Below are 72089 nucleotides of genomic sequence, written 5' to 3' on the forward strand. Positions count from 1 at the left end.
TCCCACCTGAAAAGATATTTGTCACACTTCATACACATGTTCTCGGAGGACTATAAAATAACAATTCTCACATTTTATTTTGTAGCACATAAACCATCCATTAAAGATGAAATTTTATTACAATAACGTTTATTTCAATATTTCCTATTTAGATTTAATTCTAACATAGAGCTTCTTTACCATTCTAATTCATAGTTAATAGATTTTTCTTTTTAAAAATGTTCTTGTTCTATTAACCATTTTTGCTAAGCATTTACACTACAAGGAAAGGTAATATTTACTACAGATATTTAGTGAAGTATAAAGGCCACCCCATTGAAGAATCTCAATGGCTCCTTGATCATGCTCTGAGTGCCTATCCATGCTTAATTGCATGTTCATACTAGCCCATGATGATTTTTTATTTTATGACAACTAAGGACAATTGCTTGTCACCCCTAGGGTATGTTATGAGGAGTGAATTCATGAAATTTTATATTCTCACATTTCCTATTATTTATGAATTTTCCTAGATGAGTTAAAATTGGGATGTCTTTCTAAATCCGTGTGATTCCATACATGCATGAGAGTATGGGTTGCATCGTCTTGATTATTTGTAATTTTAACCAATTAATTTATTGATTTATTGGCATCGTTGATGTAAGTGTAGATCCTTGGGTTGGATAACCAAGGTGAGGTGGTTGATCAAGAAGATTTTGAGACACTTGATTTGGGTGTCAGCGGAATACTATTTGATTTTGTGACAATGCCTGCCATTATTCTATTTTGGGCTTATTATTGATGGATATATTTATTGGGACATGTGAAAGCTCTCTTGTGCGTATTTGAATTTTCAAGAGATATACACATTTATAAGGTTCAAGGTTTAAATCTATTTTTTGGCTTGCACGTCCAATAAAGTAAACTATTTTTATAGAACTTGACATATTTGTAAAAGTGGACACCATTTTGACCCCACAAGTTATTTCAAGCAATACAATTAAAATACATCAAGAGAAAGTGTGGGCTCACTCTTTTGTGGGGATAAATTGGATCCAGTCTTACAATAGGAAATTTCAGAGGTCATTTGGAGGGCTTTTTAGAGGAGAGAGAAAATAGAGCGCAATCAATGAGGAAGAAGCAAACGTAACGTTGAAAAATAGCTTAATTCATTGAAAAATTTTGAAAATTACTCACGTTCACATTCAATGAGGGTATCTCTTTAAAAAACGATTGAGTACACATTCAATGCGGGTATCTTTTTCAAATGAGGTAGAGTTACTTTATTAAATATGGCTTACGTCATCATTGGATAAGAAAAAGCACTTTGAAGCTAAACTTTGTAGACACTTAAGTCTATACATTTCTTCTGATGGTATTTTGATGTTAAATTTGGTGCTTTTGATATCACCATTATATCCAGAGCGGCCAAAAACCCTCGAAACGACTTTTGAATCACTTAAATCGGACACCTGGAGAGGCAGAAACGACCAAAAGAAGGGGAGAAGAGGCTTGTGCAATTTTGCACGCATAGAGGCCTCCAAAAATTAAATCGGACACCTGGAGAGGCAGAAACGACCAAAAGAAGGGGAGAAGAGGCTTGTGCAATTTGGCGCGCATAGAGGCCTCCATTTTTGGAGGCCTCTATGTGCGCCAAATTGCACAAGCCTCTTCTCCCCTTCTTTTGGTCGTTTCTGCCTCTCCAGGTGTCCGATTTAAGTGATTCAAAAGTCGTTTTGGGGGGTTTTTGGCCAAATTTAAGTGATTCAAAAGTCGTTTTGGGGGGTGTTCGGCCACTCTGGATGCAATGGTGATGCCAAAAGCACCAAATTCTACACCAAACTGCCAGTAAGTGTAGACTGTTAGGAGAGTAGCTTCAAATTTTTGGAAAAGGTGCCATATGATGACTTAAGTGCCTTTTGCAAACCCAAAAAGTTGAGAGCGAATTGTAGCTACTTGCGACAGTTTCTTGTCAAGTACACATTTAATGAGGGTATCTTTTTTTAAAAAAATCTAGAGAGAGAAAATACGAGTTTGTGAATTTCTTACAAGGCCCTAGAAATGACCTCTAAAATTTCCTAATGGTGTTTTGTGTAATTTTTATTCTATGCATTATGATTATTATTTTGTAATTACTTTATTGGGTCATTTTCTTCGAATAGCTATACATAACTACAAGTACTCAAGAGCTACAAGGAAAGGTGGGAGAGGAAATGAAAATTTGAAGTATAGGTAGGGCAAGGGGAGTATGTCACAAGAATAGATGGTTATTATTGTGTTGTTACTAAGCGACACCCGTAGCCTTTTTTTAAAAGCTCTTTAAAAGATGAGTTTTTTAATTAGAAAGTATCGCATAGCCACACCCGTAACTATATTGTTATGATGGTGTCACTATGCCTCCCTAATGTTGTAGTATCTCTATAACACCATTATTCAAATTTATTTACAAGTGGAAATCAACAAATCATAACTCTAATTATACTACCTAAATATGCAATTTGAAGAAGAATGTTGTTCAAACAATGGCAGCATAAAACAGGAATTATGAAGAATGTTGGACAGTGGGAGCATAAATAGGAAATGTGAGGAATTTTGAAGATGGGAGCATAAAAAAGAAAATGGGTGAGGGTATAAAATTACAATCATGCACATGTGCTATCAAACTTTCAAACAAAAAGTTTCCTTGACCACACAAAATAATGCCACAAGAAAATTAGCTTTAGGATCGAAGCTTGCTATTGATACTAAAACTAAAAAATAGGTAATTTTGATTTACATTTCTCATTGAATTTGAAATACGTACATATATGGAGGTACTAACCAGTATGCCGGGAAGAAGACTTTGAGACCTTGTGTGAACTCCATGTTAACATTGGCAAATTTAGCTTTTGTGTGTAAAAAGGAATATGTACATTTGGCCAGTTTTACAGTGAAGCTTGGTTGGGGCTAGGGGGATTTAAAAATTGGATTAATTCCAATTTAGAGAGAGTACTAGATGTGGGAAGAGTAGTTCCTTGTGCCGTCCCCCCTTCCCAACCCATCCATTCCTTTCAATCCTCCCACATGTCATTATTCACCCCCATCCAGCATAAAGTGCCCTTTAGCCAATGCATCTGCATTCCCTTGCAAGCAATCCATGTTGGTCTGCAATTTGAGAGAAACAACCTTAGCATCCTGTATACAACCTAAGGTCAAAAGGAGAGAAAAGACATTAGTATTTCCAAGTAAAGTCTCCAATGAGTTTACCTCAAAGGCATCTTTGATTTGCATGAAGGTGGAGGTAAAGGAGTTGCCTTTGCAGACATCTGGATGAAACTCCAAGCTATAGTAACAATTTTCATGTGTAAAATCCATCAATTGTTCCAAAAACTTGAAAAACTCCGTGACATTTTTTCATACTAGGCTCATATTTTTTGTATAGCTCAATAAGAATATTGTAAACCTTTCATTTAGAAGTGCTTTTATTGTTGTGTTCCATGATAACCAAAAAGTAAACTTGCAATGCAAAATTTGCAAATCAAATTCCCTCTAAATCTTGTTTCTTACTCTAATAAATGATAATATTCTTAGTTTGAATCACTAAAGATTTATGATTCTAGAACAATAAGTTTATAATGATTTTTAACATTGTGATGTTTAATAAAATAACATGTAAATTATTAGTTTTGATAAAAGATACACTGTAAACACTCACTCACTCAATGTGTGTAGAATGCTAGTTCATTACGAGCAAGAGATCAAGGTACAATAAAGATTAAAATAAACAGCAACCCTAAACTGAGGAGGAGGTTGCTTATATACTATACCTATTCACAACTAGATGGACATGAGGGAAAAACCAATGGTTATATGGCATAAGTGCATGACCTCATAATGTAGTACCACCTAATATCTAGCAAACCTTCCCTGTAGTGCAAATGTGAGGTTTACAGAGATTGTAGATCAATCTTTGAAAGGGAACTAACCCAAAGCTTTGCGAAAAACCTCAAACTTCTCATGTGATAAGGCTTTAGTGAAAATATCTGCCACATTGTCATGTGTACTACAATAGATCAGATTGACCTTTCTAGCATGGAGTCTCTCTTTGATATAGTGATAATGCATTCTAATGTGTTTGGTCTTGGCATGAAAGATAAGATTCTTTGCAATTGTTACTATGCTCTGACTGTCAGTGAGAATAGGAGTAGGGGTATTTGAAGAGACATAAAGATCAAACACAATAATATCTACTGGTGATGAAAAAATGGTTTAATCACTGGGCCTAGTTCTACTTTACGAAGCAGTAGACAATTTGCTATCCTGCAAGATGCTTCTAACCTATCTAGGCATAACCCTAGATTCATTGATTTACTGATCTTTCAACATTTACTACATCTTCTAGCTAGTTTACAGTTGGTGCAACAATTTCTTGAGCATTCTCCCCTTGCAACAAACAAGAATCAGTAGGCAAAATATGATGAAAGTTAACAAAATACTAGCACAGGTAATAACCCATCAAACAAGTCTAGAAAATGGCATAGGATGCTTATTGAAATCCACCATTAAATAGATAAAATTATCTACAAAATTGACATCCCTACTATTGACAATAATCTTTATAGTTAGAGGATTGTAGAGACGATAAACTTTGCTTTTAGTACTATAACTAGTAAATATGCATTTCACTACCTTGTCATCAAGCTTAGTTTTGCTTTGTGGTGGTACATGTGCATATGCCAAACAACCAAAAAGACACGTGTTCCAACCTTAGGTTTTTTTATTGAAACAAGCCTCATAGGAGTGGTAGTGTTCAAAGCTTTAGTGAGACACTTGTGTAGCACATATAATTGCTTCCATACAAAACTTGTGTAAAAGTTGTTGACCTTTAAACCATGCATCTAACCATCTCCATGAGAGTCCTGTTTTGTCTCTTAGCAACACCATTTTGTTGTTGTATATAAAGAGTTATGCACTAGTTCTTAATTTCTTTTTGTGCCAAAAATTCTTTGAATGTAGTAGACATATACCCCCCCTCCCTTGTCTGAATGGAGAGTTTGAATTTTTAAGCCAGCTTTATTTTCAACCATAGCAAGAAAGTGCTGAAAATAAGAAAATGTCTCTAATTTTTCCTTCATACGGTAAGACTAGCCGTACTTACTGTAGTCATCAATGAATGTAACAAAGTATAAGTTTCCTACCAAAGAATTAGTCTACACACATCACCGTGTATGAGTTGCAATTTATGATCAGCTCTATCTGCTACATTCTTTGGGAAAGGTTGCTGAGAAATTTTGCCAAGGATGCATCCTTCACAAACATACCTTGGTGGAAGATCAAGTTGAGGAAGATCCTCAAACATCTCTTGCTACTACTGCGAAAGCATCAAACCACTAATAGAAGTGTGGCCAAACTTAGCATGCCACAACTGGGCATCTTTCATTGCATTAGAAGTGTCTACCTACCAGACAAGAAACAACACACTTGCCATACATGTCCAATTTGTATAAGCCACTAGTGATTAAAGATCCAGTAAGCATAATATGTTTATCATATTCCCTATTACGGACAATGCATTTATCATATCTACAAATTCAACATTAAGACCTCCCGTTACTAGAGTGGGCACATAGAAACTAGATTCTTTTGAATACCTGGAACAAAAAGTATATTTTGAAGAAAAATATCCTTACAACTTATAGTAGTGAGAACCACCTTACCAATACCTTTGAAGGGGTAACATGCATTATTGGCACACATAACGATGTGACCATCTTGTGTAGGGTCCATATGTTTGATCAAACTTCGTTCAGAAGTTATGTGGTTAGTAGCACCACTGTTAAGAAACTAATTGTTAGAAAGAGTTGCACTTAGACATGCATCCTAATCAAGATTATAGCTACAAATAGCCATTAGTCCACAAGTCTTGATGGATAAGGAAATTAGCAGAGTCCTCTTTCTTGGAACACGGATTGTTAGAAGTAGAACTATTGGAGCCTTTATTGGATTCATTTTTCTTATTTTCCTTATTTTAAAGTTTAAAGTAATTTTTAACTTTGGGGCTAGGCTTCTTGAAATACCAGTAGGTCACCTTTTATGGCTATTTGAAATCATTCTTAGCTGAATTTGTTTGGAATTAGTATTCTGTTGAAATTTCTTGCCCTCTTGGCTACTAGAGCCTAATCACTACTAGAACTCTCAGAGATATTCTTTCTAGACTATTCCTCATGCAATAGTAATCTAACAAGTTTCTAATAGGTAAGAGAGGTTGCATTACCTCTCAATCAAAGGCAGATAAGCTTCAGACAAAGAGTTAAGGGTGATGTTAACAATGTTCTTTTTAGGAATGACTTCATAAATATTGAGAAGTTTCTCTCTCAATTTGTGTAATTTGGATAAATGTTCATTCATGGACCCCTTTTCTTGCATATTTTCATTATCAAGTTGCCTTCTGAGAAAGGAAATCATTGCATCATTTTTAGCCTAATACATAATTTCTAAAGTATTCCAAGCAAGCATGGATGTTTTACAAGAGCGAATGTGTGGAAAAGTGGATCTTTATCCTGACAAGGCAATCCGTGCCAAAGGCAATAGATATTTTAGCTGACAAGGTAATCAGTGCCAAAGCTTGAGCATCGTGTGAATCCCATTATCTTTGATCAACAACTTGTGCATGTATCTGGGTCTTTGGCCCTGACCCCTTTGAGGAGTAGCAAGAGTAATTGTGCCAAGCGAAGCTCGTTATAGCACCACTGATATGACCCCATAAGCCCTTTATAACAAAGATATTTTTGACCATAAAACTCCATAGGTAGTAATTTAACCCCTCTAATTTATCCGCTTGAAAAAGAATACCAAAAAATTTATTTAATGCAAGTTATTGGCCATACCTGACTGCTTGAGAATTTAAGAAGGAAAGATACTAAAAGAAAGCTTAAACTAATGTCAGCAAGTGAACTCTGACAAACTGCTAAAAATTATCAATCGGATCAGTGATTTGAGTCTCTTATTGGATGATTAGAGGCTTCGATGAGTTGTTTGGAGAAGAAGAATCGACATTTGGATTACTATGGAAGAAATCATCGTCACTGAGATCACTAATTGGAGAAGATGATTACAGAAATGGACGATCGGGGAGAAGTACAATCGGTTGATTGGAAAACAATAATCACCACGATTGGATACGATCGATCGGACAATTATAGGTCACTGATTGAACGATCAAAAAACAGAAGCCACGCGATTGGAAAGTGAAATCGGGCATTGATCTTGACGATCAAAAAAGTACAATCATCGATTGGAAAAGTTGAATTGGATGATTGGAAAAGCACAATCGTCGATTGGAAAAGTTGAATTAGATGATTAGAAAAGTATAAAATTTATCGATTGGAAAAGTAAAATCAGGCAATTGGATTGGACATTTAAAGACGCCACAGCTAGAAAATTAGAGCGATTAGAGAAGTTGGCAATTGGAGAAGTTGGAGATTGGTGAACCAGTGCAATCGGTGATTAAAAAACCTATAGACGATTGGAAAATTTGTTGAGCATTTGACAAACCTATAGAATGATTAGAGAACCAATATAATCGTCAATTGTAGATAAGTGATTTCTCTTCACAACGATTGCACCAACTAGTGATTGAGATCCAGACGATTGTATCGTTAGGCGATTGGAGAACTAGCTAATTGCTCAGACTAGTGATTGGAGAATTAGCCGATTAAAAAACTAGATGATTGCTCATACTAACGATTACATAATTTTGTTTGCCACGTGGTGCTTATCTCTACCACATGGCACTTGTCAACCAAGGAAAAAAATAGGGGCTAATCTTCACCAATTGGCTATTTTTTGGGGGTTTTTCGCAACAAAACCGTTTGGTATCTTAAAACATTTGCCCAAATTTTGGCCGTTTTGAAGGTTTTTTTTAAATATTAGCCCAATTTTTCATATTTTAGGGCATTTTTTGAAAACATTGGTCCCTTCGCAACTGTTGTGAAAGCTTGAAGCAAACAAGCTATGGAATGCTTAAAAAGTTGTGAAGCTTGAATCAATGTGAAGTGATTAGGAAACAAAAACAAAGCTATGGAAAACTTTTCTCTAATACCAATGTTACCTTTGATGAAATACACTCACTGATATTCACAGATCAAAGAGAATATAGGAGAGATAGAGAGAGTAGAAGGCTAGTTCACTAAGAGCAAGAGCTCAAGGTACAATGAAGTACAAAATGAACATCAACCCTAAACTGAGGATGAGGTTGTTTATATACTAGCAAACCCAAGGTGCCTATTCACACCTGGATGTCCATGGGAAAAAACCCAATGGGACAAAAGTGCCATGACATAAGTGAATGAGCTCACAGTGTAAATATCTAGAGAGGGTTTGAACCTCTCCCTCCCTCCCTCCCTCCCTCCCTCCCTCTCTCTCTCTCTCTCTCTCTCTCTCTCTCTCTCTCTCTCTAAAGAGTTTTTATTTTCCTTTTAGGTATGGAGAAAGGAAGAAAACAATGGGGGGGAGACTAGAAGCATGGTAAGCTGGCACTAATAACACTGTTATGTACATAATGTTATGTAGATAATAAAGCACTAATAATAGTGTTATGGACATATTGTTATGTAGATAATAAAGCACTCTAATTTGGAACTTTTTAGTATTATCCCACTATAAAGTTTTGAAGATATAATATTTTTATAAAAATACATCCTTAGTACATAGACTACACGATGGCATGATAAATATAGGTGTTGGTTGCTATTATTGCTCAAAGCAGCCCACCTAACTATGCTTTAACCTAGTGCTAATTGGTATATTTTTATTATTATTTTCATGTCCAATGTTAAGCTCAAGGTTTACATGACACCATTATTCATATTTGTTTGCAAGTTTATATCAAGAAATCATAACTTCAATACTATTTCCCAAATAGGAAATGTGAAGAATGTTGAAGATGGGAGTATAAAGTTAGAGTGAACCACTTAAATTATCAAATCTGAGGATGGGAGTATAAAGTTACAACAATGAACCACATGGGCTAAAATTATCAAATCTCAAATACCAGGGTCCATCATGCACAAAAAAACACCACTTTGGAGTTTCAAGCAAATTAACTTCAGGAAAGAAGGTTGATATTGGTACTAAAACAAAAAATATGAAATTAAGATTTGTGTTCTGCATTGAAATATGTACATATTTGCTCTCATTGAGGTACTATGATTGGAAGAAGACTTTGAGGCCTTGGAGCTAACTCCAATGTCAACCATTGGGGAATTACAAAAGAAATTTATACATTTTGGCAAGTTTTGGCTTTCACTTAGGCTTGTTTAATCCCAATTTAGAGGGAACTTTAGAGGATGGATTAATCCCAATTTAGTCCCTTGTGCCGGCTCCTTCCCAACCCATCCACTCCTCCCAATCCTCCCACGTGTCATCATTCACCCCCATCATGGGCTCAGGCACAAAGGGCTCTGCAGCCAATGCATGCGCATTCCCTTGCAAGCAATCCATGATAGTCTGCAATTCGAAAGTAAAACGAGACACCGTTAGCATGCTCTATATCATATAACCTAAGGTCGAAATATTGTCAGGTAAAGGCTCCAACGAGTTTACCTCATAGGCATCGTTGATTTGCATGAAGGTGGAGGTACAAGAGTCGCCTTTGCAAACATCCGGGTGGAACTGCAAGAAGCAGTAACAATTTACAACTATTATGCGTGTGTGTGTGTGTGTGTGTGTGTGTGTGTGTGTGTGTGTGTGTGAGTGTGTGTGAGTGTGAGTGTGAGTGAGAGAGAGAGAGAGAGAGAGAGAGAGAGAGAGATGTTTAATAACGTGGGCTTACCTGCAGTGCTAATTTGCGATAAGCCCTCTTGATGTCCTGCTCTGACGCTCCTTGATTAAGCCCTAATCTTCTCAAGGCAACGTCCGGGCCAAGATAGGAAGCCCTTGCTAATCCGGCCTGCTTAGCCGGCCTAATGGAAGGTTGACTTGTAAAACCGAACCTAAGAAATGGACGTGATTGCAGGCTGGTTGTAACGTTGGCAATCGCCATTAATTAATATATTGAGGCATGTATAGATGTGTGCAGCTAGCCAAAAATCAAAATTTACAAACCACAAAGGTGATGGGATTGCTTAACAAGAAGGCTAATTGAATGTGAAGTGGGAGAAGGTTATGTGATAATAATTGGAGTGAATGATACACGCACGCTATATATATAAGGATTTGTAGGACTGAGATGCTCATATTTTCCGAAGATTCCATACATGATTACGCGTCCAATACTTATCCAAAGGGCAGAGGGGCTGACGTGGTAACGTGGCTAGCTGGCAAGTTGACAAGGTCCGCGTGTAAGAAAGGTCGCCGAAGAAGAGCAATCAAGCCTTGACCCTTCCCTTTGTGAAATCAAATTTCAACATGAAAAAAACGTGTCCATTAAAAACGTGTCCATATCGGCCATGGCCATTAAAAACAAGCCTTGTGTTGGAGTCCTATACGTCCATATATATATATATACATATATATATAGCCATTAAAAACAAGCCTTGTGTTGGAGTCCTATACGTCCATATATATATATATATATATATATATATATATGTATATATATAGCCATATATATATGTATATATATGGCCATCAAAAAGACGCCTAATCCTAAACCATCAACGTGCAGATCTATTAATTACTAGCTCCTAATGTCTCCTTTTTATATTCTATGAAAGAGCTTTGATAAATTAATTCTAAGGATTCCCCTTAGTATAGCTTTGACTTACAATCACATTCTCACATAACAAGACCAAGATTGGAACCCAAGACATGGCCTTCGAAACTACAAGTTGTACCACTCCACTATGTCGCCAGTATACATAGTGTTACAAGCAATTGCATTGCAAACCGTTAATATATATGTCTCTTTTAAGAAGCTCATGTGCACCTTATTCTTAGTGTGAAGACCATGAAATGATGTATTTGCTTCATGCAATCTAATCTTGATCAATGGAATGATATAGCCTTGTATCTTTCTTGATATCTTGTCTACCTTAATTATTAATTACTAGTGTCTTTACCTATGCTTAAGAACTCTCTAGGGTTTGATCCTATCTAGGTCATAGGTTGGTTATAATTGGATCCTCGTATATGACTATCAAGATTATATACTTTTGGGGTATTTCAAGAGCCAATGACCATACTACCTGGCCCTATCACAAGCTTCTCATAGAAGCTTGCAACTAAGGTAAGTTCTTTAAGAGTCAAAATCTTACTCTAGACTCTAGAGCCTCGCATAGTTTTTTGAGCCTACCCAACGTACCATGAATTAGCGTGCCTTGCATTGCTTAAATACTTGTAAATTTTACAGTTGAAGGTTTAAAAACTCTTGGATTTTATAAGATTCTAGCTATTGACAGTTTTAAATTCTTTGAGATTATGAAATACCTTTGAAATTTAGACATGAAGGTTTTTCACCATAGGGGGAAGAACTTTGTTCATGCATACAAAATTTGAAAAGTGACAAGGCTTTGAAGATGGTGGGGACAATAGCCGGGTAGTTAAGGAGGCACCTTTGTCCTCATAGGACGCGGGTTCGATTCTAGCCCACCCCTCTCCCCCCTCACTCCAAGGGTGAAAGAATGTGTGTTCTTGTGTTTGGGGGGGAAAAAAGAAGGTGCAATTAGTTTGGGACCAGTATCTCCTCTTCCACATAGAACTTGTCGTCTTGGAAGCTAGCCACGTAAGACGCTTTGCCTTTGGGTTAGTACTTGTTTGGTTTGGATGCTTTTGGAAAAACTAAAATGGGCATCTCATTCCAAATGATCCTTCTCATGTTTATTATACTTTGCATGTACTATGGAATTGCCAAGAGTTTCTCTATGAGTGACTTCACATTTATTTAGCATTCTTGTGGAGGGGGATCCCATCATTTGGGAGGTTTTTGTGATTGTTGGCTCGAGTATTATTGCGACCAAGTTGATGAGCGTGGGATTTGAGAGAATTTTAAGCGTGTTTGGGTGCCTAATGCTACAGTAATCCAGGGCGCTCAATATGGCAAAACCTCCATTTGTTAGGTTCGGTTTTACAAGTCAACCTCCGATTAGGCAGGCGAAGCAGCCGGATTAACAAGGACTTCTTATCTCGGTCCGCACACAGCCTTACGAAGATTAGGGCTTCATCAAGGAGCATCAGAGCAGGGAATCAAGATCAGCGCTGCAGGTAAGCGCATGTTAATAAACGACTCTCTCTCGCGCGCGCGCGCAATAGCTGTAAATGCTTGCAGTATTATCCGACTCTTGTACCTCCTACTACTATGACTGCCTCACAAGCAAGCACGTCTGCCTCACGCGATCAGAGTGGAAGAGAGAGAGGAGCGATGGCTGCCCCTCGTGCCTGCTGTACAACAGATTAAGAGAGGCAGAGGCAGCCTCTCTGCAAGCACATGGGGGAGTTAGACAGAGAGACGTTGGGGTGTGTAGATGAAAGAGGGGGAGGGAATAGACCTTTCTGCAAAGAGAGATATAAAGGGCACAACCTTACAAGACCCAAACAAGATCTCCCGAATTCCCTAATAAGAGGGTTTGAAAATCTCTCTCTCTCTCTCTCTCTCTCTCTCTCTCTCTCTCTCACACACACACACGAGTTTATATTGGGAAAGGAAGTAAAAGATGGGGGGAGACTAAAAGCATGGTATTAAGGTGGCACTAATAAGAGTGTTTTGTACATAATGTTATGTACAGAACAATGTTTTGTACGTAATGTTATGTACATAATGTTACTAGTAACAATGTTTTACACTAATAACAGTGTTCTGTACATAATGTACGTAGATAATAAAGCACTAATAATAGTGTTATATATATACTATTATGTAGATAATAAAGCACTCTAATTTGGAACCTTTTATTATAATTACTTACAGATTTTAAATGGTCATAATATCAAGGAATCATAATTAATTTCCAAAAAACAAACGAAAAATAGGAAATTAATTCCAGGTGGAAAGAAGCTTGATATTGATACTAAACGAAAAAATAGGAAATTTAGAATTGCGTTTGGCATTGCCTTTGAAATCTGTACATATTTGAGGTACTTTGAGGTACTATGATGGGAAGAAGACTTTGAGGCCTTTGAGTGTACTCCAATGTCAACCATTGGGGAATTCAAAAAGAAATTTATACATTTTGGCAAGTGTTGGCTTGCACCTAGGCTTGGTTAATCCCAATTTAGAGGGAACTTTAGAAGATGGATTAATCCCAATTTAGGGGGATTAGTGGTTGATGTGGGAGGAGTAGTCCCTTGTGCCGGCTCCTTCCCAACCCATCCACTCCTCCCAATCCTCCCACGTGTCATCATTCACCCCCATCATGGGCTCAGGCACAGAGGGATCTGCAGCCAATGCATGCGCATTCCCTTGCAAGCAATCCATGATAGTCTGCAATTCGAAAGTAAAACGAGACACCTTTAGCATCCTCTATAACCTAAGGTTAAAATTATCTGAAAAGTAGAGAGAGAATTAGTATTATATTGTCAAGTAAAGGCTCCAACGAGTTTACCTCATAGGCATCGTTGATTTGCATGAAGGTGGAGGTACAAGAGTCGCCTTTGCAAACATCCGGGTGGAACTGCAAGAAGCAGTAACAATTTAAAACTATTATGCGGGTGTGTGTGTGTGTGTGTGTGTGAGAGAGAGTGAGATTCCACAAAAAAAAAAAAAAAAGGTGTGTGTGTGTGAGAGAGAGAGAGAGAGAGAGAGAGAGAGAGAGAGAGAGTGTGTGTGTGTGTGTGTGTGTGTGTGTGTGTGTGAGAGAGAGAGAGAGAGAGAGAGAGTTGTTTAATAAAGTGGGCTTACCTGCAGTGCTAATTTGCGATAAGCCCTCTTGATGTCCTGCTCTGATGCTCCTTGATTAAGCCCTAATCTTCTCAAGGCTACGTCCGGGCCAAGATAAGAAGCCCTTGCTAATCCGGCCTGCTTAGCCGGCCTAATCGACGGTTGACTTGTAAAACCGAACTTAAGAAATGGACGTGATTGCAGGCTGGTTGTAACGTTGACGATTGCCATCAATATATTGAGGTATGTTTTGATGTGTGCAGCTAGCGAAAGATCAAAATTTACAAGCAACACAGGCGATGGGATTGCTTAACAAGAGGACTAATTGGATGTGAAGTGGGAGAGATGTTATACAGATTATGTAATAATAATTGGAGTGAATGATACACTTAGGCTATATATAAGGATTTGTAGGACTGATATTTTCCGAAGATTGCATACATGGCGAGGAGGACTTATCCAAAGGGCAAACGCGCTGACGTGGTAAGTGGCAAGCTGGCACGTCGACATGGTCCGCGTGTCAGAGAAAGGTGAGCTATTGGTTGGCGTGGCAACTCTTGACCCTTTCTGAAATCAAATTTCAACATGACAAAAACGTGTCCATATTGGCCATGGCCATCAACAAGATGCCTTGTGTTGCAATCCTAAACTATACACATGCACATCTATTAATTAACGTCTCCTAATGTCTCCTTTTATATTCTATGCAAGAGCTATGACAAATTAATTCTAAGGATTCACCTTAGGATAGCTTTGACTTAGAACCACATTCTTACATAACAAGCCTAAGATTGGAACCCAAGCCATGGCCTTCGAGACTACAAGTTGTACCACTCCGCTATGTCACTAATATACATAGTGTTACAAGCAACTACATTGCAAACCATTAATAGATGTGTTTTTTTAAAGAAGGGCATGTGCACCTTATTCTTAGTGTGAAGGCCATGAAATGATGCAATCTAATCTTAGTCAATGGAATGAGGCGATTTGAGAGCCTGAATCATCAGAAAGCTGGATTGCCCTTGAATCATTAGAAAGATGGATTGTTTGCTTGGTGTTGACCTTATATTGTCCCTATTTTGAAGTCTTAATCTTTTAGAAGTCTATGTTAAGTTTCGAGGATGAAACCTCTTGGATGGGGATGGTTGTAAGAAAGTGTCTTGTAGCTTGATAATGAAGATCATAGGTCAATATGTCACTAACATTAACACTAATCATATTGCTTAGCACTAATCATGGTTGTAAACCACTTCCTTGATCAAGAAATAGTTCAGATGACATTGAATCAATAAATTAATGCATATTTTGCCATTAATCATATTGCTTAGCAATAACCATGGTTGTTGATACCACTTTCTTGATCAAGAAACGGTTTAGATGACATTAAATCAATAAATTGATGCATATTTTTCCACTAACCACCTTGATTAAGCCCCAAACTTGCTTAATCTATGCATACATTTCTTGTTGTCTAATAATTTTGTCCTTTAAGCAACCTTTCCATGCTTCTTTGCAAGAAAATCAAGAAGAACTGTAGAAAGGATGAAAGGTTGACACTTACTTTAAATAATTCTTGCACTTTAATCCCTTTGTTGTAGGCTGATTTTGCACAAGAATTTCAACTCTGCACACTTTCTTGATCAAGACTTGTAATCAACACTCCAAGATCTTCTAAAGACTTGCACAACAACCATTTCTTAATCTTTTTCCACCAAGATTTGCACAAGATCAAAGATCTTTGACACACCCCTCACTAAACAAGAAATCCCTCAAGATTTTCAAGAAAGTGTTGGTTTTGGGTTTTGTTGTAATACTACGTAGACATTAGGGTTTATAAAGTGATAAAATTAAGGTTTAATCAAAGATTATAGTAAAAAGAACTCTGATTGAGAAGATAATCAATAAACAATACCAAAAATGATCCCATTAGAAGTCCACTCTCAACAAAGATAAAATAAAATCTGAATGTAAAGCCTAATCCACAAAAGATTAATCACTAATCACTCCCTAAGCAAGGATCTAAGCAAAGCTATGTTACCAATGCAAGAAAGGGATCTAGGCAAAGCTCTGATATCAATGCAAAAAAGGGTTCTTGGCGAAGCTCTGATACTAATGCAAGAAAGAGATCTAGTTAGAGAATACAACTCATTGACTCAATGGCTAGAGCCCACACAAGTTTCTCCTCAATACCTAAAGTAGTCATAGGTTTATAAAGAAAGCCATGAAAGCTTGGTCCATAAGCTCTAAGAAAGTTATAATGTATAATAAAAAGGCACCAAATACACAAAGATATGTGTTTTTTATAGTCCCAAGGGATGTGCGCCTAGACCCATGCCCCATGTGCATATGTATCCTAAAATTACTTTATTACATTTGGCTTATTGTTGAGAGTTTTTCAATGATATAGATTTTGTAAAAGGGCATGTGGGGCCCTGAGAGAAGTCCTCTCATCAACTATGAATTAGTTGTGTAATTTTAAAAAAATATAGATTTTTTTTGCTATATGGTTGCTTATATAGAATTATGTGGTGGGGTTTGTGGATGTATACGGTAACACAAGGCCCAAAGGAAGAGGTGTATTCTTGACTTCTTGAATATGATAATAGTTTTGCAAATTATCTTTATAATCAAATGAGGTGCTTAACAAGTTCATCAAAACCATATAATATATCACAAGAAAAAATATTCACGAAACATAGAGATTAGATTTATCATGTCTAAGTGTGAAGTGGTGCATCATCCAAAGGAAATCTTTATATGCTATAAAAGCTAGGGCATAAACTCTAGTTGGTGAGTAGACATCTAATGATAGATATAGATAATGCTACGGTGAACTCATTAGAATTTAAGGCTTTTACCATCACTGGCATTGAAAAAAGTGCTTAACTTATGAGTAAGTTGTCAAAGAATAGCAACCTTTTTATTTTTACCACTCAAACTATGGGTACGACTTCAATTTCCAATATACTTTACTTCACAATACTCAAGGAGCATGAATCTAATCCTAAATTGTGAGTGCTCCTATTTTGAATCTTAGTTTTACATGGGTTATTTTGATACCTTTTTCAAAAAAGTTTTTAACATGACAAGGAGACTTTTTAAATTCAAAAAGTCATTCGATGAGGAAATTTGACAAGAATGCGCGTGATGTATGATTTTAAAAATTAATGAACACCTTTTTCATTTTTACATGTAAAATTGGTTATAAATACAAAACACTTGATCTTTTGATACGAGCTCACAAACATGGGTTTTCTAACTTAGAAACTACAAATAAACTTAATAGTTGTTCTTAGAAAAATTTTGTAAGTTTGTATAGTGATAAGGAGGCATTTTAGAGAAGGGGATTTTTAGAAATATCTTCAATGTGCATCAACATCTTCTCACATTTCAAAGTTTCCAAGGGCATATTGACGTAATTGAGTCTAAAATATAATAAGAGCCTTCTAAATCACTTTTATAAGCTAAGACACTTTATGAGGCTCTTAGATGGTTCCTAATGGTTTGCATAAATAATCATGAAGGTAAGAATAGACCAAAAGTGCATACGTGTGGAATTAATGGAGTAGTTTGATGTAAAACTTTTTGTGGTCCCAAAAGCTATGGCATGGGCTTTAGTTGGTGGAGGTGACAAAAAGTGATTGGCATTGATTATAACCATTGTCCATTCATTAGGACATGGGATCTTTTCAACATTACTAGCATAAAAGGGGTGGTGACAATGGTTTCTCAAAAAATATGGATACCTTTCTTTTCCAAGGCTTCATTACTCAATATGTTTGAAAATCCTTAAGGGTCCAATCAATGTATTACAAGGATTATACATAAAGAGTTGTATAATTTGATTTTATAGTAGTGTTTATGAGCATCTTAGCTTTATTATCACATAATCTCTTGATTTTGAGAAACACATTCAAGGTATCACAATTTGACATTGTGGATGAAATTATCTTGCAAAATGGAAAGTTTTTGTTCTTAAAAAAAGAAAAAGTTTCACCACATGAGGACACATAAGCCAATTTACATATACTAGTTTTGATAGCCAACACTTGATGCTATAATTAAACAAGAGTGGCCAAGTCTTGAGAACTAATCAATGCCCAAAAAATGATTTTTGAAAGAGGAGAACAACAAGGCCACTTAAGAGCAAGTTGGTCCTTCTACTTTAAGCTACATGCATTCTAAAACAAGTAGGCACTACATTAGGGTATAGAAAAAAGGTAGGGTGCTTGGTCATTAAACGCACTTACTATGTTAGCTAGCCTATCCCTTGCCACTTACATAATCTTTCAATTTACCACAAATATAATATCATTCTAGTACCAATTAAACCAATATAAATCACAATCACTTGTGTAGTTGCTTTAACCATAAAAGAGTAATATCCATTTAGCAACTTGATAATCACAAGTAAAAGAACTACCACTATTAAACTATAATGTTACCCTTAATCTAAAACAACATAGGGGTTCACAAAGGCATGCGTAGATATCATGTAAGTTCAATTTATTTTCACATTGTTACAAAAACATTTACATATATACATGGGCTTTTATTTTATTTTTAGTTCCAAACTAAGGGGCTTTTAATCTAAAATAAGTTCCATAATAAGGATGCTTTTAATTTAAAAATGCAGAGTTTGTAAGTTTTCTCTATAAAGGGGTAGTGTTATTACTTCTAAACTAACAAGCGGTGTTTTAAAACTACCCAAATTACCATTTGAATGCATGTAATACATAGGGTTCTCATGTAGTGAACCACAAGTGCAAAGCTTGAAGGTCTTTGACTCGTACCCTAGTACTACATGAGCTGTTAAATGCTACATGAATATTCTTATGCATGTTATCAAATTTAAATGATTAAATAATGATAATTATTATTAACACTCAAGAAAATTATAAAGAAATGAAAGAAATTTGACTTTTAGGAATGTATAAACATACATGCACACAGAAGCATACATACATATACATATGCAGCTTGGGAACTTTGAAAATGCAAGCTTAAGAAGAGAAATGTTGGTAGCTTCTCAAAAATTTCTTTGAAAATTTTAAAAACATGAACTAAGATTAGATCAAAGATCATGAATTATGAATTTTTCCATTGTTGATAGAAGAGAGCTATATACAAGGAAAAATGGTGTCCTTATGTACAAAAGGAAGCCGTGTGATCCCTCTCCTCTAGTTGTGTGTAGACATTAGTTCAAAACATCTTGTAGTAGTTTAGCATATCTCCATTGAAACCTATAGGGAAGGAAGGGGAGGATCACCTCATATTTTTTTGGTGTTTGGATCCTATCTACATAAGACTCCTTGGGTTGAGGAGAAAATTTCAAGAGGGTGGGGAGTCATTAATTAATTTGTACACTTAGCCTAAGTCAGAACGCTTAGGTAAGATAAATTATTGAATTTACTTAGAGGGCGGCGTTGATGTGGGAGGAGTAGTCCCTTGTGCCGGCTCCTTCCCAACCCATCCACTCCTCCCAATCCTCCCACGTGTCATCATTCACCCCCATCATGGGCTCAGGCACAAAGGGCTCTGCACAATATTGTTGTAATGCATCCCCATTGCCTTGCAGAAACCCCATTATTGCCTGTAAAATCATCAATGGAAACGCTAATTAGCCATCTTCACGTGATTAAGAAGCAGCGTCAATCCAAAATTAGCATCTGGTCTCACCTCATAGGCATTGTTGATTTGCATGAATTGGCTAGTACAAGACCCTCCTTTGCAAACATCAGGATGAAACTGCAAGGGACAAAGTCGTGATTCAATGCCATGGATGATAATGTGCAAATAGAGATTAGGAGGCGGGTTAATGCAACAGGACGTGATTAATGTTAATTTCTTGGCAAATTAAGGCAAGGATAAGTACTGTGAAGGCAAGGATAAGTACTGTGAAGGCAGTTATGAGTTACCTGCAAAGCCAGGCGACGGTAGGCCTTCTTGATGTCATGTTCGGAGGCGCCAAGGTTGAGCCCTAATGTATGGTAAGGGTCCTTAGAGGAGGAGGTACTGGGAGACCCAATATAGGCAGAGGCGACACCTGCTTGTGCTCTGCGTCTGTAGAGCTGAGTAGGGTTCGATAGGCCTGTTTGTTGGGCTTGCAGGGGCCTCATCACCAGAGAGGTTGCCATGGCAATGGAGAGAGAAATTGAAATGATGTATTCTTAGGATAAAGTGAGTAAAAATGAAGGGCAACAATGGGCTACTCCGCAGCTAGGGTAAAGGCGTTTTGTTTGGGGTATTTAAAGGCGTGCAATGCACGCTACAAGCTTATCCTCATGAGATTAACTTTCCACGTAGGTTCATAGGAAAAAGTCTCACCTTTATTAACCTTTCCCCACTAGTCTTTTTTTTTTTTTAATGCAAGAGATTGTTTACATTACAGGTATCCAAATGATGCATCACCAAGAGGTTACACCTTAATTCTCCTCTTTAGCTCGAGAGTCTATGTCAGGGAACTCCTAGTTCAAGCTTTCAAACTAGCCATGGATAATGGAAGTGAAAAGAGATCTGGGACAACCTTTCCCCACTCTTGCCACTAGAGCCTCCCTAGTTGGCATCTTCTTTGATCCAAGTATCATTCCCCCCTTTGGCCTCTCTTTACACCACCTCTAGGCACTCCATCCTTTTCACCATACTTCCAAGAGGAAGTGATAATTTTGCACAAGCATCTTTTTTCCAACCCTTCCACCTATTATAACTGACGCCTTAACCATTTTGAGAAGGACTTTTCAAATTTGAATCGACTCTAGGTTAAATTTGAACCGACTCTAGGTTAAAGTGAGCTTGTCTTTCTCAAACCGTGCCTTGAGGATAGAGGCCCAACACTCACTCCCCCCCCTACCACACACACAAAACCACATACTCCACATTGCATGCCATGTTGAAACCACACACCTAGTATGCCATGTCATTGTGGGCCACACACCTAGCATGCCATGCCATTGTTGACCACACACCCAGCATGCCATGTCATTATGGGCCATAATGTTGTTGTTGGTCATCCTTCCTTTAATGCTTAGCTCTCATGGATGCCAATGTTCATAAAAATATTATCATTTAAATGAAAAAGTGTAGGAAAATTAATAGGCCTACCATAGCGATGGGACACATTACAAAATAAATGTAATGAAATTTTTAGATATTAAGGTCCAATTAAGGCCTTTTGGCAAAAACAACCAAATGTGAAAAGTGAATTTTCGAGGCGAGAGTTGTCTACCTTGTTCACAATAAATACTTTACATTTGAAGTACCTATGCCTTCAACCAATAACATTAGCATAGTTAAAGTGCAGTTCCAAAGGCTTCATGATGTGGTGAGCCTAGCATAGGTTTCTTCTAGTTAGGCTTCTAGCTCAAGAATGGCCTTCCAAGTCAGCAAATGAATCCTTAGAAAACGTTCCCATGAGTCAGTGGCCACTCATGCCCAGTTCTTATGTGAACAAAGTTCAACACTTGAGTCCCTCAAAATGTTTTAAACTAGGTCTTAAGATATGCAAACACAAAGATATAAAAATGTGGGCAATTTCTAGAGTCTAAAACATAGTTGAGAATATCAAGAAGTGGCCCTATGTAGCACCACTTTTTATTAACTAGTGTATGTTTTTTGGTGGGTCAAACTTCTTTTTGCCCATTCAAAGAGAAACTAATAATACGGCCTAGCCATGCTAAGTCAAAATCATTATTAATACAAGATGCTCCGCACCCCTAATTAAGAAACAAGGGGTGAAATCTTTTCTTATTTAACTTACCTTGTTTTCCAAGAGGCCAAGTGGCTACCTTGAATGTCAAAAGTCTTTGAATTCAAGTTATTATTAGACTTTGAAATTATGTGGTTAGAAGTACCACCTACAGCTAGTGGTCACATACTTATTTGTGCCTTATGGACTTAACCACATGAATGCATTTCTAAGTAATCTTTCACACATCAATCCTTTATCTTTACAACCATTAAACTCAAGTATATAATTGTTTACATCGAGCTACAAAAAACAATAAGGAGTCATGGTTTAATGTCTTGAAATTTTCTAAACACTTGAAATTTGAAAGAATTTCAAGTGAAAAAGTAAAAATCATTAGTATAAATTTTTTCACTTTGAAAATACTAAGAAAAATAAAGTTTTATTTATAACTTGCAATATATATTTTTTTCCAATAATAAAATTGTGAATTTATTAACTTTTTTGTAATAATCAATCAATAATGACTAAAAATGCTCAAATTTATAGTATTCAAAAATCATACTCGTTCTCAAGATATCAATACACTAGAACACACAAATAAACCACTAGTATTGGCTTTCATGATGACAAAAAAAATATAACTTTTAATAAATACTATTAAAACAAGACAAGTAATAGACAATACTTGTTTTAATTTTTAACTTCATCCAATTTACATTTAAAATTTTATATTTTAGCATTTTATCAGGAAACACTTCGCATGATAGTGAAATCACATGAACAAGACTATTGAAAAAGAGAGAAAATATTGAATTCAAGACTAGAAATAAAGCGTTCATTATCTAAGTTTAGTGTCTTATCTTAAAAGTAAATAGCCCATTCTATTTGAAAAAGTATGCTAAGTTTAAAAAAGTAAATAACACATGCAATTCAAAAAAGTAAATAATACATGCAATTCAAAAAAAAAGTTCTACTCAAAAAGTAAATAACCCATGCTATTTAAAAAAATATACTACCTAAATATTAAAATCTAAAAGTGTTTTCTCTACAAATTTATTACAAATCTATTGGGAATTCTCCAAGAGTACTTTCACCAGTTATAAGCAATAGGCAGGGTGTCTTAGGCACTCTTTCAAGAACCTCCTTATCTTCCTCTTTATAGTGCACTAGGTCCACCATCTCTCCCCTCGCATCACCTCCTATAGGAGGCTGAGGTTCTCTAGATTCATCAAGAACACGAGGATTATTCTACATGCTTTCCATTCCCACCTCTTGAATCTCGTATGGAAGTTCTTTGATAGCTGTGACTCTTTACTCAATGAACTTTACTTGCAAAAAGGATCCAACTCCACATCAACAACATTTTGACCCTTTTTCAGTGCACTCAATGGGGTACTAAGTGGTGGTACATGTGCCTGCCTTGTACCTGTAAACATATCTAAAATCCAATCTCCCTCTTGCGAAAGGAGTTCAATGATGTCCATCATTAATAACTATGGATTTTGATATGGGTTTACTAAAAGAGTTTTCTTTACACACCCGCTCTATCAAAAAACATTTGTGTCGCTTAGATTTACCACAATTTTAGGCACATGCATATAACCGTAAAGGATATCCTTTGGCCCCTGTTTTTATTTGAATCTCATTACTCAACTTTTAATTCTAGCTTTTGAGTAAACTAATCATACATATAACCTTAAAGGGTTATATTTGTGGGATGGTCCGTAGCTCATTAATTAATTATTGCTGATGATTCCATGCTTGAACACTAACCACAATGATTAGGAAGCCTTATACCTTGTAAACATTTTTCTTTGGCTTATGGTTCTAAATGAAATATCTTACAGTCTAGATTGATAAGTGTTTTTGAGGATGCTTCCTACCCACCAAAAAATCTACCTAGTTTGTTGTTGCCACTTATGGTTTTTATATGTAGCTACATATCCAAGATGTCCAGTCCACCAAGATCCGTAGGTATACAAACTCTCTTCCTTAAAGGATATCCTCTAGTCCCTGGTTTTATTTGTTAACCCCATTTTGGATTAACAAATATGCTCCTCCATTTGAGGACATTAATAAGTGTTATGCAAAGGCACTATAAAAGTTGCACATTATGAGATACTGGCCACCCAAGGCCTTAGTTAGTAAGTTTTGGGTGCCCAAGTGTGAATAAGGACCAGTTGTATATAAGGTAATTTCTCATAATGAAAAGACACAATCCCCCTTTGTACTATGAGAGATGCTGTACTTTGTCTTGAGAGAGAGACTGAGAGTGTGCTCTAGTACATACATGTGTCTCCTTCATGCATGCATTTTTATGAGAGAGTGAGAGGTTGGTTGCGTTGCATACGTGGTGTGAGCGACTTCATGATGACAGCGTGGAGGTGGTGTTCGGAGGCGTGGAGCTTCTAAAGATAGCTTGGGGAGCCGTAAGGGACACGAGCTGAAAGCATTGGTAAGTACCCAACGATTGTTGTGTCTATTGCTTCTCCCATTGATGTTTGTGTGGATTTCTTTCTTGGGAGGTGTGGTAGCTCATAACATTTTTGGCACCGCTGTCGGGAAAACACCATTATTTCTTCTATCCTCTTTGAGTGTCAGCTCCCACTATGCAAGTTTCATGATTTTTTTTTGCATTTGGAAAGTGCATTGTTAAGAGAATGTATATAGATAAGGTTTGAGTGGAAGAGAAGAGTTGTTAGAAATCGTGTGTTTTGGAGTGTAGGTAAGTACTTCGTTTAGCCTAGAGGAAAGATGCACTAGTTTTTTCTTTTGATTTTGATGTTTTTGTCACAAAACTTGCTACCGTGAGCTAGCAGGGGTGATACTTTGTTTTTTGTTTTTTCAAAAAAATCACAAAAATTAAAAAAAACAAGGAGCCATTGGTTGTGCTTACAACTTGCATTGCATTCCTAACCCTCAGCACAACCATTTTGGATCATTTGGATAGGTACATTACACCCTAAACATCATTCTGTCAACACAAAAACTAAACACATGAAAGTGCAAAAAAAGTTTCACGGTGTGAACCATTTCCTGCTACTTCACGAAGTGAACCACCTTCCACAATCAACGCCAGAAATTACGAGACTACCTTGCTAAAAATAGGTTATCTTGGCACATCTGACACGACGAAATTGAAGGCATCTCATCCCATGAAATTGAAGGCATTCGACACAATTAAGGGCTGTCAGACTAAAGTTAGGGAAGTACCTTAATTGCATAATTAGAGTCTATCTGAATCATATCAAGGAAACTTTGACCTAAAAATCTGACGTGTCTACTAAATATGTGAAAGTGCAAGAAACACTTCACAACGTGAACAATTTACGTTTTCTGCTACTTCACGACGTGAGTTGCATCTGCTATTTCATAGCGTGAAGAACTATCAGTCTGCAATTTCACGACCCAAAAACTCTATTCGGCAGAAACCTATGAAAAACAAATTGGGGTAGTGATTTAGACTATCAAATCACATTCTCATGCAGTTGAGGTCTGGTAAACTCATTGGAGACGATCTTACTCTCGACGATAGTGCATCAAATCACCCAAGATCTTCCTATCAAAAGATTGGTGGTTCAGGCCATTCGGCGAGCACTCAATTGAATCGTTAATATAGCCAATTGACTGTTTCATCTTATCCACTGGAATCGTTAATATAGCCATTCGGCGAGCACTCAATTGAGTGTTTCATCTTATCCAGTGGAATCGTTAATATAGCCAGGGGATTTTTTGTCTCCAACAAAGCACGAAAGATGATGCACAATCTGCGGGTATTATGGGCTCGTCAACCAGGGTTGGATACGATCTAAGACTAGAATTACCAACCCAACCTTCTAGTTCCAGGCAGCCTAACACTGTGAGGATCAGTGGAACAACCCCTAGGGTTAGGAGAGATAAGGAAAGTGTGGCCAGGGTAGGTCAAGTCTTCTTCCCCACATCAGAGGAAATAGAAATAGACTTGAAGAGGTTTGAGGTGGAATGATAACTGCGATTATTGAGCTTAAGAAAATAAGAGCTTGCTACTCGAAGAACAAGGGCGGAACAAAAGGAAATGGAGAATGTAAATCCATTTCAATCACGGGGCAAGGAACCAGAAACTTCTAGAAATTTCACAGATAGCATATGGATGGGCATGACTGAAGAAGAAAAACCAACTCTAGAACCGATCAATGAAGAGTCAAGGACAGAGAAAGGTCTTGATATGCAAAATTAGGAGGACAACTTGCCTAGGGAATCTGTAAAAGGTGAGGATCGCCTCTATACAAGGGAAGACATATAAGAAATGATCAATGATCCCATATTCTTGTAGGGCATGGAGCTCTTAATCTAACAAAGGCAGGCTGAGGCCACTAATAATGAGCCAGGTGATGAGGAGTTGGCCAGACCTAGCCGTAGACCCGAATTGCCTAGAAGAACAAATGCAGGAAGATGACAAGGTCTAGATAGGGGACGAGTAGCTCCTCAAAGACCAATTATGGATCCAAATGCAGATCTTAACGTGGTCACAAGGGCAGATCTGCTAAATATGGCTGCGGAAATGGGCTGAGGAATGGTTAGGGAACTAGACATTGCTCTAGAATCTAGACCATCCCAAAGCCACATACCATTTCCAAGCTTGCACAAAAGTTATCAGGGGATGGGGACCCAATTCAACATATTGAGATCTTTGAGTCAACCCCTGCGAAACATGTGGGCTAGTGAGTGATGTGAGAAATGATCCATGCTTTTTTGCTGATCCTAGAAGGAAAGACTCATCATCAATGGTATCGAACCCTAAAACCAGAGGATAAAGTCAACTTCACTAGGCTTAAGAATGTGTTCATACCAAGCTTTACTCGAAGTGGTGGCAGATGGAGTCCTGTGGCTCAGCTTCATAATATCAAGTAAAAAGAAAATGGGTCCATACAAAATTATGTATATCTCGACTTAAGCACTTGAATTCAAGATACAAGTTATGGGAGAAGCTAACCGATGATCAGTTATTGCCTTGCTTCTAAACAGGAGTCTGAGATTATAAAATGCATGATTATCTAGTATTAGCCTAATCGACTACTTTAGATGCATGATGTAAGCTTGCAATAGAATATGTATGAAGACAATATGCTTGAATTGCCACAACCTGAAGATGCCAAGGCAACTTTAATAGCAACAACATTGCAAGTCTCAAGTCACCAGGACACAAGAACCCGAAGCAAGCAAGTTGGAAACATGACAGTGGATGAGCTCAGCAATGCTATACTAGAGAAATTAAAGGTCAAGGATGGGAGAGAAGCATCAGGGCATGCTCATCTCTACTCCCTAAGAGATATGACTTGGTGTTCAGAATCACACCACTACCGAATGCCCTCAATTAAGACTAAGGCAGTTACTTTATTGTGCTTATTGTGTGAGATTGGGGAACCATGACACTTCCATGTGTAGGTATCCAAGGGTCTAGCATGTAGCACAACTGTCGGCACCCAGATTGCCGGTCGCTAGCCTTATCAGCACCACCAGTGGGGTCACTCGTATAAATATGTAAGTATCACGTGGGTTCAACAGAAGGACATTTTAAATATTTAAAACTTACAGAAATATATTTACAGAGGGGATTTATTTATTGTATTGTTAAAAAAAATTACAGATTTGAATAGGAAAGGATATATCATATTCACTAAAAAATTCACAGATAAGGGACTTTTTAAATAGGCCTTGAACGCACGTGATATAGAGGATTTACATATAGTGACCCCCCCGAGCAGTCCGTTGCAAGCCCATCCTACTTACAAAGAGGGATGTTCTGGATATAGGACACGTCGTCTTTTCCACCGCCACACCTGTTCTACCATCACAACCTCCACATTCTAAAATCAACCAGGTATTGATTGAGGAACCCTTGGACAAGGGGGAAGTCATGCGTGAGGTAGAAATCAATAATGATTACGATGAGGAGCCTGCGGCGGAGATCACGCCAGAGTATTATGTCTTATAGAAAAATACGCCAGTGCCAGTGTTTCAATGCAAGGACATAAACTTGACCATGAGAAGGGGACCAATACAATGTTTTGGTTGCGGTGTATCATGCGGGCCAAGCTCAGCCAATGGTAGCATAGCCTAACGACATGCCAACACTTACTTGTGTTAAGTGTGGGGTTGATCATTTGATCAAAGATTTCCCATATCGCGCTATTGGTTTTTCTTCCACTTCTATCCATGCCACTATCAGGACCATAAGTGTGGAAGCTGGGAATATCACGCCATTAAACCTAACATAAGTACAAGAAAAACAAGTGGACAAAGGGAAAAACCTAGTAGATGTCATAACTTCTAAAACTGGGAGAAGGAGAAGAGTGAAAAAAGTGGGCAAAGGTGACACCATGGTCACAATCTAGGATGGATCTAAAGAAGATACCATTGACACCGGATCCACCCAATCAAAGGAAGGGAGCGACCAAGCATCGAAACCAGATGGGCATGCCCAAGAAACCCAAAGAGAGAGACCAACAACCGCTAAGGGGATTGGTGAATATCCAAAATGTTGAAGAAGAGATAAGGAAGCTTGAAGAAGCTAAGGCCCTGATGACTGAGGAGTGCCAATGAAATCACAAAGCTTAATTAAGGGCTAACAGGGCTAGGGATACAATGTATCCAAGAAATGAGCTGATAAAGGAAAGGAAATTGGATATGCCTGTAATTCCATAAGAGTCATAGGAAGGGACTCACAGTGAACTTATGGCAAGGGACATAGGAAGGGACTCACAGTGAACTTATGGCAAGAATGTATGAGGAAGCAGAGCAAGACTTGTCAAAACAGGCAGAGACAAGATCTCTTATATTTCTGAAGAGGGAATTGATTACAGGGGAATATGCTGGACATTTTGAGAGGCTGGGGAGGAATCTTACGTTAAGAGACTCAATTTCTGTTATTACGATAGAAAAAGTAAATCCCGGATAGTAATTGTTCTATGGATAGGAATCAACGGCTGTGCCTCTTGATGGGGAAAAAGGCGTTGATCCCAATGATCCAAGTGCAAGTTTCTTCCTTGATCCGACCGAGTATCTTTATAGGTGCAGTCGGATCAGCGTGATCAGTAATGATCTTGACTACGTTAGAGTAAAAAGTTATCCTGGTGGAATCGCCCGTAGGGAAGTTTTTTCGGGTTCGGTTTTAGAAAAACCGATGGATTAGTCTCTTGTCCGGATATCCGTGGACGAGGCCCCGAGTGTGGGACCCTGTCGCGTGCATAAAGTGCTACTTCCGCTGCTAGTACCCCGAATCCTGGGGACAGGGATCTTACAGTTGGTATCAGAGCGAATAAAGATCAACTGAAAAGCCAAATATGTCAAAAATTTATCAAGTAGCACAAAAAGGTTATAATTGTGTGATATAATTCATATAAATTGATATTCAATCTGAAAATTCATAAATTAGTAATTGGGTCTGCAAATGGAAGTACCGCAATTGTATGGAACCCTGACTTGCTTGAGGCTTAGACATGATAGTATTTACCTTATAATTCCAAGTATCATGACTAACCGTATATACCGAGGGTATAACTGCAGCTCTTTACCGGCAGTATATACGAGTAAATCTAAGACTTGAAATTATAATCATTAATGCTATCTAGTTGATGAATTCGAATGTGGTTGATATGATTTTTAATTCTGTTTGGGAACTGATGAATTGATTTGGATTCTGATTGAAAAATGATGATCCCTAAAAATGGGTTGAAATGTAATAAGCTGAGCGAAACCACAATGTGGATGATTGGGACGAGTCCCTGTAATGCTAAATGATGATAATGATTTCAGCAAATCACTATGAGATTAGTGGATTGTGCTGTCAAATTGCTACTGTTAACACTTGACCGTTAGATCAAGTTAAGGGATGACAAATTGAGAACTTACTGGACTGAAATTCCCGTGGAGGAATGTTCAGAAGAAAATTTTTTGGTCTAATGGACCATTATCATGTTAAAGATATGAATGATATGATTTGAATGAATTGTTATTTAATGATGAGTTCTAAGGGATATTTATCCCAGTATTCTGTTGGGTTGACCAGAATATAAGGAACCCCAGAATAAAATTGGATCTTAAGAAAAAGAGTTGTCCTCTACCTTGCGAGATGAGGACATCTCCCACTTTTTTAAGTGGGGTAGAATGTAAGATTCCTCCCCAGCCTTCGAGGTATACAGGAGTAAGAATCTCCCTTTTTGATCTTATGATTATTCCCTCTCTAAAATAAAAGAAAGATTCTGTTTAAAAAAGAAAGACCCTCTCCCTAGAATACTTCTCAAGAGTCACGCCTGTTTTAAGGATTCAGAACAATGAGTTCAGGAGAGAAAATCGGTGTTTTGAATACCAAGGTTTTGGTTTTCATTCGAGTGTACGGCCCAAAAGAAGTTCTTTATCTCTTGGGGAGTATAAGAAGTTATCCCCCAGATATTGTGAGCCTTATATCTGAATTCAATGAAAGTAGGTGACTTAGCCTACAAGCTTCTTTTACCTCCTCATCTCAAAGTTCTTAATGTATTTCATAGAAATATGTGCCAAACCCAAATCATGGAAAGATGGTAAAACTTCAGTGGCAAGATACTGTTGGCTTCTAAGTTACGCTAGTTCCTTCCTTTATATAAGTCGTAACTTTTACCTGTCGCTCACAGTAATCTTACGTCCATCGATCTCCCTTCTTCTTAATCTCCTTCATGGCTTGGCAACAGGAATTAGTTTTATCCATGATGATTTCTCACCTTCACAAGACGCAAGCGAGTCTGTGAAGAAAGATTTTATAGAACAGTATGAGCGCTCACTTTTTCCTCACCTAGGAACTTCTGTAGCTCAAACCAAATGGCGGACCTATCAAGACATAACTAGGGTAACACCGTGGGGTCAGCAGCACTTTCGTAACAATGTCCGCTTGGCCATGGTTATTGAAGCTTTGGGTTTGGGTTCCCGATACTACTGCGTCATGAGATGAAGGCATATTGGGTTTTCTGAGCGGGTCTTCTTATTACTGGCATGTTTTCTTTCTCATCAGAAGATATGCCTTTACCCCGTTTTTGGCTTGCCTCTCAGAGGTCCTTTTGTTAGATCACCTCATACCACTGAGATAGGTGCGGCAATAACCAACAGAATTATTCCCATAGATGAGTTACCTTATACGTGCGCAACTTGTGAGTGCTGCTTTTGTGATCATATGATGGACGGACTTATGGAAGTGTAAAGAGTTCTTCTATCTTTACTGTATATGTTCCAAGAATGAATAAAGTTTAAATCTTGTTCTTGTCTTGACTCTTACTCTCTTTGAGACTTTTTTATTTGGTGGTTAATCTTAATTAAATTTTTCTCTAAGTCTCATATTCGTGCATCTTGCGAAATTATCCCAAGTTTGCGAGATGAGGACATCTCGCGTTTTTCAAGTGGGAGAGAATGTAAGATTCCTCCCCAGCCTCTCAAAATGTCCAGCATATTCCCCTGTAATCAATTCCCTCTTCAGAAATATAAGAGATCTTGTCTCTGCCTGTTTTGGCATAGAGAGAGAAAATATTCTAGAGAGAGAATATTCAAATTTTGAATATTTTTGGATAAAAAAATATCTCATCGTACTAAAATGAATTCCCCTGAAACAGAAATTCAGAAAGAATTTTCCAATGTGCAATTGGAATTAATTGGAAATGGGTATAAAGGACCTTAGCCTAAGGGTCTAGATTTTCAGAAATTTTAGATTATGGTCCAATTAAGGTTCCTTTGGGCCAATAGCATCAATCCATGTGTAGGGAGGAGATAAATCCAATTTTGTAAAAGAAGATACCCAAAAATGAGTAAATGCTCACATAAGATGAAGAGTTGAAAATGTACAAGGTTTATTAGTAAAAAACTATGAGAAATATTAAAAATATGAGATATTTTGGGTATCCAAAAATGAGTAAATGCTCACACAAGATGAAGAGTTGAAAATGTACAAGGTTTATTAGTAAAAAACTATGAGCAATATTAAAAATATGAGATATTTTGGGTATAATGATTCCATTTTGACACATATGTAAGGAAGGGGAGTTCTTTAAAGGAGGTACATATTTCACATGCTTGAATGAGTTTTAAACTTAAAATTAATGTGATATTTTTATCTCTCCTCTCTCTTGAATCAAACCAAATCAAAATGGAACCAAACCGAATAAAAAAGGAACCAAACTAGATCTAAATCTAGTCCAAATTCAACCAAACTAAATTTAGAAAATTCTAGAATTCAGTTAGCTTTGGTTAGAGCTTCCCTCTCCTATAAATAGAACATGAGTCCTTTGAAAAAAATAGAAGAATTTTACTATACTAGAGTTATGCTGAAATAATGCTAATTTCTACTATTCTCTAAAATTCTCTCCAAATTGAAGAAATTGGAGCTTCCCTCTTTCTTCAATCCCCATTGGTGGCTCCATCAACATACTTAACCAATTGATTGGTTGGGGGCCTCTACCGTGAACAAAGAATCAAGCAATTTGTAAGGTAATTAGTGAATTTTGATCATTTTCTATAATTTCTCAATGTTTCTCTCTTCTCAACCCCTCTCAAGCTTGAGAAGTTTAATTGGAATGGTTTTTGAATGCTATTGAAGTTAATTGATGAATGGTAGTGAAGAGTTACATAATTTGATGAATGCTATTGAAGTTAATTGATTAATGATAGTTAAGAATTACATAAATTTCCATTTATGCTTAATTCTAATGGTTTTTATGTAATTTCTCTCTCTCACTCAAGAAATGGTCATACTCATGACCCATTCTCAATCCAAATGAAGCTTTTCATAAAGCTTTTTCTTAATCCAAGATTAATCTATGCTTAAGGTTAAATTAATGGCTTTTTTCTATGCTTTTAGTTTATGTATTTCATGAATATTGATGATTCAACCCATTATTGGGTTAATGATCCAATTAGGGATCATTCTAATCATTTCCTTAATGATAAGCTTTATCCTTCAAAATAAATTGAGATTTATCAGTCATAGTAGCGGAGCTATGGCAAAATTTTTATAAAAATTACACATAAAATAATTTTATTCAAAGCATGAAAAGAGAACTTCCTACCATATTCTAGGAATTATCATCCTAGATTAATTGAAAGAATTTTATTATAATCATGGAGAAATTGATTTTTATGTTATGCATAATTGATGATTATTTTATTGTAAAAGTGTTACTTTTATCATATTTGGATTTCATGCATAGAGGTATGCATAAAAGACTTATTGTTTTAATATAAAAGTGTTTCTTTTATCATATTTGGATTTCATACATAGAGGTATGCATAAAAGAATTATTATTTTAATATAAAAGTGTTTCTTTTATCATATTTGAATTTCATGCATAGAGGTATGCATAAAAGTTGATTATTTTATTATAAAAGTGTTTCTTTTATCATATTTGAATTTCATGCATAGAGGTATGCATAAAAGAATTATTATTTTAATATAAAAGTGTTACTTTTATCATATTTGGATTTCATGCATAGAGGTATGTATAAAAATTGATTATTTTATTATAAAAGTGTGACTTTTATCATATTTGGATTTCATGCATAGAGGTATGCATAAAAGTTGATTATTTTATTATAAAAGTGTGACTTTTATCATATTTGGATTTCATGCATAGAGGTATGCATAAAAGTTGATTATTTTATTATAAAAGTGTGACTTTTATCATATTTGGATTTCATGCATAGAGGTATGCATAAAAGTTGATTATTTTATTATAAAAGTGTGACTTTTATCATATTTGGATTTCATGCATAGAGGTATGCATAAAAATTGATTATTTTATTATAAAAGTGTGACTTTTATCATATTTGGATTTCATGCATAGAGGTATGCATAAAAGTTGATTATTTTATTATAAAAGTGTGACTTTTATCTCATATTTGGATTTCATGCATAGAGGTATGCATAAAAGTTGATTATTTTATTATAAAAGTGTGACTTTTATCATATTTGAATTTCATGCATAGAGGTATGCATAAAAGTTGATTATTTTATTGTAAAAGTGTTACTTTTATCATATTGGATTTCATGTATAGAGGTATGCATAAAAGATATTCTTTTTATACTAAAAGTGTGATTTTCATCATAAATGGATTTTATGCATAACTTAGATGCATAAGAGAAAAAATTTTTTATTCTAAAAGTGTTATTCCTACCACATTGAATTTATGCATAAGAAGATGCATAAAAGATTGATTTTTAAATTCAAAGTGTCATTCTCATCTAAATTGAATTTATACATAGGAAGATGCATAAAAGAATGGAATTTCAATTCAAAAGTGTTATTCTCATCCAAATTGAATTCATGCATAGGAAGATGCATAAAAGATGGATTTTTAATTCAAAAGTGTCAATTCTCATCTAAATTGAGTTTATGCATAGGAAGATGCATAAGAGATGGAATTTTAATTCAAAAGTGGCATTTTCATTTAAAATGAATTTATGCATAGGAAGATGCATAAAAGATTGATTTTTAAAAAAGATGTGATAAGGTGTGTATGAGATGTGATAGGATATGATAAGAGGTGTATGAGATGTGATAGAATGTGTTAAGATGAGTTAGGATGTGTTAAGATGTGTATGGGATGAGGTAAGGCGAGAATGGATGTGATGTAAAAGATTAGATGTGAAGGCATATGGGGTTATATGAATGGGAATGTGGAAATGGATGTATGTATGTGGATGTGTGTATGTGGAGATGGGAGTGTGGATGTATGAATGTGAAAATAGATGTATGCATGAAGATGTATATGCATAGATGTGAATGTGGATGTAGATGTGGATGTATAGATGTGAATGGGAATGTGGATGTAGATGTATGTGAATGTGGATGTAGATGTGGATGTATAGATGTGAATGTGGAATGTGGATGTGGATGTATGTATGTATGTGGATGTAGATGTGGATGTATAGATGTGAATGGGAATGTGGATGTGGATGTATGTGAATGTGGATGTAGATGTGGATGTATAGATGTGAATGTGAAATGTGGATGTGGATGTATGTATATATGTGGATGTATAGATGCGAATGAGAATGTGGATGTGGATGTATGTATGTATGTGGATGTGTATGTATGAATGTGGATATGGGATGTGGATGTATAAATGAGGATGTGAAAATGGAGGTAAGCATGTAGATGTGGATGTATGGATGTGAATGTAGATGTGGATGTGGATGTATGGATGTGGATATGGATGTGAATATATGATATGTGATGTGAAGGAATCTGAAGTGAAGAGATGGAAAATGATGTGATTGGATGAGTACACATATAAATGGAATGTGGAATAAGTAATGTGGATTAATGAGGGATAATGTGAAAAAATGATAGTTAATATAGAAACTGTATTTGTAAACTGTTTGTAAATGCTGTTTGTAAATGGCTGTTTTATGTCAAGAATGCTGGGAAAGCATTTTGACCGTCTTGTGATTAAGGTCGTGGAGACCTAACTGATAAAGTTGCAACTGCTGACGGAGAGTCAATGGAGGACGTCTCGCGTAGCAAAGTCGGCTGAGGTCTTGACCAGCCTCGGTTCGATTAAAATGGTGAGCTTCCGGTACGGTGGATGAGGGACCAAGGAAGCGGCCTATGAGTGAAGCGCTAGGTCACCTGCGAAGGATCCTAGAGGGTGCTGACCATACGGTGCTCGGGCTCTGGGTCGCCTAGGATACCCACGCGTGCGTCGAGGAAGATATTGGAACAAGGAGTAAGAGTTGTTTTTCTGAAACCGGGCATGGATCTGGTTGATTGACCTTGCTGGTCTTCAATGGATGAGTCCATGGCTCTTTATATGGATGAGTCCATGGCTCTTTATATGGATCTGTTGGTTGATCTTGCTGATCTTCAACGAGAGTCTATCTTGATAAGTGATTATATTGCCGAGTATTATGGGCTAGGAACTATTGAAAAGGCCCCTGAGTGGACAGGTGGTGAGCGTTCTAGTTGCCAATGATGCCATAGATACTCTGATGAAGGAATGATGGAAAATGGAAGATTGTGATCAGTGATACTATGGTTTCAGTAATGGATTGTTTTAAAACTGATTGAATCTGTGAAAAAGGCAATTTCATATTGGGTGTGTAAGTGGTATGGCTAGTTTTATGTTTGCATGAACTTCCGGCTAGGGGGCCTTAGAACTCTTTCCCTTGGTACCTGGGACAAAATCTAACCAAATTCCAAATTGGATCCCATCACTACAGTGGTTGGGCGGTTGGCTAACCCATGGGATCGGATGGGGTTAGGCTGGACTGATGGATCCGTAAATCGAGACTCAATTTCTGTTATTACGATAGAAAAAGTAAATCCTGGATAGTAATTGTTCTATGGATAGGAATCAACGGCAGTGCCTCTTGATGGGGAAAAAAGCGTTGATCCCAATGATCCAAGTGCAAGTTTCTTCCTTGATCCGACCGAGTATCTTTATAGGTGCAGTCGGATCAGCGTAATCAGTAATGATCTTGACTACGTTAGAGTAAAAAGTTATCCTGGTGGAATCGCCTGTGCTTTCCGGGTAAGGGAAGTTTTTTCGGGTTCGGTTTTGGAAAAACCGACGGATTAGTCTCTTGTCCGGATATCCATGGACGAGGCCCCGAGTATGGGACCCTGTCCCGCGCATGAAGTGCTACTTCCGCTGCTAGTACCCCGAATCCATTGCGCGGTGGGGACAGGGATCTTACAGTTGGTATCAGAGTGAATAAAGATCAACTGAAAAGCCAAATATGTCAAAGGAAACACTTTTATATTAAAACAATAATTCTTTTATGCATACCTCTATGCATGAAATCCAAATATGATAAAAGTAACACTTTTACAATAAAATAATCATCAATTATGCATAACATAAAAATCAATTTCTCCATGATTACAATAAAATTCTTTCAATTAATCTAGGATGATAATTCCTAGAATATCCTAGGAAGTTCTCTTTTCATGCTTTGAATAAAATTATTTTATGTGTATTTTTTATAAAAATTTTGCCATAGCTCCGCTACTATGACTGATAAATCTCAATTTATTTTGAAGGATAAAGCTTATCATTAAGGAAATGATTAGAATGATCCCTAATTGGATCATTAACCCAATTATGGGTTGAATCATCAATATTCATGAAATACATAAACTAAAAGCATAGAAAAAAGCCATTAATTTGACCTCAAGCATAGATTAATCTTGGATTAAGGAAAAGCTTTATGAAAAGCTTCATTTGGATTGAGAATGGGTCATGAGTATGACCATTTCTTGAGTGAGAGAGAGAAATTACATAAAAACCATTAGAATTAAGCATAAATAGAAATTTATGTAATTCTTAACTATCATTAATCAATTAACTTCAATAGCATTCATCAAATTATGTAACTCTTCACTACCATTCATCAATTAACTTCAATAGCATTCAAAAACCACTCCAATTAAGCTTCTCAAGCTTGAGAGGGGTTGAGAAGAGAGAAACATTGAGAAATTATAGAAAATGATCAAAATTCACTAATTACCTTACAAATTGCTTGATTCTTTGTTCACGGTAGAGGCCCCCAACCAATCAATTGGTTAAGTATGTTGATGGAGCCACCAATGGGGATTGAAGAAAGAGGGAAGCTCCAATTTCTTCAATTTGGAGAGAATTTTAGAGAATAGTAGAAATTAGCATTATTTCACCATAACTCTAGTATAGTAAAATTCTTCTATTTTTTTCAAAGGACTCATGTTCTATTTATAGGAGAGGGAAGCTCTAACCAAAGCTAACTGAATTCTAGAATTTTCCAAATTCAGTTTGGTTGAATTTGGACTAGATTTGGATCTAGTTTGGTTCCTTTTTGATTCGATTTGGTTCCATTTTGATTTGGTTTGATTCAAGAGAGAGGAGAGATAAAAATATCACATTAATTTTGAGTTTAAAACTCATTCAAGCATGTGAAATATGCACCTCCTTTAAAGAACTCCCCTTCTTTACATATGTGTCAAAATGGAATCATTATATCCAAAATATCTCATATTTTTAATATTGCTCATAGTTTTTTACTAATAAACCTTGTACATTTTCAACTCTTCATCTTGTGTGAGCATTTACTCATTTTTGGATACCCAAAATATCTCATATTTTTAATATTTCTCATAGTTTTTTACTAATAAACCTTGTACATTTTCAACTCTTCATCTTATGTGAGCATTTACTCATTTTTGGGTATCTTCTTTTACAAAATTGGATTTATCTCCTCCCTACACATGGATTGATGCTATTGGCCCAAAGGAACCTTAATTGGACCATAATCTAAAATTTTTGAAAATCTAGACCCTTAGGCTAAGGTCCTTTATACCCATTTCCAATTAATTCCAATTGCACATTGGAAAATTCTTTCTGAATTTCTGTTTTAGGGGAATTCATTTTAATAAGATGAGATATTTTTCTATCCAAAAATATTCAAAATTTGAATATTCTCTCTCTAGAATATTTTCTCTCTCTATGCCAAAACAGGCAGAGACAAGATCTCTTATATTTCTGAAGAGGGAATTGATTACAGGGGAATATGCTGGACATTTTGAGAGGCTGGAAAAAGATTAAGAAATGGTTGTTGTGCAAGTCTTTAGAAGATCTTGGAGTGTTGATTACAAGTCTTGATCAAGAAAGTGTGCAGAGTTGAAATTCTTGTGCAAAATTAGCCTACAACAAAGGGATTAAAGTGCAAGAATTATTTAAAGTAAGTGTCAACCTTTCATCCTTTCTACAGTTCTTCTTGATTTTCTTGCAAAGAAGCACGGAAAGGTTGCTTAAAGGACAAAATTATTAGACAACAAGAAATGTATGCATAGATTAAGCAAGTTTGGGGCTTAATCAAGGTGGTTAGTGAAAAAATATGCATCAATTTATTGATTCAATGTCATCTAAACCGTTTCTTGATCAAGAAAGTGGTATCAACCATGGTTATTGCTAAGCAATATGATTAGTGGCAAAATATGCATTAATTTATTGATTCAATGTCATCTGAACTATTTCTTGATCAAGGAAGTGGTTTACAACCATGATTAGTGCTAAGCAATATGATTAGTGTTAATGTTAGTGACATATTGACCTATGATCTTCATTATCAAGCTACAAGACACTTTCTTACAACCATCCCCATCCAAGAGGTTTCATCCTCGAAACTTAACATAGACTTCTAAAAGATTAAGACTTCAAAATAGGGACAATATAAGGTCAACACCAAGCAAACAATCCATCTTTCTAATGATTCGAGGGCAATCCAGCTTTCTGATGATTCAGGCTCTCAAATCGCCTCATTCCATTGATCAAGATTAGATTGCATCATTTCATGGCCTTCACACTAAGAATAAGGTGCACATGCCCTTCTTTAAAAAAACACATCTATTAATGGTTTGTAATGTAGTTGCTTGTAACACTATGTATATTAGTGACATAGCGGAGTGGTACAACTTGTAGTTTCGAAGGCCATGGCTTGGGTTCCAATCTTAGGCTTGTTATGTAAGAATGTGGTTCTAAGTCAAAGCTATCATAAGGTGAATCCTTAGAATTAATTTGTCATAGCTCTTGCATAGAATATAAAAGGAGACATTAGGAGCCATTAATTAATAGATGTGCATGTGTATTGTTTAGGATTGCAACACAAGGCATCTTGTTGATGGCCATGGCCAATATGGACACGTTTTTGTCATGTTGAAATTTGATTTCAGAAAGGGAAGGGTCAAGGTCAAGAGTTGCCACGGCAACCAATAGCTCACCTTTCTCTGACACGCGGACCATGTCGACGTGCCAGCTTGCCACTTAACCACGTCAGCGCGTTTGCCCTTTGGATAAGTCCTCGTCTGTATGGGACGCGTCGCCATGTATGCAACTTCGGAAAATATCAGCGTCTCAGTCCTACAAATCCTTATATATAGCCTAAGTGTATCATTCACTCCAATTATTATTACATAATCTGTATAACATCTCTCCCACTTCACATCCAATTAGTCCTCTTGTTAAGCAATCCCATCACCTGTGTTGCTTGTAAATTTTGATCTTTAGCTAGCTGCACACATCAAAACATACCTCAATATATTTGATGGCAATCGTCAACGTTACAACCAGCCTGCAATCACGTCCATTTCTTAAGTTCGGTTTTACAAGTCAACCTTCGATTAGGCCGGCTAAGCAGGCCGGATTAGCAAGGGCTTCTTATCTTGGCCCGGACATAGCCTTGAGAAGATTAGGGCTTAATCAAGGAGCATCAGAGCAGGACATCAAGAGGGCTTATCGCAAATTAGCACTGCAGGTAAGCCCACGTTATTAAACAACTCTCTCTCTCTCTCTCTCTCTCTCTCACACACACACAAACACACACACACACTCTCTCTCTCTCTCTCTCTCTCTCTCTCTCTCTCTCACACACACACACACACACACACACACAAGTTGTAAATTGTTACTGCTTCTTGCAGTTTCACCCGGATGTTTGCAAAGGCGACTCTTGTACCTCCACCTTCATGCAAATCAACGATGCCTATGAGGTAAACTCGTTGGAGCCGTTACTTGACAATATAATACTAAATTCTCTCTCTACTTTTCAGATAATTTTAACCTTAGGTTATAGAGGATGCTAAAGGTGTCTCGTTTTACTTTCGAATTGCAGACTATCATGGATTGCTTGCAAGGGAATGCGCATGCATTGGCTGCAGAGCCCTTTGTGCCTGAGCCCATGATGGGGGTGAATGATGACACGTGGGAGGATTGGGAGGAGTGGATGGGTTGGGAAGGAGCCGGCACAAGGGACTACTCCTCCCACATCAACCACTAATCCCCCTAAATTGGGATTAATCCATCTTCTAAAGTTCCCTCTAAATTGGGATTAACCAAGCCTAGGAGCAAGCCAACACTGTATAGATTTCTTTTTGAATCCCCCAATGATTGACATTGGAGTACACTCAAAGACCTCAAAGTCTTCTTCCCATCATAGTACCTCAAAGTACCTCAAATATGTACAGATTTCAAAGGCAATGCCAAACGCAAATCTAAATTTCCTATTTTTTCGTTTAGTATCAATATCAAGCTTCTTTCCACCTGAAATTAATTTCCTATTTTTCGTTTGTTTTTTAGAAATTAATTATGATTCCTTGATATTATGACCATTTAAAATCTGTAAGTAATTATAATAAAAGGTTCCAAATTAGAGTGCTTTATTATCTACATAATAGTATATATATAACACTATTATTAGTGCTTTATTATCTATGTACAGAACACTGTTATTAGTGTAAAACATTGTTACTAGTAACATTATGTACAAAACATTGTTCTGTACATAACATTATGTACAAAACACTCTTATTAGTGCCACCTTAATACCATGCTTTTAGTCTCCCCCATCTTTTACTTCCTTTCCCAATATAAACTCTCGTGTGTGTGTGTGTGTGTGTGTGTGTGTGTGTGTGTGAGTGTGAGAGAGAGAGAGAGAGAGATTCAAACCCTCTTATTAGGGAATTCGGGAGATCTTGTTTGGGTCTTGTAAGGTTGCGCCCTTTATATCTCTCTTTGCAGAAAGGTCTATTCCCTCCCTCTCTTTCATCTACACACCCCAACGTCTCTCTGTCTAACTCCCCCATGTGCTTGCAGAGAGGCTGCCTCTGCCTCTCTTAATCTGTTGTACAGCAGGCACGAGGGGCAGCCATCGCTCCTCTCTCTCTTCCACTCTGATCGCGTGAGGCAGACGTGCTTGCTTGTGAGGCAGTCATAGTAGTAGGAGGTACAAGAGTCGGATAATACTGCAAGCATTTACAGCTATTGCGCGCGCGCGCGCGAGAGAGAGAGTCGTTTATTAACATGCGCTTACCTGCAGCGCGGATCTTGATTCCCTGCTCTGATGCTCCTTGATGAAGCCCTAATCTTCGTAAGGCTGTGTGCGGACCGAGATAAGAAGTCCTTGTTAATCCGGCTGCTTCGCCTGCCTAATCGGAGGTTGACTTGTAAAACCGAACCTAACAAATGGAGGTTTTGCCATATTGAGCGCCCTGGATTACTGTAGGATTAGGCACCCAAACACGCTTAAAATTCTCTCAAATCCCACGCTCATCAACTTGGTCGCGGGAACGTTAGCTAATACTCGGGTTATGCTTTGCTAGCCAACAATCACAAAAACCTCCCAAATGAATATGGGATCCCCCTCCACAAAATAAATGTGAAGTCACTCATAGGGAAACTCTTGGCAATTCCATAGTACATGCAAAGTATAATAAACATGAGAAGGATCTTTTGGAATGAGATGCCCATTTTAGCTTTTCCAAAAGCATCCAAACCAAACAAGTACTAACCCAAAGGCAGAGCGTCTTATGTGGCTAGCTTCCAAGACGACAAGTTCTATGTGGAAGAGGAGATACTGGTCCCAAACTAATTGCACCTTCTTCTTTTCCCCCCAAACACAAGAACACACATTCTTTCACCCTTGGAGTGAGGGGGGAGAGGGGTGGGCTAGAATCGAACCCGCGTCTTATGAGGACAAAGGTGCCTCCTTAACTACCCGGCTATTGTCCCCACCATCTTCAAAGCCTTGTCACTTTTCAAATTTTGTATGCATGAACAAAGTTCTTCCCCCTATGGTGAAAAACCTTCATGTCTAAATTTTGAAGGTATTTCAAATTCTGTATGCGTGAACAAAGTTCTTCCCCCTATGGTGAAAAACCTTCATGTCTAAATTTCAAAGGTATTTCATAATAATCTCAAAGAATTTAAAGCTGTCAATAACTAAAATCTTATAAAGTCCAAGAGTTTTGAAACATTCAACTGTAAAATTTACAAGTATTTAAGCGATGCAAGGCGCGCTAATTCATGGTACGTTGGGTAGGCTCAAAAAACTATGCGAGGCTCTAGAGTCTAGAGTAAGATTTTGACTCTTAAAGAACTTACCTTAGTCGCAAGCTTCTATGAGAAGCTTGTGATAGGGCCAAGTAGTATGGTCATTGGCTCTTGAAATACCCCAAAAGTATATAATCTTGATAGTCATATGCACATAATCAACACTACGACGATCCAATTATAACCAACCTATGACCTAGATAGGATCAAACCCTAGAGAGTTCTTAAGCATAGGTAAAGACACTAGTAATTAATAATTAAGGTAGACAAGATATCAAGAAAGATACAAGGCTATATCATTCCATTGATCAAGATTAGATTGCATGAAGCAAATACATCATTTCATGGTCTTCACACTAAGAATAAGGTGCACATGAGCTTCTTAAAAGAGACATATATATTAACGGTTTGCAATGCAATTGCTTGTAACACTATGTATACTGGCGACATAGTGGAGTGGTACAGCTTGTCATGTCTTGGGTTCCAATCTTGGTCTTGTTATGTGAGAATGTGGTGTAAGTCAAAGCTATACTAAGGGGAATCCTTAGAATTAATTTATCACAGCTCTTTCATAGAATATAAAAGGAGACATTAGGAGCCAGTAATTAATAGATCTGCATGTTTATGGTTTAGGACTAGGCGTCTTTTTGATGGCCATATATATACATATATATATATATATATGTATATATATATATACATATATATATAAAAGGAGACATTAGGAGCCAGTAATTAATAGATCTGCACGTTTATGGTTTAGGACTAGGCCTCTTTTTGATGGCCATATATATATATATGTATATATATATATATGTATATATATATATGTATATATATATATGGACGTATAGGACTCCAACACAAGGCTTGTTTTTAATGGCCACGGCCGATATGGACACGTTTTTAATGGACACGTTTTTTTCATGTTGAAATTTGATTTCACAAAGGGAAGGGTCAAGGCTTGATTGCTCTTCTTCGGCGACCTTTCTTACACGCGGACCTTGTCAACTTGCCAACTTGCCACGTTACCACGTCAGCCCCTCTGCCCTTTGGATAAGTCCTCGTCTGTATTGGACGCGTAACCATGTATGGAATCTTCGGAAAATATGAGCATCTCAGTCCTACAAATCCTTATATATAGCGTACGTGTATCATTCACTCCAATTATTATTACATAACCTTCTCCCACTTCACATTCAATTAGCCTTCTTGTCAAGCAATCCCATCACCTGTGTGGTTTGTAAATTTTGATTTTTGGCTAGCTGCACACATCTAAACATACCTCAATACATTAATTAATGGCAATTGCCAACGTTACAACCAGCCTGCAATCACGTCCATTTCTTAGGTTCGGTTTTACAAGTCAACCTTCCATTAGGCCGGCTAACCAGGCCGGATTAGCAAGAGCTTCCTATCTTGGCCCGGACGTTGCCTTGAGAAGATTAGGGCTTAATCAAGGAGCGTCAGAGCAGGACATCAAGAGGGCTTATCGCAAATTAGCACTGCAGGTAAGCCCACGTTATAACACATCTCTCTCTCTCTCTCTCTCTCTCTCTCTCTCTCACACACACACACACACACACACACACGCATAATAGTTGTAAATTGTTACTGCTTCTTGCAGTTCCACCCGGATGTTTGCAAAGGCGACTCTTGTACCTCCACCTTCATGCAAATCAACGATGCCTATGAGGTAAACTCGTTGGAGCCTTTACTTGACAATATAATACTAAATTCTCTCTCTACTTTTCAGATAATTTTAACCTTAGGTTATAGAGGATGCTAAAGGTGTCTCGTTTTACTTTCGAATTGCAGACTATCATGGATTGCTTGCAAGGGAATGCGCATGCATTGGCTGCAGAGCCCTTTGTGCCTGAGCCCATGATGGGGGTGAATGATGACACGTGGGAGGATTGGGAGGAGTGGATGGGTTGGGAAGGAGCCGGCACAAGGGACTACTCCTCCCACATCAACCACTAATCCCTCTAAATTGGGATTAATCCATCCTCTAAAGTTCCCTCTAAATTGGGATTAAACAAGCCTAAGTGAAAGCCAAAACTTGCCAAAATGTATAAATTTCTTTTTGAATTCCCCAGTGGTCGACATTGGAGTTCGCTCCAAGGCCTCAAAGTCTTCTTCCAATCATAGTACCTCAATGAGAGCAAATATGTACATATTTCAATGCAGAACGCAAATCTAAATTTCATATTTTTTGTTTTAGTACCAATATCAACCTTCTTTCCTGAAGTTAATTTGCTTGAAACTCCAAAGTGGTGTTTTTTTTGTGCATGATATGATGGACCCTGGTCAAGAAAATTTTAGATTTGATAATTTTAGCCCATGTGCTTCATTGTAACTTTATACTCGCATCCTTAGATTTGATAATTTAAGTGGTTCACTATACTCCCATCTTCAACATTCTTCACATTTCCTATTTGGGAAATAGTATTGAAGTTATGATTTCTTGATATAAACTTGCAAACAAATATGAATAATGGTGTCATTAAACCTTGAGCTTAACATTGGACATGAAAATAATAATAAAAATATACCAATTAGCACTAGGTTAAAGCATAGTTAGGTGGGCTGCTTTGAGCAATAATAGCAACCAACACCTATATTTATCATGCCATCGTGTAGTCTATGTACTAAGGATGTATTTTTATAAAAATATTATATCTTCAAAACTTTAAAAACACCTTTTTATAGTGGGATAATACTAAAAAGTTCCAAATTAGAGTGCTTTATTATCTACATAACAGTATGTCCATAACACTATTATTAGTGCTTTATTATCTACATAACATTATGTACAGAACACTGTTATTAGTGCCAGCTTACCATGCTTCTAGTCTCCCCCCCCCATCGTTCCCCCATCGTTTTCTTCCTTTCCCCATACCTAAAAGGAAAATAAAAACTCTTTAGAGAGAGAGAGAGAGAGAGAGAGAGAGAGAGAGAGAGAGGGAGGGAGGGAGGGAGGGAGGGAGAGAGGTTCAAACCCTCTCATTTGGGGAGTTGGAAGATCTCATTTGGGTCTTGTAAGGAGCTCAGGATGCAACTATGGGCTCTATGTGGTTTTTTTTCCTAATGAAAAATGTTTATAATTTATTTTAGATATTTACATTGTGAGCTCATTCACTTATGTCATGGCACTTTTGTCCCATTGGGTTTTTTCCCATGGCCATCCAGGTGTGAATAGGCACCTTGGGTTTGCTAGTATATAAGCAACCTCATCCTCAGTTTAGGGTTGATGTTCATTTTGTATTTCATTGTACCTTGAGCTCTTGCTCTTAGTGAACTAGCCTTCTACTCTCTCTATCTCTCCTATATTCTCTTTGATCTGTGAATATCAGTGAGTGTATTTCATCAAAGGTAACATTGGTATCAGAGAAAAGTTTTCCATAGCTTTGTTTTTGTTTCCTAATCACTTCACATTGATTCAAGCTTCACAACTTTTTAAGCATTCCATAGCTTGTTTGCTTCAAGCTTTCACAATAGTTGTAGTGGTTCTCTTGCTTAAAGTGTTATGTGCTATGTGGAGCACCTTGTGTGCAACCATTTGCCAATAGCTTCTTTGGTGGTGATATCGATCTTGGTTGTGTTGTGCAAACAGTGGATGGTGTAGATTAGTCAAGCACGACAACAGTTGGGTGTGGCAACTCGGGTGCAAATCTAGCACGATTTCTTAATTTCTAACGTTGCAGTGTTTGCATTCCGTTAATCAATTAATGGACATCAACATTCAACCAGATCCGTCGGCTTTCCACTACTTTATATATTGCTGACACGTGGTCAACAGGGCAAAAAAATAAGATGCCTCCATGAATATATAAGTGTAGGTGGGCTGGTGATTATTCCTCCTATATAAATCTAAAATTATAAAAAATGGGACCAATGTTTTCAAAAAACACCCTAAAATATCAAAAATTGGGCTAATATTTTCTAAAAACCTTCAAAACGGCCAAAATTTGGGCAAATGTTTTAAGATACCAAACGGTTTTGTTATGGAAAACCCCCAAAAAATAGCCAATTGGTGAAGATTAGCCCCTATTTTTTTTCCTTGGTTGACAAGTGCCATGTGGTAGAGATCAGCACCACGTGGCAAACAAAATTACGTAATCGTTAGTCTGAGCAATCGTCTAGTTTTTTAATTGGCTAATTCTCCAATCGCTAGTCTGAGCAATTAGCTAGTTCTCCAATTGCCTAACGATACAATCGTCTGGATCTCAATCACTAGCTGGTGCAATCGTTGTGAAGAGAAATCACTTATCTACAATTGACGATTATATTGGTTCTCCAATCATTCTATAGGTTTGTCAAATCGGTGATTGCTCAGTAAATTTTCCAATCGTCTATAGGTTTTTTAATTGCCGATTGCACTGGTTCACCAATCTCCAACTTCTCCAATTGCCAACTTCTCTAATCGCTCTGATTTTCTAGTTGTGGCGTCTTTAATTGGCCAATCCAATTGCCTGATTTTACTTTTCCAATCGATAAATTTAATACTTTTCTAATCATCTAATTCAACTTTTCCAATCGGCGATTGTGCTTTTCCAATCATCCAATTCAACTTTTCCAATCAATGATTGTACTTTTTTAATCGTCAAGATCAATGCCCGATTTCACTTTCCAATCGTGTGGCTTCTATTTTTTGATCATTCAATCAATGACCTATAATTGTCCGATCGATCGTATCCAATCGTGGTGATTGTTGTTTTCCAATCAACTGATTGTACTTCTCCCTGATCGTCCATTTCTGTAATCATCTTCTCCAATTAGTGATCTTAGTTCAATTGACGATGATTTCTTCCATAGTAATCCAAATGTCGATTCTTCTTCTCCAAACAACTCATCGAAGCCTCTAATCATCCAATAAGAGACTCAAATCACTGATCCGATTGTTGATAATTTTTAGCAGTTTGCCAGAGTTCACCTGCTGACATTAGTTTAAGCTTTCTTTTAGTATCTTTCCTTCTTAAATTCTCAAGCAGTCACGTATGGCCAATAACTTGCATTAAATAAGTTTTTTGGTATTCTTTTTAAAGTGGATAAATTAGAGGGGTTTTAATTACTACCTATGGAGTTTTATGGTCAAAAATATCTTTGTTATATAAAGGGCTTATGGGGTCATATCAGTGGTGCTATAACAAGCTTCGCTTGGCACAATTACTTTTGCTACTCCTCAAAGGGGTTAGGGCCAAAGACCCAGATACATGCACAAGTTGTTGTTCAAAGATAATGGGATTCACACGATGCTCAAGCTTTGGCACTGATTACCTTGTCAGCTAAAAGATCTATTGCCTTTGGCACGAATTGCCTTGTCAGTTAAAAGATTCATTTTTCCACACATTCGCTCTTGTAAAACATCCATGCTTGCTTGGAATACTTTAGAAATTATGTATTAGGCTAAAAATGATGCAATGATTTCCTTTCTCAGAAGGCAACTTGATAATGAAAATATGCAAGAAAAGGGGTCTATGAATGAACATTTAACCAAATTACATGACTTGAGAGAGAAACTTCTCAATATTTATGAAGTCATTCCTGAAAAGAACATTGTTAACATCACCCTTAACTCTTTGCCTGAAGCTTATTTGCCTTTGATTGAGAGGCAATGCAACCTCTCTTACCTATTAGAAACTTGTTAGATTACTGTTGCATGAGGAATAGTCTAGAAAGAATATCTCTGAGAGTTCTAGTAGTGATTAGGCTCTAGTAGCCAAAAGGGCAAGAAATTTTAGCAGAATACTAATTCCAACAAAATGCAGCTAAGAATGATTTCAAATAGCCATAAAAGGTGACCTACTGGTATTGCAAGAAGCCTAGCCCCAAAGTTAAAAATTACTTCAAACTTTAAAATAAGGAAAATAAGAAAAATGAATCCAATAAAGGCTCCAACAGTTCTATTTCTAACAATCAGAGTTCCAAGAAAGAGGACTCTACTAGTTTCATTATCCATCAAGACTTGTGACTAATGGCTATTTGTAGCTATGATCTTGATTAGGATGCATGTCTAAGTGCAACTCTTTCTAACAATTAGTTTCTTAATAGTGGTGCTACTAACCACATAACTTCTGAACGAAGTTTGATCAAACATATGGACCCTACACAAGATGGTCACATCGTTATGTGTGCCAATAATGCATGTTACCCCATCAAAGGTATTGGTAAGGTGGTTCTCACAACTATAAGTGGTAAGGATATTTTTCTTCAAAATATACTTTTTGTTCTAGGTATTCAAAAGAATCTAGTTTCTATGTGCCCACTCTAGTAACGGGAGGTCTTAATGTTGAATTTGTAGATATGATAAATGCATTGTCCGTAATAGGGAATATGATAAACATATTATGCTTACTGGATCTTTAATCACTAGTGGTTTATACAAATTGGACATGTATGGCAAGTGTGTTGTTTCTTCTCTGGTAGTAGGTAGACATTTCTAATGCAATGAAAGATGCCCAGTTGTGGCATGCTAAGTTTGGCCACACTTCTATTAGTGGTTTGATGCTTTCGCAGTAGCAAGAGATGTTTGAGGATCTTCTTCAATTCGATCTTCCACCAAGGTATGTTTGTGAAGGATGCATCCTTGGCAAAATTTCTCAGCAAACTTTCCCAAAGAATGTAGCAGATAGAGCTGATCATAAATTGCAACTCATACACGGTGATGTGTGCAGACTAATTCTTTGTTGGTAGGAAACTTATACTTTGTTACATTCATTGATGACTACAGGAAGTACGGCTAGTCTTACCGTATGAAGGAAAAATTAGAGACATTTTCTCATTTTCAGCACTTTCTTGCTATGGTTGAAAATAAAGCTGGCTTAAAAATTCAATCTCTCCATTCAGACAAGGGAGGGGGGATATATGTCTAATACATTCGAAGAATTTTTGGCACAAAAAGAAATTAAGAACTAGTGTATAACTCTTTATATACAACAACAAAATGGTGTTGCTAAGAGACAAAACAGGACTCTCATGGAGATGGTTAGATGCATGGTTTAAAGGTCAACAACTTTTACACAAGTTTTGTATGGAAGCAATTATATGTGCTACACAAGTGTCTCACTAAAGCTTTGAAGACTACCACTCCTTATGAGGCTTGTTTCAATAAAAAAACCTAAGGTTGAACGCGTGTCTTTTTGGTTGTTTGGCATATGCACATGTACCACCACAAAGCAAAACTAAACTTGATGACAAGGTAGTGAAATGCATATTTACTAGTTATAGTACTAAAAGCAAAGTTTATCGTCTCTACAATCCTCTAACTATAAAGATTATTGTCAGTAGGGATGTCAATTTTGTAGATAATTTTATCTATTTAATGGTGGATTTCAATAAGCATCCTATGCCATTTTCTAGACTTGTTTGATGGGTTATTACCCGTGCTAGTTTTTTGTTAACTTTCATCATATTTTGCCTACTGATTCTTGTTTTGTTGCAAGGGGAGAATGCTCAAGAAATTGTTGCACCAACTTTAAATTAGCTAGAAGATGTAGTAAATGTTGAAAGATCAGTAAATCAATGAATCTAGGGTTATGCCTAGATAGGTTAGAAGCATCTTGCAGGATAGCAAATTGTCTAATGCTTCGCAAAGTAGAACTAGACCCATTGATTAAACCATTTTTTCAGTAGATATTGTTGTGTTTGATCTTTATGTCTCTTCAAATACCCCTCCTCCTATTCTCACTAACAGTTAGAGCACAGTAACAATTGCAAAGAATCTTATCTTTCATGCCAAGACCAAACACATTAAAATGCATTATCACTATATCAAAGAGAGACTCCATGCTGGAAGGGTCAATCTGATCTATTGTAGTACACATGACAATGTGGCAGATATTTTCACTAAAGCCTTATCACATGAGAAGTTTGAGGTTTTTCGCAAAGCTTTGGGTTATTTCCCTTTCAAAGATTGATCTCTGCAATCTCTGTAAACCTCACATTTGCACTACAAGGAAGGTTTGCTAGATATTAGGTGGTACTACATTATGAGATCATGCACTTATGCCATATGGGCACTTTTATACCATTGGTTTTTCCCTCATGTCCATCTAGTTTGTGAATAGGTATAGTATATAAGCAACCTCCTCCTTAGTTTAGGGTTGCTGTTTATTTTAATCTTCATTGTACCTTGATCTCTTGCTCCTAATGAACTAGCATTCTACACACTCTCTCTCTCTTCTATGTTCTCTTTGATCTTTGTGAGCATTGAGTGAGTGAGTGTTTACAGTGTATCTTTTATCAAAACTTATAATTTACATGTTATTTTATTAAACATCACAATGTTAAAAATCATTATAAACTTATTGTTCTAGAATCATAAATCTTTAGTGATTCAAACTAAGAATATTATCATTTATTAGAGTAAGAAACAAGATTTAGAGGGAATTTGATTTGCAAATTTTGCATTGCAAGTTTAACTTTTTGGTTATCATGGAACACAACAATAAAAGCACTTCTAAATGAAAGGTTTACAATATTCTTATTGAGCTATACAAAAAATATGAGCCTAGTATGAAAAAATGTCACGGAGTTTTTTAAAATTTTGGAACAATTGATGGATTTTACACATGAAAATTGTTACTATAGCTTGAAGTTTCATCCAGATGTCTACAAAGGCAACTCCTTTACCTCCACCTTCATGCAAATCAAAGATGCCTTTGAGGTAAACTCGCGTTGGAGACTTTACTTGGAAATACTAATGTCTTTTCTCTCCTTTAGACCTTAGGTTGTATACAGTTGCTAAGGTTGTTTCTCAAATTATAGACCAACATGGATTGCTTGCAAGGGAATGCAAATGCATTGGCTAAAGGGCACTTTATGCTGGATGGGGGTGAATAATGACACGTGGGAGGATTGAAAGGAATGGATGGGTTGGGAAGGGGGGATGGCACAAGGAACTACTCTTCCCACATCTAGTACTCTCTCTAAATTGGAATTAATCCATCTTTTAAATCCCCCTAACCCCAACCAAGCTTCACTGTAAAGCTGGCCAAATGTACATATTCCTTTTTACACACAAAAGCTAAATTTGCCAATGTTAACATGGAGTTCACACAAGGTCTCAAAGTCTTCTTCCCGTCATAGTGGTTAGTACCTCCATATATGTACGTATTTCAAATTCAATGAGAAATGTAAATCAAAATGACCTATTTTTTAGTTTTAGTATCAATAGCAAGCTTCGATCCTAAAGCTAATTTTATTGTGGCATTATTTTGTGTGGTCAAGGAAACTTTTTGTTTGAAAGTTTGATAGCACATGTGCATGATTGTAATTTTATACCCTCACCCATTTTCATTTTTATGCTCCCATCTTCAAAATTCCTCACATTTCCTATTTTATGCTCCCACTATCCAACATTCTTCATAATTCCTGTTTTATGCTCCCATTGTTTGAACAACATTCTTCAAATTGCATATTTAGGTAGTATTAGAGTTATGATTTCTTGATTAGAGTTATGATTTCTTGATTTCCACTTGTAAATTCCTCACATTTCCTATTTTATGCTCCCACTATCCAACATTCTTCATAATTCCTGTTTTATGCTCCCATTGTTTGAACAACATTCTTCAAATTGCATATTTAGGTAGTATTAGAGTTATGATTTCTTGATTTCCACTTGTAAATAAATTTGAATAATGGTGTTATATAGAGATACTACAACATTAGGGAGGCATAGTGACACCATCATAACAATATAGTTACGGGTGTGGCTATGCGATACTTTCTAATTAAAAAACTCATCTTTTAAAGAGCTTTAAAAAAAAGGCTACGGGTGTCGCTTAGTAACACAATAATAACCATCTATTCTTGTGACATACTCCCGTTGCGCTACCTATACTTCAAATTTTCATTTTCTCTCCCACCTTTCCTTGTAGCTCTTGAGTACTTGTAGTTGTGTATAGCTATTGGAAGAAAACGACCCAATGAAGTAACTACATTACAAAATAATAATCATAATGCATAGAATAAAAGTTACATGTAACACCATTAGGAAATTTTGGAGGTCATTTCTAGGGCCTTATAAGAAATTCACAAACTCATATTTTCTCTCTCTAGAATTTTTTTTAAAAAATACCCTCATTTGACAAGAAACTGTCGCAAGTAGCTACAATTCGCTCTCAACTTTTTGGGTTTGCAAAAGGCACTTACGTCATCATATGGCACCTTTTCCAAAAATTTGATGCTACTCTCTAATTTTTTCTTATCCAATGATGACGTAAGCCATATTTAATAAAGTAACTCTACCTCATTTGAAAAAGATACCCGCATTGAATGTGTACTCAATCGTTTTTTAAAAAGATACCCTCATTGAATGTGAATGTGAGTATTTTTTGATGAAATTTTTCAATGAGTTAAGCTATTTTTCAAGGTTACATTTGCTTCTTCCTCATTGGTTGCGCTCTATTTTCTCTCTCCTCTAAAAGGCCCTCCAAATGACCTCTAAAATTTCCTAATGCAAGATTGGATCCAATTTATCCCCACAAAAGAGTGAGCCCACACTTTCTCTTGATGTATTTTAATCGTATTGCTTGAAATAACTTGTGGGGCTCAAAATGGTGTCCACTTTTACAAATATGTCAACTTCTATAAAAATAGTTTGCTTTATTGGACGTGCAAGCCAAAAAATAGATTTAAACCTTGAACCTTATAAATGTGTATATCTCTTGAAAAATCAAATATGCACAAGAGAGCTTTCACATGTCCCAATAAATATATCCATCAATAATAAGCCCAAAATAGAATAATAGCAGGCATTGTCACAAAATCAAATAGTATTCCGCTGACACCCAAATCAAGTGTCTCAAAATCTTCTTGATCAACCACCTCACCTTGGTTATCCAACCCAAGGATTTACACTTACATCAACTATGCCAATAAATCAATAAATTAATTGGTTAAAATTATAAATAATCAAGACGATGCAACCCATACTCTCATGCATGTATGGAATCACACGGATTTAGAAAGACATCCCAATTTTAACTCATCTAGGAAAATTCATAAATAATAGGAAATGTGAGAATATAAAATTTCATGAATTCACTCCTCATAACATACCCCAGGGGTGATAAGAAATTGTCCTTAGTTGTCACAAAATAAAAAATCATCATGGGCTAGTATGAACATAAGATGCAATTAAGCATGGATAGGCACTACGAGCATGATCAGGGAGCCATTGAGATTCTTCAATGGGGTGGCCTTTATACTTCACTAAATATCTGTAGATATTACCTTTCCTTGTAGTGTAAATGCTTAGCAAAAATGGTTAATAGTACAAGAACATTTTTTAAAAGAAAAATATATTAACTATGAATTAGAATGGTAAAGAAGCTCTATGTTAGAATTAAATCTAAATAGGAAATATTGAAATAAACGTTATTGTAATAAGAAAATTTCATCTTTAATGGATGGTTTATGTGCTACAAAATAAAATGTGAGAATTGTTATTTTATAGTCCTCCAAGAACATGTGTGTGAAGTGTGACAAATATCTTTTCAGGTGGGAGATTAGATTTAAGATGATTTAAGTGAGTAAGAAAGTCTTCATGGTGGGTGACTATGAGATCATCTTCGATTCTGTACCCTTGAATAATTTAATGTGGTTCTATGATTTGACAAAATCAAATGTTGGGGAAAAAATCGCGGGTGTTGCCAATAGGGATCATGACAAAACACCCTTCATGATCGTGCATCTAGATCTTTGACCATTCATGTTAAAGATGCATAGCAATGCCTCAAATGAGTTCGAATTGTGTTCTAATATAGAAGCAAATTAGAGGCATTCATGTTAAAGATGCATAGCAATGCCTCAAATGAGTTCGAATTGTGTTCTAATATAGAAGCAAATTAGAGGCATTCCACCATAAGTCGTAAGAATTTGGAAGGTTGATGAGGGTCATGTGGAGATTTGTGGGACATTGTGATGCATACAAGCTATTCTGATAAAAATAGACTTTCAAGTGTGTGTTATGGCTCACCCTAACCCTCCTTGAAACACATCCAAAAAGAGCTTACCTGGCGAACCGCAACTGTCGTGAGGATCTTTTCAATGGCTGAGCTTGTAATCCTTGAGGTCTCCAAGCTCTACAACTCCTTGAGAGAAGCAATTCCACCCCGTCTCCCGAGCATTGTCACACCACCGCGTTGCACTACGGGTCTCGTCCCTCCTCTCACCTCACTTCACTCACACACACACACTCACTCTAGCATGCATTAGGGAGAGAGATTAGCAAGAGCAAGATTCAATTGCACAATGGGAGAGTATGTTGTATTATGAGAGAAATTCACTTATATACATGGCCATAAGTGTTCACACTCACTTAAATTGTGGCCGGTTGGGCACTTTAGGCTCATAAGAGGCCTAATGCTATTACAATGACTACTCTCATAATATATCCATGAAGTACATCACTTAGGACTTCATCCTAACTTGCTACCACATGCTCTTGAAGCAAAAATCACCATAAATACTCCATCACACCATTACGGGCACCCGTCCAAGTTGTAGTTTTGGACACTATTGCTTCATATCTTGAATGTATGACCCTTTTGTGTATCTACCGTGACTCCTTGATGTAAGATAATAGCGGTAGCTCTTGTTATTCCTAGAATAGGATTAACATTCCCCCCTTCCTTTTATGGGCGATCGCGTCCTCCGTGATCCTGTTAAAGACCTTTGTGTGGGGAGAATCAACAAGCTTTGTCGATGGCTTTGATATTGAATGATGTTCAATGGTCTTTGTTCCTCCGGAAGGAATAAGAAAAGCTAGTTAATGAATGAAGAGGTTAGTGGTGTATTGGGAATTCCTAACGGGGTGGGGGGTTTTGCGAATGATTGCATTTTCATATTTGTCTAAGAGATATTAATAATGGGAGAGAAGAGAGAGAAGGATACGGAGGAACATAGACTTAATTATCAAAACGAGATGGTGATTCTCAATTCCTCATTTGATTCATTGAAGTGACATTCATCATTTGAAGTAATTGGCTTGTGATGATGTCCCTTTGTGTGACAAGATTCTTGTCAAATATTGTTGAGTGTAGGACCTGATCCTATTTTCTTCTGCCCATGTGCTTTCTATGTTTTTATGTATATTTAAGTGCTTTTAGAAGCATATTTACATGAAGTTCAAGAATTGAGTCATATAGACTCTTATTGAACTACTGCTCTGTGTTGAAGTAGCCACTTCTTGGTGAGGATTGAAAGAATTACGTCGACTTGCGAGGCTAATATAGAGATCTTCACTAGGGATGGAAAATCATTAAGTTGTGAAGATTGTGGCATCTTTTGGAGAGGTTTGTAATTTGAAGAAAAATTCCAGGTGATGGGTTGTACCATTGACCAAGCTTTTGCCCACCATGGCTCCCCCATCCAGAGATGTACCTGGAAGTTGTTGATGGTGAGGCATTGGTGCAAATGTTCTCCAGTGCATGAGTATGGATTCGTACCACTCATGGAGCAGTTGCTACATTAATTTAGCCAAAAGAATAGTAAGTAATAAGCTTAACAAATATATAGTGGCTATTGTGTGATATGGCTTAATCCATGATGAGACTTAAATCGTGAAAGTGTAGGTTCTTAAGCCTTGAGATGGACTCCTTGAATTTGTAAATTTTGACCTCATTTTTTTTCTCCACACATGAACTACTAAGACGTGAAACACTGAGGTGTGAAAGACCAGACGTGAAAGTCATGACGTGAAATTACAGACGTGAAAGTCATGACGTGAAATTACAGACGTGAAAGTCATGACGTGAAATAGCAGACATAAAAGTGATGATGTGAAATTGCAGACATGAAAGTCATGACGTGAAATAGCAGGGACTGACATGAGCCGTGAATTTACAATTGTGTTTACAGCTGACATGAGCCGTGACTTTACAACTGTGTTTGCACTTGCTTAGGATGGATCATTCATCATTTCCAGAGGGGTGACAAGAGCATTGTTATTTTATTCTTGATGTGTTTCCATATTTGATCTCGAATTTGTTGCTGAAATGATGTTGAGGCAGTAGGGAAGATTGCTGATTGTTTGCTTGAACAGACTAGCTCTTGTGTTGGTGCTGGATGCACGAGAGTGGTTGAGGGATTTGCTTGCTGTTTCTTGGGCCTCCTTTCTTGTCGACTATAGGTGAAGTTGTTGGTTGGGGTTGAAGTCGGTGGTGAGGTTTTTTTCACACTGTTCGATTTTGGCAACCATATGATGGAATTACCATCATGGTATCCTTGTTGTTGAAGTACATGCACATGCACTGATCTTTGACTGTAATTTGGTTGCCGGTGTGCTTGGTGTTGAGGCTTCCTTTTTTGTGTAAGCTTAGGGGACTTTGTGATGCACTTGGGGACCCAAGCTTTGGTATTTCTTTGGTAGTACCCTTGTGCTTGCAGCAATGTTTTTGGTACCCACACTTGTTGCATTGGTGAAGTTCTTTAAGGAACCCGCATAAGCTTTTGTGGACGGTGTTGTGGAGTACTTTTCTTTTTCCTTGGCTTTCGAGTGCTATGTTGAGGAAGAGGTTTTGAATGCCAAGACACCCAAATTTGATTGGCACCTTCATAGTAGCCTTGAGCTACAATTAGCTGCTTTTTCACCCACATTTTAATACTATTAAGATATCTTGATTGTGGTTGTCATGGTGGAGTTTTCTTTTGGGGTGATGTGGAAGGTTTGGGGCCCTCCTTGACTTTGGTTGGCACGGAGGCTGCAAGTTTGAGACTCATAGGCATTGTTTATGATGAGATTAGAGTCTCTTGTTGAGTGGCTATCGATGAATGAGGCCTTTGAGCATGTGGTTGTATCCTTTGATGAGGTTTGTCGATAAAGATGCATAGGATCCGGGGCGTTTCCTTTGAGTTCCCTATTAGAGATAGATGGTCTGGCAGTGGGAATTTATTCAGGAATAGATTTTGATTGCGAGGTCTTGGCATTGAACTTCGTAGGTGAGGATGGGATTGAAGGAGTTAGAGGCTTTATCGGAGTCGGTTATTGACGCAGATGGTAGGTCCTGGTGTAGAGGGGCTTTTGTGGAAGAGGCTTGTATCCTTTTGCGTTTAGCATCATAGATATTCATTAAAGTTGGATCCTCTTCCTCGCAGTATGGTATTGTCAACTTCTTGTCGTTGACCATCATGATGACTCTATCACTATAGCAAAGCACAGTGGTGCGCTTGGGCAGCAATAGTCCATTTATGCCCCAAAATCAAATCTACTTCCAACACATACTCAACCACAAAAAACTTGCAAGTGAGGGGGTTAGTCTCAATATACATTCTATGTTCAAAGTACCCCAAACATGGCATGTTCAAGTCTTGTGTAAAGGTAATCCTTTCAGGATGTGCCGTGAGTGTTGGTTGACCTAACAAATCCCATAGCGCTCGAGGGGCATGAGATTGTGTTCTTGTGTTGGATAAAGATGTGCTTGAGCTGTGGTGATTTTATTTGCAATTTCCAATCCAACCAAAATCCTAGGGGTCTTTTCAGTAAGATATGTTGGAAGTTCCAGCTCCTGCAAGGCTTCTTCCTCCCGTAATAGCAATTGTACATTGCATGCGCATGAGTGTTCAAAGGTGATTGTTGGCATGGATTCATCTAGTGAATATAACGATTCACTTATCCAAGGTCCGCCAAGGGTGACATCATACTTAAGGGAATCTAGGGTGACATGGAATGTAAATTCAATATCGCCCATCGATTGTTCAAGCAGTGTATCTAAAGTAACCTGGAACTTCAATGTTTTGTTCAGTGGTTCCTTTTGCAAGACTATTGCTTGTCAGGGTGAGTTTAGGTTGTCCCAATGACACTCGTGTCTATTGTCATGATGTTATGACTTGCTTGAGGGCTAATCAATGCGCGTTTGCGCTGAACATCATTGCCTGTAGGAAAATCCAACCATATTATGATAGAATCTTCCAAGGGAACCATGGGTGCTTTAGTTAGTGTTTCAGCTTCAGATCTTGTGTCTGTTTCATATTCCCATTCACTTTCATCCTCTGTTTGGGTCTCTTGGGTTTTTGTATCCTGTGTCACACACATGGGTGTTGAGGTTTGTGTGGTAGTCTTTGATGTGGATGCTTTTGCATCATGTATAGCTTTTGGCTTTGTCTTGTTTATGTCCCGTTTTGGTTTTACTTCTACCAACTCCTTTTCCCTATCTTTTACTTCGACCTTGGTTTCGACAGTTTATTGTTTGTTTTTCTTGCGTTTAGAAGGTTTTGTTTTCTCTTTTGGGTTCTGTTTTAAAGCATGTTCTTCTACCCATGTTGAGGTATTGTCTTTTGCATTCTTTTTGACTGTTTGTCGTACCTTGGATTGTAAGCGTGTAATTTAAGTGCACCGTGGCCAATTGCCCATTTTGTATACTTAAGATGTTAAGAGTTGTATTTTGTGATACAAGTTGCATTGAAGCAACTCGTCTTAGGCAATCTTGGAACATGTGATCAATGCCACACTGTTCACATATTGGTCGCAAGGTTTCAGTGACTATGGGCATGGAAGTATTCCAAACTGTACAGTTTTTCACCTTGTGAGGTCCACGATAATAGAAACACTGAAATGTCTGATTAACTACCTCCTGAGTAGTTTCTACCCTTTGGACTGTTTTTGTTTTGTGCACGGGAGGTTTTGAGTTCATCATGGATGAAGCAGGACACTTTTTAGTATCATGGTCAAAGGTTTTACAATAGATGTAGTATAGAAAATCAGGTGCCTTGTATTCACAATGAGGATTGGGATGTTCATAGTGATTGCATTCAACACAAGGCATTTCACTCGTCATTTTTATAGACATTAAGAATGTCTGATTTTAAAGGTTTTCATCCTCTCTAAGAGATGTTGGCCGTAAGGTTTTAAGCAAGGCTGCATAGAATTCGAGGAATGTCAATTCCGAGATCGGTCTTTGTTTTGCCATTGCTTCACTTGGTTTAGATGAGGAACATCTCGTAGCATGATCATCTTCTAGCATGTTATCATCTAAACGTATTGCTTCTTTACAACATTGATCGAATGTTTTCGGATTGGTTACAATGATCAAGTTGTGTAAGCTGTTATTCTTTAAGCCCATCATAAAACATCTCCTCAATTGAACATCGTTTAATTTTTTCCATGACTCACAACGTGAGTCCAAGAGTTTTATCTGAAGGATAAAATCTCTAATGGATTCATGTGGTTGACGCTCAATTGAATAGAGTTCTGTTATTGCACTCCACCGATCACCTTGTCTGAAAAAGCCATGTATAAAGGATGATTTCAAAGTTTTGAAGTTGGTCTTGATCGCCGGCATCAATGCGATGAACCATCGACTAGCTTTTCCCTCTAAGCATAAGTTCAATACATGTACCTTAATGGGGCAGTTGGGATTTCCAAAGGCTTCACATCTCTGTTCAAACTTTTGAATGAATTGAATAGGGTCTGTTGTTCTGAATTATTTGCCCATAATTTTGGAAATTTGTACGGCCGTATTTTTGTACGAGTCATTGAGGCCGCATGTGAGTGCTCTTGTGACTCACTGAGTCCTTGGGCCAGCCCCTTCCTAGACTAGTTAGTATGTCCAAGGTGTGGGCATCCAGGAAAGAGTTGGTACTTATAGGATTTGTGGGAATGTTAGGAAAAAGACCAAATCCTAGTGGAATCGAAGTGACAGGGGGTGTAAACCCCGATGACATGCTTGTTATAGGAATGGTCAATGGCATGGGGAGGTGAATTGGCGGCATGGATCTCAATGGCTCAAAGATGTCAGCCCCATTGGATTCAGTCCTTGTGTAATTGCTGGCAATCCCTCTATTGTGGCCATGTCAGAGTGCCTAAATGCTCCTTAATGAGCAATCATAGTTTTTTTTTTGCTTTTTATACTTTTCCATAGCCTATTACAGCCTCAAGAGGCATGGCGTACTCTTCATTGGATCAAACGGGTGTCCGTTTGCCCTAATTAGCTTATGCACGTGAACCTCTTAGGGATATTTTTCCGGAAAAAGCGTATGCTAGGAACTTCCTAAATGGAAAAGGAGGTCCTAAATCCTATTTTCTATCACTATCTCAAGACGGAAAAAAAATTGATAATTTTTTTCCTATTTCGTAGCACATTTTTTAGGGTGATCCTCAAAAGTAGCCCGAATATGGCTCGTTGTTGTTTTCGCACTGTTTTTTGTGGTTTTCGGACTGTTTTTTGCCTCGATTTTCGGGTTGAATTTTGAGGCTGCTGGTCGAAGGCCAAAATGATCGATTTTGACTTCGGACGACCACGTCTAAAGTCGAAGAGCTCTATGTCAGCTTTTCGATGAGCCCTAGAGCGCCTTCATCGGATATACGGTTTAGGAGATACGGGCCTCCAAACATGGGTGGTTTCGGCGATGAGCCCTAGAGCGCCTTCATCGGATATACGGTTTAGGAGATACGTGCCTCCAAACAGGGGTGGTTTCCATAGTCTTCATCGGATATACGGTTTAGGAGATACGGGCCTCCAAACAGGGGTGGTTTCCATAGTCTTTTTTATTTTTTAATTTTTTTTTAATTTTTTGCACTGCGTGAACTTTTGTTTCACGCCATGAAATACTCTTCACGCTTGAACCAGACTTCATGTGGGATTAAATTTTGATTTTTATTTTATTTTATTTTTTTGCACCGCGTGAACTTCTGTTTCACCATGAAACACTCCACACGTGAACCGGACTTCACATGGGATTAAATTTTGATTTTTTTTATTTTTTATTTTTATTTTGTGCTGCGTAAATTGGACAGACTTCACGTGGATATTAAATTTTGTTTGTTTGTTTTTTTTTTGTCGCGTGAACTTCTGTTTCACGTCGTAAAAAACTCTTCATACATGAACCAGACTTCGTGGATATTAAATTTTAAATTTTTTTATTTTTTTATAAATTTTTTACCGCATGAAGTGTTGTTTCACGCCGTGAAAAACAATTCACACGTGAACCAGACTTCACATGGATATTTTTTTTTTTGTGAATTGGTTTTTCACGCTGCCAACTTCACGTGGGAATTAATTTCGATTTTATTTTTAGTCTAGTGGAAAATAGAAATTTTTCTTTTTGGAGGGAAGATTTTTTGAATTTAAAATGAAAGGGATATGGACAGTTTCCCAAAAAAAGGTAAGTGGAATAAAAAAAAGTCAACCTTTTAATGACACACCTTACACCCTTCATAAATAACCCCCAAAATGGACAAATTGATAACTCATGAGCATCTTCTCATTGAATGCTCATTAGCCTTAATGAGTTATGTAAAAAGGTGATCGAGGATTAATCCAAAATTAATCCTTTCACTAATCTTTTCTACTTTTATACTAATCAAGGACTCTAATTAACCACTAATCCCTAATTAATTCACACAATTGAGCACATCATTGGATAGAGCAAGGAAAAACTAATCTATGTGCATCAACAATTGCATAAATTAATCTAAATTAGGAGATTAATTAGATTCTTAATTATAGTCTCCTTTTTAAGGTAAAATTAAGCAAAGAGAGTCAAATTTCTTCAATTGATGTGATTAGGTGTTTTGATGCATCTAGATGCTTTCAAAACACTAAAAAATCCCAATTTCGATTACTTTATTTAGACCCCAATTAACATATTTTCTAAATTTTTAGCCTATTTGAACAAGATTAACCACTCTTTATGACAAAAACCAGTCCATTAAGAGAAATTAGTCAAATTCAAGGGTTTTTTGATGGTTTTAAGAAATTTTTTGAAATATTAAGCTACTCCTAATGCATGCTAACACTCTAATCCAAATAATTTTAACAAAAAATACACAATTAAACTAGAATTAATGATCTTAGATCTATGTTTAAACTAAAGAGAGCTAGCATTCACTAACAAATGCATTCTCTTGCGTTGTTTAATGCAATGGATGCAAACTAAGCCTAGTACAAACTATTTGCAAGCCCTAAGAACATGAAAAGCCACAAAATAAACAAATTAATCTAAAAATTTAGCAAAAAGCATTCTTTTCAAAAACAAAAAAGAGAGCTATTCTACCCAAAATCTTACACAAATCACCATCAAATCCAGATTTTTTTCATAGAAAATCACTAATCAAGATAATGGGCAATGGGTTATGTGTAGATTAGAGGCAAAACGATGGAAAAAGCCAAGGGATGGCTCCCCGACAGTGGTGCCAAAAATGTTATGGCTCACCCTAACCCTCCTTGAAACACATCCAAAAAGAGCTTACTTGGTGAACCGCAAACTATCGTTGAGTGAGGATATTTCCAATGGCCGAGCTCGTAACCCTCGAGGTCTCCAAGCTCTACAACTCCTTGAGAAGCAATTCCACCGCGTCTCCCGCGAGCGTTGTCACACCGTCGCGTTGCACTACGGGTCCTCGTCCCTCCTCTCACCTCACTTCACTCACACACACTCACTAGCATGCATTAGGGAGAGAGATTAGAAAGAGCAAGACTCAATTGCACAATGGGAGAGTATGTTGTATTATGAGAGAAATTCACTTATATACATGGCCATAAGTGTTCACACTCACTTAAATTGTGGTTGGTCGGGCACTTTAGGCTCATAAGAGGCCTAATGCTATTACAATGACTACTCTCATAATATATCCATAAAGTACATCACTTAGGACTTCATGCTAACTTGCTACCACACACTCTTGAAGCAAAAATTACCATAAATACTCCATCGTACCATTATGGCACCCGTCCAAGTTATAGCTTTGGACACTATTGCTTCATATCTTGAATGTATGACCCTTTGGTGTATCTACCGTGACTCCTTGATGTAAGATAATGGCGGTATCTCTTCTTAATCCTAGAATGGGATTAACAGTGTATTAGTTTTAAAAATAATTCATCTATCTGTGGTTCGATTGGAATCAACATGCATAAGTGGTTGGAAACTTGTCCAATTGATAGCTAAAGCTCAAGGAAATTTTTAGAAAAAAATTGGGGACTTTTTAAGTAATTTTAAAGATAATTTTGGGCTTAAAATGGCTATAATTTAGGTAAAAACAATGATTTTGTAGACCAAAAGGCACGGCATAATTTTTTGGAAATTTTTGCAAGGGAGAAAATGATTTTCAAACTCTATGGTGAGTGGTGGGCCAAAGATTTAAAAATATATATCAGGCTCTTGATAGCTTATTTGAAAGCTTAAAGATAAGATTTACAAAGCTTTTAAAAACTTTAAAGCTTAAAAGCTTTAAGCATTTAAAGCTTATGAAGTAAAACTCGAAACCATAGACCGCTTGCATATGAAGAAAATAGCAAAGTAATTGAGGATAAAAGAAATAATCATGAAGTAATTGACGATAAAAGAAATTGTCGTACGCCATTTGACAGGAGGGAGAAAAAATTCAACCAAAAATCTTGATAAGAGTGGAATTGAAGCCTTCGGGGTATGAGAAAAACATTTGCAATGGGCCGATTGGCAAGAGAGGGAAAGAATTCAGGACAACCACTTCTAGGTTTTGGGTGGTTTTGAAAAATGAATTTCCACCTTTGATTGCCTTGTGGGTAAAAGAATTATGGGTTTTGGTTATCCAACAGGTAAAAACAAGCTTTCCTTTGAACCTTAGCCTTCCCTTGCGATTTGTAATTGAAATTTTACCTTCTCTTAAATTCCAAAGCTTCAAACCTTGCAATGAATCGTGCTCTGATATCACCATTGGAGGAAAACAACCCAATAAATTCACCAGCTTCAAGCTTTGTAATTAATCTTGCTCTCATATCACTGTTGGAGGAAAATGACCCAATAAGATAATTACAAATCAATAATCACAAATCATAGGATATAAATTGCACACTCGAGGGGTTTACCTCAAAAAATGTTAATGTACCACATGAGTTCAATAGGAGGGGTTTTTTAATTAGATACATTGAGAAAAATTAACAAGATTACATTAACAGGAGGGGTTTTTTAATCTACTTTAGAAAAAAATCTATTAGTTCATAAGTAAAAAGGGATTGTTTTATTGGGGAAAAATTTTTAGTTAAGGGGTTTTTTAAATACCTCTCTTGAACGCATATGATACCTAGGGTTTTCTAGTAGTGCACCACCTGAGATTGCACATAACACAAGATTTGGGTCCAATTTGGCCCCGCATAAGAGTGCACCCATGCTTCTTCTTGGTGTATTTTAATCATATTTCTTAAAATAACTTGTGGGGCTCAAAATAGTGTCCACTTTTACAAATATGTCAACTTCTACAAAAATAGCTTGCTTTATTCGACGTGCAAGCCAAACTACTTAAAAATAGGTGTAAACCTTGAACCTTATAAATGTGTACCTCGAGCTTGAAAAATCAAATATGCACAAGGAAGTTTTCACATGTCTCAATAAATGTATACGTCAATATTAAATATGGACATTGCCCAAACTGGAATAATGACATGCATTGTCACAGAATCAAATAGTATTCTACTGACACTCAAAATCAAGTGTCTCAAAATCTTCACGGACCACCAGCTCGCCTCCGTTATCCAACCCAAGGATCTATATTACATCAAATATGCTAGTCAATTAATAAATTAATTGATTAAGAATATAAATAGCCATAACAAGTAACCCATAAGCTAGGAAGCCCACAAGTTAGCTAGATCATAAGATCAAAAGCCCACAAATAGAGAAGCTACGCTTTCTTGCTTTCCCATTTATCCACTTGCAAGAGTCTATTAGCAAACAAACGTGCTTGCCCAAGTGCTAGCAATCCCACAAGCTGATAAGTCCTCAAACCTACTTTCTTGTAAGTTGGAAAGATTATTTTCCTACCCCTTGTCCACTTGCCTACTTGTCCACTTGCCGACACATTGGACACGTCCATAAACCTAATCTCACAAGCTTGCAAGAGACATAAAAGCCCCAAAGTCCACAAACCTACTTACCTACAAGCATGTAATCTTGTATGCTTGCAATTTTATAAGTCTGCAAGTCTACAAGCAAGTGAGTCCATAACCCTAATCTCATAAGCTTGCAAGAGACGTAAAGGCCCCGAGTCCACAAACCTAGTTACCTACAAGCATGTAACCTTGTAAGCTTGCAATTTTGCAAGTCTGCAAGTCTACATGCAAGTGAGTCCACAAGCCTACTTGATTGTATGCTAGCAAGCTGGCAAGTTTACAATTCTGCTTACCAAGTTTTTCGCTTGCTTACAAAGCAAAAAATCCCCCAATCCAAAAAGACCGCTTGTCCACTTGCCGACAAGTCTACAAGCTTGTAAGAAAGAAAGGTATCATGTTTGCAAGATCACAAGCCAATAAGTCTGAAAGCTCATATACTCCAGTAGTGCATCTACTATGGGTTTCATTCCTGTAAGGTCCCTCCCAAGCCATGTATGTATGTGTCTCTTTTAATATAGATTTCAATAAGGAAAGAGAGTGTAATTAGAGAAGAGTGAGACAACAAGGCTAGAAACATTAGAAAAGTATTAGAATAAAAATATTAGCTCCAAAAATCCTAAAAGAAATAAGAACATAAGAATAGTTCTATTAACCCAAAAATAGAATTTCGAATTTAGGTGATAAGAGGTCATATTTAGAGTACTTTTACACATTTAGAGTCCATGCATACTAAAAATGTAGAAAAACATCGCGTTTCTAAAGATAGTGCATTTGTGGCTATATACAGACGTTTTTGCCTATTCTGCCCGCAGTGACTTGTAGACCAGATGCCTTCCCGTTCTTTTGACTGGTTATACAACCATATTCTGAGTTTTTATCAGAGAGTTGTGGTCGAAACAATTTGCTGTTTCTGTCAGGGTCTCTACACAGAGAAAACTGTGAGAAGGCAGCAAGTAGCCTCAAGGTAATCCTAGAGTTTGAGATGTATATATCCCTTCATTATTATCTAATATCTTAGAAAATAAGCTTATATTTCTATGATCTTTCGGAGGAAGAGACCAAAACTCCATAGCTTTTCTTTTAGAGAAAGAATAATATGCCGTAGCCCTGTAAGAGGAGGGTATTTTGCCATAGACCTTAGAGAGAAGAGTCACAATACGAGTAAGAGGAGATAAAGCTTGGGGATGATTGGATGATTTCAATCATAAGAGAAGGTATTAGAAGACTCTATTCTCATATGTCAAGTTCTAAAGCTCTTGTTAACGAGCAAAGGCAACGATAAACGACAAATTTCTATAAGGTATATACATATTTTGTTTTTCAATTTTGAGCAAAGGCAACGATAAACGACAAATTTCTATAAGGTATATACATATTTTGTTTTTCAATTACATATCATTCTTAGGGGTTGAGGTATGGCCCCGGCTTCTCTATTAATTGTTAATAGTGATCTATTTGATTGATTTACTATTTAAAGTTTATATTCTTTTAAACAACAGCATATGCCTTAATAAAGAATGTTTTATCGCAATCTCAAGTTAAAATGCTAAAATCTTTGTGAAAAGGATTGTTTTCTTAAGAAGGTGACATGGATCCTAGTCCTATGGTTTAGTGAGTAAATGGATTGTTATCTTGGTTAAATTAAGGTACAGGTATAACTTTTCCCTGCCTTGACGCTGCCCCGTTCTTGTGCTTGTGTAGCCGGACAGCGGAGACATTAGTAAGGCCCGGAGTTGGCCCATGGTATCCCTCATACCATTGGGAGAATGAGGTTTGCCGATTGAGGTGAGTGATTGTGATGCTGCCTAGTTCTGAGAGCCAAGGCTAGTGCGGTGAATTAGCCCACCCTAGTGCGCAGACATCCCTCTGAGGGGCGAGAGGATCGAGCGATGGAGCCTGAGAGGGCGACAGGCTGGCTTGAGTCCTCGCCAGCGGCGGCGGCCGACGATGAGGTGTATGGTCCCGTAGGGTTTTGCCTAGCATGTAGAGGCTGGAAGGCCGAATTCTAGATCATCGGCGGTATAAAGGAAAAGAATAAGAGAGCCGGTTTGGCTTGTAAGGAATTGATTCATGTATAAACTTTTTTTATAAATCTTGTCTTTGGCATTATTGTATTGTGTAAAAAGGTGTTTTAACAAACCTTGTGAAAAGGGTCTTAATTAAGGAACATGTTTATTTATGTCAAACAGTGTGGTAGGATTAATTAGAAAACAAATTGACGCGTGAGTAGGGTGGAAAGTGGGAGGATGGAATGCCCCGACGGCACCATCCTACGGACGGGTGGACCCGATTAGTCGGGTAGCTTTCCAACATATTAAGTGAAAGCCCTACGTTAGATAAATAGGTTCTCGGGCAATTCTATTCTAGAAGACTAGGCCAGCACGGCGGCTGTGCCTTGCATGGATGAGGAAAAAAGCGTTGCCTCTAGAAATCAAGTCTTGTAGTTACCCAATTTATGATCAATTACCCTATGTATGATTTGATTTTTAGAAGACCACGCTCTTCTTACCTATGAATCGTATCCTTGAATCTCTGCATGGTCAAGGTGTCGATGAGTAGGAAATTTTTTCCAAGATAAGACTTAGTGGACTATCTTAAGTGTTTCCCCTATTTTTGGAACGGGGGGAACCTTACAAGTGGTATCAGAGCTGATCTTAGTTTCTAGGATTTGTTTTTCAAAGGTTAACTATCAAAGGGATTAAAACGAGTGATTGTTTATCATATGAGGACGAATCAATCATCTCTACTGGCCATAGAAGTGATTTGAATATCCTCACATGTTGAGACAATCATCCTATGAAATTGTGCTTATATCTTGGGGGTGCACACGTAAGATATTTGTACAATAAATTTAAGAAATTAGATTGGGGAGAAAACCTTTTGTGAGGAAAAACATAGGGTGATCAAATTAAAAAACTAGTGAGAGACTGAATAGAAGGATAGAGCAAAACTTTGTTTAGAGAAATTTTCAGGATATATCTCATTAGTTTGCATATTATAAATTATTAAGATTATAACTCCATTAAGGTTTGAATAGTTGACGTGTGAATGTCATCCATTGGATGCTTTACACTAGGACGATCATCCAAGATCTTGAACCCATCTCAGACAAACTTCGGATGTGTAATTCCCAGAGGATCATGCTCTTAGATGTGTTAATCCCAAGATAGTAGATGTGTAATTTTCACAAAACTAATCATCTCTCACATGTGTCAATCCTGATAATCTTTGGATGTGTCAATCCCAAGGCACCAGATGTGTAATTCTTTTAAAAAAATGAAGATCTCAGATGTATTAATCTTGAGTGCCTTCAAATGTGGTGCTATGATAAGTATTTGATAGTTTTGAACTTTTAATGGATACAATGAAAGAAGCAAACTCACCCTTGCTCGCGTCTAAAAATCATAAGAAATGCCAAATTAGTTGGAAGCATTGTTGTCAATCTAACCATTGGAGCTAGAAAGTTAGAAGCATTGTTGTCAATCTAACCACTGGAACTAGAATCAGTTATGAGATGCCTTGAAATTACACCTTCGTGAAAGGTTTTGTCCTCTAGGATTTCGAGAGGATAAAATGAACGAATTTTTAGAGCTAACCCAAGAAGGGAAGACCCTAAAAGAATACCACCAAACTTTTGTTAAACTTCTCTGATTTGCTCTAGAGATGGATGAGATAACTCTTCTCCATCGATTCATTTGGAAGCTTAATCTACCATTGAATAACCTCGTCAAGAGAATGCAAAACCATCCTCTATTTCAGAAGCCATAATTATAGCCAGAGACTGTGATAAAGTTTTTTTTATAGAAAGTGTCGAGAAGGACATGAGTCCTTCCATGTCAAGAAGAGGTTTCCTAATTCAAAAGGAACATCAAGCCCACCCCTGGCTACAAGGAATCATGAGCTAGAGCAAAAATTAGGCCAAGAAATAGAGATAGCTAGGTTAAAGATAACCAAATTCAACAAGTATTTCTATTAGTAAATAGAAGAGGATTGGTGCAAGATTCATGTGAAGTAATGTGCATGATGAATAGAGGTATTCTACAAGACGATACTAAGATTATGAAATTGCTATCATCGATTAGATTGCGTAAAGAATTGATTCCCTTACGTTTTTCCATGATAATTTGTTAAGTACCATATTACATGGGGTATAGAATAAGGAATTTGAAGGTTCATATCATTTGAGAGATATAAAGATGCATGAACTTAGGATAATAAGGCCAATTAACTTTAAAATAATAGACCTTTTAGAGGCACAACAAAACAAGCCAAACACATGAAATAAGGGACTCGTAACAATGTTTAGATAAAAGAAAATTTCTACCTAGTGGAGACACCACTTTGAAAGAGACAGGAGGATTTACTTAGATACTACCCCAGCTTTGAAAATTTCTACCTAGTGGAGACACCACTTTGAAAGAGACAGGAGGATTTACTTAGATACTACCCCAGCTCGCGAGATGAGGACATCTCGAATCTTTTAAGTGGGGGAGATTGTAAGGTCCCTCCGAAGCCATGTATGTATGTGTCTCTTTTAATATAGATTTCAATAAGGAAAGAGAGTGTAATTAGAGAACAGTGAGACAACAAGGCTAGAAACATTAGGAAAGTATTAGAATAAAAATATTAGCTCCAAAAATCCTAAAAGAAATAAGAACATAAGAATAGTTCTATTAAGAGATAAGTATCTCCAAAAATAGAATTTCGAATTTAGGTGATAAGAGGTCATATTTAGAGTACTTTTACACATTTAGAGTCCATGCATACTAAAAATGTAGAAAAACAACACGTTTCTAAAGATGGTGCGTTTGTGGCTATATACAGACGTTTTTGCCTATTCTGCCCGCGATGACTTGTAGACCAGATGCCTTCCCGTTCTTTTGACTGGTTATACAACCATATTCTAAGTTTTTATCAGAGAGTTGTGGTCGAAACAATTTGCTGTTTCTGTCAGGGTCTCTACACAGAGAAAACTGTGAGAAGGCAGTAAGTAGCCTCAAGGTAATCCTAGAGTTTGAGATGTATATATCCCTTCATTATTATCTAATATCTTAGAAAATAAGCTTAGATTTCTATGATCTTTCGGAGGAAGAGACCAAAACTCCATAGCTTTTCTTTTAGAGAAAGAATAGTATGCCGTAGCCCTGTAAGAGGAGGGTATTTTGCCATAGACCTTAGAGAGAAGAGTCACGATACGAGTAAGAGGAGATAAAGCTTGGGGATGATTGGATGATTTCAATCATAAGAGAAGGTATTAGAAGACTCTATTCTCATATGTCAAGTTCTAAAGCTCTTGTTAACGAGCAAAGGCAACGATAAACGATAAATTTCTATAAGGTATATACATATTTTATTTTTCAATTACATATCATTCTTAGGGGTTGAGGTATGGCCCCGGCTTCTCTATTAATTGTTAATAGTGATCTATTTGATTGATTTACTATTTAAAGTTTATATTCTTTTAAACAACAGCATATGCCTTAATAAAGAATGTCTTATCGCAATCTCGAGTTGAAATGCTAAAATCTTTGTGAAAAAGATTGTTTTCTTAAGAAGGTGACATAGATCCTAGTCCTATGGTTTAGTGAGTAAATGGATTGTTATCTTGGTTAAATTAAGGTATAGGTATAACTTTTCCCTGCCTTGACGTTGCCCCGTTCTTGTGCTTGTGTAGCCGAACGGCAGAGACATTAGTAAGGCCCGGAGTTGGCCCATGGTATCCCTCATACCATTGGGAGAATGAGGTTTGCCGATTGAGGTGAGTGATTGTGATGCTGCCTAGTTCTGAGAGCCCAGGCTAGTGCGGTGAATTAGCCCACCCTAGTGCGCAGACATCCCTCTGAGGGGCGAGAGGATCGAGCGATGGAGCCTGAGAGGGCGACAGGCCGGCTTGAGTCCTCGCCACCAGCGGCCGACGATGAGGTGTATGGTCCCGTAGGGTTTTGCCTAGCATGTAGAGGCTGGAAGGCCGAATTCTAGATCATCGGCGGTATAAAGGAAAAGAATAAGAGAGCCGGTTTGGCTTGTAAGAAATTTAATCATATATAAACTTTTTTTATAAATCTTGTCTTTGGCATTATTGTATTGTGTAAAAAGGTGTTTTAACAAACCTTGTGAAAAGGGTCTTAATTAAGGAACATGTTTATTTATGTCAAACAGTGTGGTAGGATTAATTAGAAAACAAATTGACGCGTGAGTAGGGTGGAAAGTGGGGGAGGATGGAATGCCCCGACGGCACCATCCTACGGACGGGTGGACCCGATTAGTCGGGTAGCTTTCCAACATATTAAGTGAAAGCCCTACGTTAGATAAATAGGTTCTCGGGCAATTTTATTCTAGAAGACTAGGCCAGCGCGGCGGCTGTGCCTTGCATGGATGAGGAAAAAAGCGTTGCCTCTAGAAATCAAGTCTTGTAGTTACCTAATTTATGATCAATTACCCTATGTATGATTTGATTTTTAGAAGACCACGCTCTCCCTGGGGGATAGAATTAGGTCTTACCTATGAATCGTATCCTTGAATCTCTGCATGGTCAAGGTGTCGATGAGTAGGAAATTTTCTCCAAGATAAGACTTAGTGGACTATCTTAAGTGTTTCCCCTATTTTTGGAACGGGGGGAACCTTACAAGTGGTATCAGAGCCGATCTTAGTTCCTAGGATTTGTTTTTCAAAGGTTAACTATCAAAGGGATTAAAACGAGTGATTGTTTATCATATGAGGACGAATCAATCATCTCTACTGGCCATAGAAGTGATTTGAATATCCTCACATGTTGAGACAATCATCCTATGAAATTGTGCTTATATCTTGGGGGTGCACACGTAAGATATTTGTACAATAAATTTAAGAAATTAGATTGGGGAGAAAACCTTTTGTGAGGAAAAACATAGGGTGATCAAATTAAAAAACTAGTGAGAGACTGAATAGAAGGATAGAGCAAAACTTTGTTTAGAGAAATTTTCAGGAT

General features: G+C 37.1%; 5 protein-coding genes across 5 annotated transcripts; 2 read left to right on the forward strand and 3 right to left on the reverse strand.

Moving 5' to 3' along the window:
• Nucleotides 1–9104: 9104 nt before the first annotated feature.
• On the reverse strand, nucleotides 9105–10153 carry LOC147626547 (uncharacterized). Its single transcript, XM_086816605.1, has 3 exons — nucleotides 9791–10153; nucleotides 9562–9630; nucleotides 9105–9465 (listed from the first exon to the last, which is right to left on the reverse strand). The coding sequence occupies exons 1-3, from the start codon at nucleotides 9998–10000 to the stop codon at nucleotides 9322–9324; spliced, it is 423 nt and encodes a 140-aa protein (XP_086672731.1). The 5' UTR covers nucleotides 10001–10153; the 3' UTR covers nucleotides 9105–9321.
• Nucleotides 10154–12968: 2815 nt separating this feature from the next.
• On the reverse strand, nucleotides 12969–14156 carry LOC147626548 (chaperone protein dnaJ 8, chloroplastic-like). Its single transcript, XM_086816607.1, has 3 exons — nucleotides 13793–14156; nucleotides 13497–13565; nucleotides 12969–13375 (listed from the first exon to the last, which is right to left on the reverse strand). The coding sequence occupies exons 1-3, from the start codon at nucleotides 14000–14002 to the stop codon at nucleotides 13211–13213; spliced, it is 444 nt and encodes a 147-aa protein (XP_086672733.1). The 5' UTR covers nucleotides 14003–14156; the 3' UTR covers nucleotides 12969–13210.
• Nucleotides 14157–18850: 4694 nt separating this feature from the next.
• On the reverse strand, nucleotides 18851–20001 carry LOC147626549 (chaperone protein dnaJ 8, chloroplastic-like). Its single transcript, XM_086816606.1, has 3 exons — nucleotides 19690–20001; nucleotides 19451–19519; nucleotides 18851–19364 (listed from the first exon to the last, which is right to left on the reverse strand). The coding sequence occupies exons 1-3, from the start codon at nucleotides 19906–19908 to the stop codon at nucleotides 19185–19187; spliced, it is 468 nt and encodes a 155-aa protein (XP_086672732.1). The 5' UTR covers nucleotides 19909–20001; the 3' UTR covers nucleotides 18851–19184.
• A 19376-nt stretch (nucleotides 20002–39377) lies between these two features.
• Nucleotides 39378–40505, forward strand: LOC147626550 (chaperone protein dnaJ 8, chloroplastic-like). The gene is made up of 3 exons (XM_086816951.1): nucleotides 39378–39738; nucleotides 39905–39973; nucleotides 40096–40505. The coding sequence occupies exons 1-3, from the start codon at nucleotides 39529–39531 to the stop codon at nucleotides 40258–40260; spliced, it is 444 nt and encodes a 147-aa protein (XP_086673077.1). The 5' UTR covers nucleotides 39378–39528; the 3' UTR covers nucleotides 40261–40505.
• Nucleotides 40506–43470: 2965 nt separating this feature from the next.
• On the forward strand, nucleotides 43471–44534 carry LOC147626551 (chaperone protein dnaJ 8, chloroplastic-like). The gene is made up of 3 exons (XM_086816953.1): nucleotides 43471–43822; nucleotides 43939–44007; nucleotides 44130–44534. The coding sequence occupies exons 1-3, from the start codon at nucleotides 43613–43615 to the stop codon at nucleotides 44292–44294; spliced, it is 444 nt and encodes a 147-aa protein (XP_086673079.1). The 5' UTR covers nucleotides 43471–43612; the 3' UTR covers nucleotides 44295–44534.
• The last annotated feature ends 27555 nt before the right edge of the window (nucleotides 44535–72089 follow it).

Source organism: Cibotium barometz, chromosome 22 (genome assembly GCF_041138505.1).
Source record: "Cibotium barometz isolate CiBa-2024 chromosome 22, ASM4113850v1, whole genome shotgun sequence".
Lineage (NCBI taxonomy): Eukaryota > Viridiplantae > Streptophyta > Polypodiopsida > Cyatheales > Cibotiaceae > Cibotium > Cibotium barometz.

Bases quoted from the DNA above. Each gene is read 5' to 3' on its own strand.
- LOC147626547 (XM_086816605.1), bottom strand. From the start codon at position 10,000: ATGGCGATTGCCAACGTTACAACCAGCCTGCAATCACGTCCATTTCTT. The intron at 9,631-9,790 runs GTAAGCCCACGT...TGCTTCTTGCAG, and splicing joins ATCGCAAATTAGCACTGCAG to TTCCACCCGGATGTTTGCAA. The intron at 9,466-9,561 runs GTAAACTCGTTG...TTCGAATTGCAG, and splicing joins AAATCAACGATGCCTATGAG to ACTATCATGGATTGCTTGCA.
- LOC147626551 (XM_086816953.1), top strand. From the start codon at position 43,613: ATGGCAATTGCCAACGTTACAACCAGCCTGCAATCACGTCCATTTCTT. The intron at 43,823-43,938 runs GTAAGCCCACGT...TGCTTCTTGCAG, and splicing joins ATCGCAAATTAGCACTGCAG to TTCCACCCGGATGTTTGCAA. The intron at 44,008-44,129 runs GTAAACTCGTTG...TTCGAATTGCAG, and splicing joins AAATCAACGATGCCTATGAG to ACTATCATGGATTGCTTGCA.
- LOC147626550 (XM_086816951.1), top strand. From the start codon at position 39,529: ATGGCAATCGTCAACGTTACAACCAGCCTGCAATCACGTCCATTTCTT. The intron at 39,739-39,904 runs GTAAGCCCACGT...TGCTTCTTGCAG, and splicing joins ATCGCAAATTAGCACTGCAG to TTTCACCCGGATGTTTGCAA. The intron at 39,974-40,095 runs GTAAACTCGTTG...TTCGAATTGCAG, and splicing joins AAATCAACGATGCCTATGAG to ACTATCATGGATTGCTTGCA.
- LOC147626548 (XM_086816607.1), bottom strand. From the start codon at position 14,002: ATGGCAATCGTCAACGTTACAACCAGCCTGCAATCACGTCCATTTCTT. The intron at 13,566-13,792 runs GTAAGCCCACTT...TGCTTCTTGCAG, and splicing joins ATCGCAAATTAGCACTGCAG to TTCCACCCGGATGTTTGCAA. The intron at 13,376-13,496 runs GTAAACTCGTTG...TTCGAATTGCAG, and splicing joins AAATCAACGATGCCTATGAG to ACTATCATGGATTGCTTGCA.
- LOC147626549 (XM_086816606.1), bottom strand. From the start codon at position 19,908: ATGGCAACCTCTCTGGTGATGAGGCCCCTGCAAGCCCAACAAACAGGC. The intron at 19,520-19,689 runs GTAACTCATAAC...TGTCCCTTGCAG, and splicing joins ACCGTCGCCTGGCTTTGCAG to TTTCATCCTGATGTTTGCAA. The intron at 19,365-19,450 runs GTGAGACCAGAT...ATGATTTTACAG, and splicing joins AAATCAACAATGCCTATGAG to GCAATAATGGGGTTTCTGCA.